Below are 72089 nucleotides of genomic sequence, written 5' to 3'. Positions count from 1 at the left end.
TCGGGGAAGTGGCTCAAATAGCCTCGGCTATCACTTCCTTTTGACGGCCGTGATGGTCAAGCGGATTAAGGCGCCCTGTAGTTACCAGTTGCGTTGCTTCTGGGAGTATGGGTTCGAGTCACTTCTGGGGTGTGAGTTTTCATTCGCATATAGTCCTGGGGACCATTCAGGCTTGTTCGCATTTGTGTTCCTCACGTGTGCCCCAAAGAATGAGGTGATTTGGTGAAATGCTATGCCCAAGATTACCATCCGAGTTGCCGTCGGGGAAGTGGCTCAAATAGCCTCGGCTATCACTTCCTTTTGACGGCCGTGATGGTCAAGCGGATTAAGGCGCCCTGTAGTTACCAGTTGCGTTGCTTCTGGGAGTATGGGTTCGAGTCACTTCTGGGGTGTGAGTTTTCATTCATATATATATATATATATATATATATATATATATATATATATATATATATATATATATATATATATATATATATATATATATATGTCTGCAGCGGGTGACAAGCACTTATATGCCTACACTAGGCGTATAGGGGGTGATATATATGACTTAGGGGGGCGGTGGCTGAGTGGACAGCACGCTGTACACGTAATCCAGTGGTCCGGGGTTCAATTCCCGGCGCCGGCGAGAAACAATGGGCAGAGTTTCATTCACCCTGATGCTCCTGTTACTTAGCGGTTAATTAGTTACCTGCGAGTTAGACAGCTGTTACGGACTGCTTCCTTGGTGTGTGTGTGGGGGGGGGGGCAAATAGTAGTAACAGTTGATTGATTGGCAGTTGAGAGGCGGGCCGAAAGAGCAGAGCTCACCCCCCCCCCCCCCGCAAGCACTATAAGGTGAATACAACTAGGTGAATACTAGTGTTGACCAAACCACTGAAAATGATTTACAACACCCCAATACATACATGAGATTCCAGTGGAATGGAGGACAGCTCAGCCCCGTTCTCTTGACTTGCCACAACGTACAAATTACAAAGTGCTAACCTTACCAGAAACGTACGAACCCAAGCCACCCACCTAGCCTTATGCATAGAAAACGTGGTATATGTGAGGCTACTTTTCATAGTATGTACAATGAAAAGTAGCAATAAAAAATATATATCCAGGCTACGAACATTCGGATAGGATTGGATAGGAACGGATAGGATATATATCTGGATATATAAATATATCCAGATATATATTTATATATCCAGGCTACGTTGGGGATATATTGTGTACGTTGTACTATGTATTGTGTACGGTGGGGGATCCTAAGGTATACAGTGAGACGTGTTAGTTGAGAGGACTCGGGTTGAGCGACGTCGCATGCATTGCCTGTAAATTACTTGCTTGAAAGAATATGAGGAAATTAGTAAATTGTCTCCAAATGCCAACATGGTGTTAGAGAAAGTTAAGTCAACCTTAACAAACCTGGATTGAAATTATGCATTTAGTGAAATATTTTTACGCAAAATAGAGACTTAAGCAGAGGAGGTTGCTATACTAGATAAAAGAGAAAATTTCCACCGACAGAAAACAAGTAGGGAGCCGGTCGGCCGAGCGGACAGCACGCTGGACTTGTGATCCTGTGGTCCCGGGTTCGATCCCGGGCGCCGGCGAGAAACAATGGGCAGAGTTTCTTTCACCCTATGCCCCTGTTACCTAGCAGTAAAATAGGTACCTGGGTGTTAGTCAGCTGTCACGGGCTGCTTCCTGGGGGTGGAGGCCTGGTCGAGGACCGGGCCGCGGGGACACTAAAGCCCCGAAATCATCTCAAGATAACCTCAAGTAGGGAGTGAGAGGAGAGATCTCAGATACGACTACCACAAGGGTCTGTTCTAAGGCCAGTGCTATTTCTGCTATACCTAAATAACTTGATTGAAGAAGTGAAGGTGGATGTAAGCCAGTACACGAACATTGTAAAATAGTTACAGGAAGACCTAGGATATAGTTCAGGGACGGTTGGAAATATGGCTACTCGACATCAACTCAAATATATGCAAGACAACCGAAATTGAGAAATAAGCAAGAAGACCCATTGAATAAAACGAACCGAAATGAAGAAGATTCCTTTAAACAACAAATAAAAAAGTCTTGGGAATTGACATAAGCCTTAGCCAGAAGCTTGCGCAAATAGGATATTATCAGTAGCATATGAAACATTTGCAAAAACTAGAGTAGCATTTAAGAACTTAGAAAACAAGATTAAGAACTTAGAAAACAAGAGTTTCCGAACACCGTACACGATATATGTGAGGCCCATTTTAGAGTATGTCGCCCAGGTGCGGAATCTACACTTAAAGGATCATAAAACCTAACTGTAAAATGTCAAGAGACATGCAGCGAGTCCAATGTCAGTCAGAACTGCGAGAATTAAAGTGTGCGAGGCTAAGAGAGAGAGATGTCTTCCTGGTCTCCTTTGTCTCTGAGATGTCAAGACCTTGTCTCCCGTGGAGAGACAGAAGAGAGAATACATCATGAAGACACAAGGTTGTTAAGGAATTGATAAGGCTGACTGAGTGATAAGGTTATCATCCTGGGGGGGGGGGGCAGTAATTCGACCACCTTCATATAAGCCTAACATGTATTTATGTACCTGCTTGATGGGGTTCTAGGAGTTCTTCTACTCCCCAATTGACTTGTGAGAGCTTGGTTCACCAGGCTGTTTGCTTGACGCGGCCCGCAGGTCCACATATCCACCACAGCCTGGTTGTTCCGACACTTCTTGAAGAAACACTAGTTTTCTCTTGAAGATCTCCGCGGTTGTATGTATACACTCTGGCTGCCTGTCCCCAGACACAATGAATTAGTATTAGTATTAGTTATCAATTACAGTATTTGCCGGACTTTTTAGTGCAAGGGAAATACACCTTTGCATACTAGATTAGTGTACACCTTTGGATACTAGATTAGTGTACATCTTTGTATACTAGATTAGTGTACATCTTTGTATACTAGATTAGTGTACATCTTCGTATACTAGATTAGTGTACACCTTTGTATACTAGATTAGTGCTGATGTTTGACCACGAAACATGAATCTCCGCTCTGCCTTCTTACTGAAATTTATAATTTTCACAAAAGACACTTGATCATGTTCATAATATTTTTACCAGAGCACAATCTACATATCCAATGACGGCGTGTGGGTTATACTTGTTAGTGTTTATGTGAGCGTAAAGCGGGCCCCCACGAGTATTGTGGGAGGTGTTTACAGATGATGCTTGTTGGTTCAGGCGAGGTGTAGACCGGAATAGAAAGCACACTGGACTTGTGATCTTGTGGTCCCGGGTTCAATCCCGGGCGCCGGCGAGAAACAATGGGCAGAGTTTCTTTCATCCTATGCCCCTGTTACCTCAGCTGTGATACACCCAGAGCTGGTGATTACAGGTGGATTTAAAACCTGGCTACTGCATGACACCCACTCTTGGTTTGGTCTCTTATATTTGAGGGATGATAGTATCAGCATCTTAAGGAAGGATTATAAGTATAAATTTCGCCAATTCTGCATTGGTTAAAAGTGCAATATGCTCTGTGTGGACTAAAACTTAATAATCCACATATATCATATGAAAATACCCGAAGGAAGAAAGTTTTGTGTCATAGCTTTATATATATATATATATATATATATATATATATATATATATATATATATATATATATATATATACATATATATATATATATATATATATATATATATATATATATATATATATATATATATATATATATATATATATAATGTGTGTGTGTGCAAGAACTAACGATGACTGGCGGATTTGATATACTTGTCTTCGCCAAGGTAGAGAGCCTGTTAAGCCTACCCACTTTTAATATTAATGATGATTATAGGCTAAAACATTAGGTTGGTCCCATCTCTATTTGGTGGACGTAGTCACTCACAACTAGCTGCACTATACGTAGCTACTAGTGCATTTAAATCACTTGAAAACTTCCGTTGAACATAATAAAAGGTTTACGATCTCTTTTCGTATGGATAGCATCTCACACAATATATATATTCGTGATTACACATCGTATGGAACAAAGATGAAACTGAACTAGAACTTCTTACATCACATCTGTTTCTAAAACTATTTTGCTCCACACATTCAGGTCTGATAGAGAATCTCGGACACTTAAAGATCGGAAAGCAATAGTATACAAACTTATGATCTGTTTAGATCTGTATGGGCAGTATAAATAGTATAGTAGACAGTGCGGCTAAGTAATTACCAGGATCAGTACTCGCAGAAATCACAATAGCGTGATGCATTGTTTACCAGGATCAGGGAGGGTTGTGGCAGGTGGGCACAAGTGACGGCTTTCCCATTCCTGAGCACCCCGTGTGTAAACTGCGAGCAGGAATGATTAACTATCCAATAATTTGACTCTGTAAACCTGGCTGTATGAGGCACCTGGAACTTTGCAATTGTTTTGTTCACTCCCATGTTCTTGAGGTTATCCTCTCAATCCATCCAAAATCTGCCAGTGCTGGCTATCAAAGGCTATGTAACCCTTCTGTACTCAAGACCAACTGGAAAAAATGCCGATATACCTTTTTCAATGTGTGTGCGGGGGAGAAAAAGGTTGATTGACAGTCGAGAGGCGGGCCGAAAGAACCAGAGCTCAAGCACAACTAGGTGAATGCCTGAGTAAGGTAATAAAATCAAGTCCACGAGGCTTGGTGTGTGGGGGCCCAGGTGTAGTTCTCCCACACACGCGGCCCCACAACACAGATACTGTCGTTCCCGCAGTACTTCTTGCTAGTTTGCTCTCGGATTCCTTACAAATTATATGCATGTTTCATGTTTACACTTTTATATATTTATCGCCGACGTATTCATTCATATTTTGCAAATTTGTATATTATCTATAATTTGATTATTTATATTGGTGTACATTGTCTCTTAATGTGCCTGCTTCTTAAATCATCCCCAAGCTATTCCACATTCCAAGAAATTATATTGTAACGACCTAAAGGTTCCCAATAATCCTCCTAATCGCTAATAACACCTACAGTCTATTCACTAACAGTCAATGACATCATCAGTTACATAATATATGTCCCCAAGAAGTTCCAATAGCCAGCAAGCTTTTCCACCAGCCGGTTTACAAGAGCCTTGGCCAAGAAACAGGTCAGATGAAGCGTAGATATAAGCCGATTAGGAACATAACATCACTCGGGAGACATCTCCCGTCACGCAGGGTGCAGTCGCACCTCAACAGATCTCCAGTATCAGCTCTTGATACTGGTAATGGCTCAAATGGGCCACCACTTACGGGTTATTCATGCCCGTGCTACCTCTTGGGTGGCTTAATCTTCATCACACAGCCCCGCTCCTGTGCCAGATGAGTCCACTACGGGCTCACCATAGCCCATGATGCATGGAACTTATGTTGTGAGTAGCTGATCCTAAGACAACAACAGCTCTGAATATACCGCAGATCTTCTCCAAACACCACCAATATGCATTATCATACGACGTAACGCTCTATGAGTCAAGTTCCTACTCTCCCACAAGCCTCGCCACGGAACAGAGCTACTCCCGGCCATATCCGAGCTCTCTGCTGTCTACCAGGGGGTAGAGAGCTTCCAGCTCTACCCCCTGACCTCGCTCAAGTTTTCTGCTTTCTGCTTCGGGCTACCGTCAGCACCACGCCCTTTACCTGACTCCGCCAGCAATAAAGCAGCAGCAGCTACATCAAGGTCTGCAGGATGGTAGAGAAGATTTCAACCAATTGTGAATCACTTATTTTGTGAACAGGACACAGTAGAATATTTGAGATGCACGTGCAGGAGCAAATACCAGCCTCAATACAAAAACAAATCAACTCTGACTAAAAATCAGAAGAGAACATAAAATGTAAGGCTGATCTGAACCTCCACTAGCAAAATCTGGGTACAACACAAGAATATCTTCCAATATTCCTGAGTGTATGAAGTAATTACACAGCTCAAAGTATCTCATACCATTTGGTCTGAAGTCACATATAAGAGGGCAATGACAGATATAGTGTTGGAGAGTATGTCCCAGCTCTTGTTCACACAGTTTACAACTTGAATGTTGACCATTGGGGGACTCATTATCAGCAGTCACCTGCCATAGATATCAGTATCCCAGCACCTGCCATAGATATCAGTATCCCAGCACCTGCCATAGATATCAGTATCCCAGCACCTGCCATAGATATCAGTATCCCAGCCTAATTCTGACAATTACAATGTCACTGTTTAGTGGATGTCTTATGCTGTCCGGACATATAATTCTCGGGTCTAAACATGTCATAGAACTTTATACTCGTGCTTTCTGGCCTGTGTGTCAGTGGCTGCTCTTGTGTCTTCCCTAATGTCCTGAAATATTGCTGTTTTTACAGCAGAGATTGGAATGCCCAAGAAGAAAGGAAATGTTAGCATCGTGGAAAATACCGGACATACCATTCAAAATTATCTAACAAAGACGAGATACAAATTAAATACAATTTCACATGCGTGTTAACAACAAAGATTTAAAATTCATAGAACTTTGAATGTTGATATTACTTTACTAATATCAACATTCAAGTTGATATTACTTTACTAATATCAACATTCAAGTTGATATTACTTTACTAATATCAACATTCAAGTCATGGATACTCATCTACCGGCAACCACCCTAGCTTACGTAAGCTAAGGGTCCGTGCAGGAATAACTCTAAAGCAAAAAAGTGTGATACTCGAGGGCATATAACCAAACTCAGGGATGCTGGTGGACTAGCGGTACGCACCGTATATTACCATCACTGGTTGACGTGGTGACCCTTAATTGGATATGGCATTTAAGGCAAATGCAGCGAGATGATTATGGCTACCCGGGAAAATAGTAGTAGCGTTCTGACATTTTAACATTACACTTAATTTGTGATAACATTTAACAGAAGTAAATCAGCAAATGGATAAAGGCGTCACGATTGAGTGGATTGTAATACGTGCGTTGAGGAGGATGGAAGTATTCGTGGTGGTGACGGCACTTCCCTCTCCTGCCTCCCCCTTCCCCCAACACGCCCTCCCTCCCCTCCCCCCCTCTCTCACTCCTACCCATCCAGTGGCTAGCGCCTCCTCCTCCTCCATGAGGAAGTTTTATTATTGTTATTATTATTATTTTCTACCACGAACGTGGCCACACATTTACAATGCTAACCAGCATACAGGTATATACATTTTCTTCTGTCCTCCATGAACAGGGTAAGAGATCTGTTAAACATATAGTTTAACAGATCATATCTCAAAAATAGTTCAGGGATTTATTGAACAATCAACCACAATTCAATTTCTTTCTTTATTATGCACCCCATACCCATCCCGTGGGCGGTGGAGTAAAGGCTTACAGAGGCACATAATCGGTTCAGGAACTGAACCCCTCTAGTTCGTTTAGCTAAGGAAATAACAATCTTTTGACGCTAATTACAAAATTATTAATGTTATGTATACATGTACACATACTCATACATACATGTACATATATATACGTATACATAATACACATACATATTTAATCACCCACACAAATACAGTCAACCACAGAAAGTGATTGTAGTGCTTTTAAAATGCTAATCTAACCTACAGACATAAATCCACACACAGAGTTAGGTCTGCCCTACATAAAGTGGTCGATGTGTTCATTACATAGTGTCATTAATGTGCATTTACAAAGGTGAAATGTAATTCTTATCAGCTTCCACATATACTTTATACACATATACATACGCACACATATACATATGTACACATACATACACATACATTTATGGCTCTCCTACTGTGAGAGAGTAAGATAGCTGATAGAGAAACTAGTGTGTTATTAAGCACTTAACCACTGAAGGTGATTAAGATGCTTTTACAAGCTCAGGTTATATACTTACATCACATACATATATCGTATGTATAGTTGATATATAAATGATACATTACATGGTCAATCTTGGGTACAAATCTAATATATCATCAAGTGTTCCAGTACTCATATAGTAATTACAGGGTTCAGCATACCTTAGCCCAGGAGGGCGAAAGTCAGTCAATATGAGACATTCTACAATATAATGTTCAAGAGAGTGCATGTTTTCTCTTTCACAAAGTTGACACATTGTGTACTCGACATTTGGGTTTTGAGAAAGCTGCCAGATGTAAGAACTTACACTGTAACACACACACACACACAAACACGCACACCAGGAAGCAGCCCGTGACAGCCGACTAACTCCTAGGTACCTATTTACTGCTAGGTAACAAGGGCATAGGGTGAAAGAAATCTTCCCATCGTTTCTCGTCGGCGCCCGGGATCGAACCAGGGACCACAGGATCACGTGTCCAGCGTGCTGTCCGCTCGGCCACCGGCTCCCCTAACCTGTGGCACATGATTGTGTGTGTGTGTACAGATAAAGTATACATTAGTGCATAGTGCCAAGGCCCAAACTGTAGACTTTTCCAGCATATACCTTTACCGCTATTTTGTTCTTTTGAGACTTCCACTTTGATGCTGTACACTGTTTATTATTCGCTGTTTCTGTCTTCTCTGTTTGCACAAAATCATTTAATTTTATCATATTTCGAAGTTGATGAAGCTGTTAATGTTTCTCCGGCTTCCATAACTTGTTTTATTTCTTCGTAACGAGAAAAGTGTGGTTTTAAACCATATTGCAACATGATGTTATGTTGTATTGGCTAAGGTCATATTTTGTTTATTTTTATGCCAAGGGTGTTTGTATTAGAAGAAATTCAAGAAATCAAATTAAAGAGCTCCGTGAAGTGGAATGGGAATAACAAAGGGTGAAGGTAAACTTGCGAGAAGTGGTGCTGGAGGCATCCTGTCTGGAGCTTTCACATCACTATAAACAGTTATCTTGTGGTCTTTGTGGTGATGTCTGTAACGGAAACTTTGGCTCGACTTGGTCGTGGCTCAGGAGCTAGTCTCCATGCACCTAGACCGCGATTACACTGACAACAACAAAAGGTAAACATAGCACTTCAACTTGTCCATCGTGACCGAGTCTCGATATTTCATTGGCTAACACGAAAAAGCTAAAATAAAACTGGTTTCCAGAGTTAACAGAATTGGTGTTTGCATGTCTCAGATTTGACATTCTGTAAGCCCAACTAGCCATGCGTGTTCTACCATAAGGTACTTAGGGTAATGGCTCACGCTATGAGACAAAGAACAAACTAAGTCACATTACACGAGCTGCAGTGGTTATTGAGCACATTTAATTGTGCAGTAGGAGGTAAACAACCTTGTTTTGACCTGAATATGCAGTAAAGTGATTTTGTTAAAGGTTCATTGTTATTATTTAACAGAGATGGGATAGATTGCATAGGCAGTTACCAACCAATGTGATGATACAGGTGTTGCACACATTACAATTTAAGGTAATAATGTGTAGGTTCTTATCTATACTATAAGTCGATGCAATCGGTTTGGTTAGGCATCAAGAAATTAAAGTTATAAAATGGGCTAAATAATCAGTTAATTATACAGCGGGCTTAGTAATGATGGTTTTGAAATTGAAATTGAAATAAGTTTATTAAGGCAAAATACACACAAAGGGATGAGGTAGCTCAAGCTATTCTCACCCCGTTCAGTACATCGTCTTAATACATACATATACACACATCACAAACAATAAACATATTACCAAACATTCTGAGAGATAAACATATACATTTCCTTAATGATGGTTAGTCATGAAAAATACGCCAGTATAATACATATTGGAAGTTTGGAGATGGTGCTTTGGCTTACAGAAATGCAATTTTCTCTTTCTTTGTGAGGAGTCTAGCTTTATTAAGTAATTATCAAAAGAAGGGACCAAACCGGCTATATTAAATCCACTTACACAACCCTACCAGTTCGATGCATTGTAGTGATGGCCACACATGCGGTCCTTTGGTTTTTTGTTCAGATAAAACAGTCCATTATGCTCCGTAAGTACAAGTACATCGCCGTCACCGAAGCAAGGCTCCTACTGTACCACTACTCGTCAGGCGCCATTGATTCTACCTCCTCCTCTGCTCCACCTGCAGAATACTCACGATGAAGCGCCTTGACCAGGCGCCTCTGTAAACATATTTCGGACACATTACAATTTTTAAACCGTTTGTTGCCATCACACTTGTCCTTTATATGCATAAAAGATAGTGCTATCCTTTACCCCTTATATTTTGTTTCTAACGAAGCTAAGGCAGGGTAGATTAGTTGGTGAATACTTGTTGCATTCGTAAGAATGTAGCACAGTAATAATATAACTAGCATGAAAATCTTGCCCATTGCTAGGACTATAATGATAAGCCTAACAGTCTTATGTTTTTACTTCTCGAAGATAAATTTAAAGCCATTGATGAGTTGAATAATTAAGATAGTCATATTGTATTCTTCTTGGTGTTCCAGGTGCTAGTTGGAGAGGCAGCGTGGTCTGGAGAGCGGGTGTCGGAGTTGAGGCAGTTGGCTCGCCAAATCCAATTACATGTTGCAGAAGACTCTGCACAGGATACACCCCTCGTCGCCGAGGTTGAGCGGCTAGGATTTAGAATCACTAATTTGACAGAAGCTATTACTCAGCTCAGCAGCAGCTTGGCACTACAAGTGGATGCTGAAAACCAACAACAAGAGGAGGCTGCTCTACATGAGCTACAAGCTGGCATCAATGGTGCAAAAACTCTTCTAGCATTGCCTGAACCTGGGCTAGAGCAGGCGGCAGAGCGAGCTGTCCAACTGCAAGATCAATTGGTGACTTTGGGTAGCTCTGGTGGACCCATTATTGAGAGTGGCCCAACACAGGTGGTAGAAGCTTGGCAGATTGCAGTTCGTGATACACACTCTCGTTATGAACAAGTGGTGGCGGGTCTTGGTGGTGATGATGAACAACTTGCAGCTGCTCTGATCACTTGGAAGCAATACGTGGAAAGTGTGGAGGCAGAAATGAATGCACCAGCCCCTGCCTCACGTGAGGGTCTCCACGAAGCCTCCCGCCTGTGCCAGGTTCACCGTTCCATCCTAACCACACAGACCAATGTCCTGTCAACAATGCAAGAGCAAGCACAACAAGAGGATGCACCTCCACGAATCAAAGACCTACAAGGTCGTTTACGTGAACTTATTCTGCGGCACAAAACTGTTCTTACTACAGTCAGTGAACGAGAGCAAATTTTACTCCAAACTATTGCCACTTGGGAAACGTATCGAGTCAAGGTGGCTCAGTTGCAAACTTGGATATTGGCGCTAGAACAAGAGAAACAAGGCCTCCAGTTGAGGCAAGTTGCTCGTAGGCGACTTGATAAAGTTATCAGTAGACTGCAGTCCTTGCTAGAACAATTATGTCGTGGAGAAGAACAAGTAGAAGGTGTTGCAAAACTTTGCCAAAAATTAATGTCATCATGTGATCCAAGTATACACTCCATCATAAAGGCAGAACTAGCATCTCTGCAGCAGCGTGTGACAAATATGCGTGCTGGTGTAGAAACTTGGCTCAGTTACCTTAACAAAAGCTCTAAACTATGGCGACGCTATGAAGAAGTATACAATAAACTCCATACTGTGTTAAGTGATTTGCAGGCTGGATTGTCTGCTGATCTTCCTTCAGATTTCAGCAGTGTGCAAGAAACCATCACGAAATACCATAGAATTACTGCGTCTTTGGAAGCCTTAACTGGAGATTTGTCATTGTTAAGAACCACTCGGGAAGAGATGATTGATTCACTAACTCCTGCTGATCTTCGACTAGTTACCCAACGAATGTGGCGGGTCACACAGTTACAAGCCGAGCTGCTCCATCAGTACAGACTCAGAATTAGTACCTTGGAGGATAGATTAGAGTTATGGCAATTGTATGATACTAGATATCAGCAGTTCCTTTCCTGGGCTAAGGATATGGAAGCTAAAATTGATGGCGGCTCAGAACAGTACATTGACACTCTAATTAGAAAACTTGAGCATGACTATCAAGAAGATATAAAGACTAAGAGCATAGAAAAACTTTGGCTTATATCTGAGGGTGAAGAATTAATATCCTGTAGTAATGAAGATCAGGCTGCTGACTTGAAAGAGAAAGTAGACAAAATTGAAACAACTTGGAAGCATATTCATGATAAATGTAGTAGTAGAAAACAAAAGCTTCAGGACATTGTTACCACCATTAACAAGGCTGAGGTTACATTAGCAGAACTGAAGGAATGGCTTTTCTTAATTGAGAAAAAGCTGTCAAGTCCTGTGGTCTTCCAGAATAGTTCCAAGAAACAAATAGATCATCTCTTAGAAGCTGAAGAAGAGATACGAAAGGAGATTGAAAAGCAGAGTGGAACCATTTCTTCTGTCTTAAACCTTTGTGATATGGTAATTCGTGACTGTACAGAATTTGATGCAAATGGTGACACAGACTCTCTGCAGGAGGCACATCATAATCTTGAGCGCCGATGGGGGGAGATTTGTACTCGCTCTGCTGAAAGAAAAGTATTCATCAAGAAGACATGGAAAATGTGGCAGGACCTCATTGCAGTGAACACTTCTTTTGAAACCTGGTTAACCATGATGGAGTCAAAAGTAAGCGAGATATCTGCCTCGTCGACACTTGTACCATACAACAAAATTGAGGAGAGAATCTCCATGGTCCACGAGCTGCAACCTTTGATTCATGACCAAACACTTCAATATGAAAATCTTAACCAAAACTACAGAGTGCTGGCAAGACCTTATGGAAGAGAAAATAGATTGGATCAAGCTAATGAAATCAGAACAATGGTTAAGACTTCCAATGCACGATTCCACATCCTTAGCTATCATGTTACTGTAATTTTAAGGCGTCTGATGTATAGTAGAAGATTATATGAAGAATTTGAAAATACAAGAGAACAGTTAATGTCTTGGCTCAATGATTTTGATCTTAAAGTATCTGAATATGAACATCAGTCACAAGGAGATCTGGAATACAAAAAGAGGGCTCTTTTAGAACTTGTTGCTGAATATGAAAAACACGAGGCACAATTAAAGAGCTTTGATGATATGATTATTTACCTTTTTAAGAGAAGCTGCAATTCTGATTGTATCCTCATAGAAGAAAGTCTTACAGAGTATTGGATAGCGAGGAAACACATTCACTCTCACCTTTTGGCCTTACAAGAAGCTATTGAGATTGAAATAACTCAAATCACAACAATAACTACAACCACACAGATTTTAGAGACTACTCACAGGACACTAAGACTTTCTGAAGAAAGATCACTTCAAGATCAGGAAGATGATGACTACAAAGTCCCTCTGATGTCAGATGCAGAGCTACTCAACTTAGAACCAACCTTCAGTTCAACAGATATGTCACTCATTGGTGCAGTGGGTGGGAGGTCCTTGGCTGTAGAGATGCGTGTTGCACTCGATGAAAGCAAGAGACTTCTTGCACAATTAGAAGAAGCGCTGAAATGCCCCACACCACAAGGGGCTGAAGTTGACAAGATGTACTATTCCTTTGTAAGTACAGAAGTATCTTACCTAATATATGCTTGTATTAAAACATAATTACATGTACAGTATATAAATATATATAAGCAAAAGTTCAAATGTAAAATTTGTTCAGCTATAGCATAGTTTGAACAGAAAGATAGTTTTACTTTTTCATATTCTAAAGTGATAATATTTACTTTTTCATATTTCTAAAGTGATAATATTTACTTTTTCATATTTCTAAAGTGATAATATTTACTTTTCTAATATTCTCTTCATTGTACGTAGTCGAAGCAACTAGCAGGATGTCGGTCATCTGTAGACCTTTTGAGCTCCTTGGTGCGGCATACTGGTGATGACAGTGAAGCAAGAGATCTTCACCCTGAAATAGATGTTGTTATAGAAGAATTTAAACAATTGGAGGGCCTTTCACAAGCAAAGCAACAGAGGCTCAAAGAGAACAGGTAACATACTTTTGTCACAAAAATATACATTTTCTTATTTAGTTTAATATATATATATATATATGTCGTACCTAATAGCCAGAACGCACTTTTTGGACTACTATGCAAGGCCCGATTTGCCTAATAAGCCAATTTTTCCTGAATTATTATATTTTCTCTAATTTTTTTCTTATGAAATGATAAAACTACCCATTTCATTATGTATGAGGTCAATTTTTTTTTATTGGAATTAAAATTAACGTAGATATATGACCGAACCTATCCAACCCTACCTAACCTAACCTAACCTATCTTTATAGGTTAGGTTTGGTTAGGTAGCCGAAAAAGTTAGGTTAGGTTAGGTTAGGTAGGTTAGGTTGTCGAAAAACAATTAATTCCTGAAAACTTGGCTTATTAGGCAAATCGGGCCTTGCATAGTAGGCTGAGAAGAGAGTTCTGGCTACTAGGTACGACATATATATATATATATATATATATATATATATATATATATATATATATATATATATATATATATATATATATTGTTTTCATTGTTAAAACACTTTCGCACTCGTGGCACGATGTTAAAACACTTTCGCACTCTCGTGGCACGAAAACAAGTTACTAATTTTTCTCTTGAGTCATCACTTGTGACTTGTATACGAGTCCAACAATAAAATATTTGTATAAAGTTCATTTTTTATTCGATCGACTTTGGGATAGTTTCAAAATGAGCGCCTTTAAATTGCCCACAACTTGATACCAAAATGAAAGATGTAACACGAAACTTTGAAGTCAGAACACTTGAAAGATTATAAATACATTTTTGGGCAAAATTTTAAAATATTTGTTAACATTCTATTTATTGTGCTATTATTATGGGACTAGTTTTAAAATGCACGCCTTTTGATTGCTAACAATTTGATACCAAAATGAAAGATGTAACATGAAAATTTATGTCGGAACACTGGAAAGATATAAATAATTTTATGATGATGAGTGTCCAAAATTAAAATATTTATTAAAATTCCAATTATTCCTCTATTATTATGGGACGAGTTTTAAAATACGCGCCTTTATATTGCGAACAATTTGATACCAAAATGAAAGACGTAAGACGAAAGTTGATGTTATCAAACTGAACAAGTATACACATTAGGCCGCAGTGTGCAAATTGGTGCTCGTTCATGGGTAACTTTAGGCTTTGCTGTGGGGAGTCACGCTGGGCTTTTGAACATTATATGCATATACACCTGTAGGGAATTCTATTGCGAACACAATGATACCAAAACGAACGACGTAGCACTGGAATTAATAAGGTGAGAAAACTGAAACGAGTATACACATTTTGGTGTCGCCGTGTGCTCGCCCTGGGCACAACGTCTTAAGTTTGCGGCACGCATGCCGGGAGCGCGAAAGTGATAATTATTAAATTAAGAAAATTAAGAGCAGTCAATGTGATGTTTATATATTGTATATATAATTTTCAAATGATGTTATAGTTTTGTGTGTGCTTTCATTTTGTCTTGAAGTGTTTGTATTAGGCCTAAAAAAAAATCCTATGTTCCTAGTTATAAACATCAAATAAATTTCTAGAATTAAGATAAAATTAATAAGTTTGGTGTTAATGACATATAAATACTGTATTTGGAAATTTCATATAGTGTTTAATTTGATGAAAAACATACCAAGCATTTAAAAGCTGCTGTGTTTTAGTCGTGTGTCAGTGTCAAGTCTATTTTTATATATAGAGTAATGTATTTTAATAGTTAATGGCTTTGTAGATCTGAAAGGATTTATAGTAAAATGCCTAATTAGCATTTAAGAAAGCTGCTTTAAAATTGTGTGGTTAGTTGTGAGATAATGCCTTGTAGAATACAGCAGAAACGAGACATCAAAACCTATTTACAGAATTCAGAAATTTATATCTCATCCAGTCTCTGCAAGATGACGTCTCTTTAAAAAAAAAAAAAAAAAATAGCCTATCATTGGTGGTCCACTAGTGGGAGAAGCCAAATAGTGTGAAATAGTCACAAGTAGAATAATTACCCATTTTCTTTAAGAAAGGGGCAAGGCTTGAAAAAGCCTTTGAAGTTGGGGGAAAATTGTCTGTTTTATGATACTGCAGCCAAAGTATTAATAGCAAATATTTCTTATAATTTTCTTGAGATCAGTGAATAATGGTGTATATTACAATAAGAATAGTTTGAGATATTTATTTTCAAAATATTTAGCTAGGTGTAGCTGGTAAGCAATGCCAAAAAACATCATGGGGTTAAAATGTGGACCTTGGCACGTTGCTCTATATAGTTACGGACTATTCATGCCCATGCCACCTCTTGGGTGGCTTAATCTTTATCATTGAATCAATTGTTGCTCTATCTTGAATTCTGGTAACCCTGACCGGCTTTTATTCATCCCGTACTCCAGACCTGTAACGTACGATTATGTTACGTAGTTGGGTAGATTAGATACACAGTATTTAGTGAGTTTCATGTTAATTTAGTAGTCCTGGATACAGCAGTGTCGTAGAATCAGGTGGAGCTTGGAGCAGAGCAGAGAGCTGAGTGTGGCCGCAATCGTGGAGCTTTATGTGGGAGAGAGTTGTAGCTCGATGCGATTCTAGTCTGCTGCCTGTTCTGTGTCGAAGCTGTAGCGTCTTGGAGACGATTAGAACTGCCTACGCCGAGTGCTACATTCTTGACTGGAAATTGTACTCTTGTCTCTTCTCATATCGCTTCCTTATATTTGGTAACTATACCCCCTCACCTTTCTCTACTAGGATATGAAGATGTGAGAACTGTTACCTGTAATTAGGGATAGGATTATAGCTTGTGTAGTTAGTGCTAATTAGTTATGCCATTAAGATAATGAGATAATGGAGCGAGTAGACCTCGCTACAGACCATTCCCTCCCTCCCCCTTTCTGCAAAGTTGGATGAAGCTAGCCCCAAACATCTGGCTGCCAACTTTGGACAAACAGACATTCTCTTTTAAATAAAGCAAAACCATGTATGTCCTGTAGTTAAAAATGTGTACACTGTACATATCATAGACTTAAGCCTGTGACAGAATAGTGTGGAGTGTTTCCATTCTTAGCTACCAATGTTTTGGGAATTTTATTTAGTTTCTGGTTGGTAATGCAGACCTAGCTGTAGAATTGGCTTACTATGCATGTGCATGTTTGCTTGCAGCGAGACGTCTTCCTTGACGTGCCCGCTGTGTTGCAGACGCAATTGGCAACAGTTTGAAAATGATATGTGGCGGCTGGAGCAGTGGTTAACTCATGCCGAAGCTACCCAGTCAACTCAGCATAGTCCACCTACGCCAATGGAACAGTTGGAGGAAGTTGCTCAAGATCACAGGGTTAGTATAGGGGTATGACTTATTGCTTGCCACTTTTGTTATATAACTGCCAATTATTTTATACTATCTAGCAAGGTTTCCATGTATTTCCATTGATATGAACATTACCTTACATTTGTGATAGGAGTTCCTGATGGATCTTGATGGCCACAAGTCAGTGATAATGTCACTCAACATCATTGGCAAGCATTTAGCTGAACATACACGTGATGAGAGACGGGCCACACGAGTAAGAGATCGTCTCACTGCTGCCAACCAACGCTGGGAAGCAGTGTGTGCGGCAGCTTCTGTATGGCAGGCAAAGTTGCAAACCACCCTAATGGGTAATGCAGAATTCCATACTACTATTTCTGACCTGCTTGCATGGACAGATACAACAGAGGAGAATCTTTTGAAGATAGCAGCTGAAGAGGACATGGAAGAGCCAGCTCTGCGTGATCGCGTAGGTCGTGTTCTGGATGTACGTGCAGAAGTTGAACGGTGTGAACCACGTGTAGCATCTCTGCATGAAGCAGCACAGCATCTTCTTCCCACACAACAGGATGACCAGTGTGCTGCTGTACGTGAGCGCCTTGCACTTCTCTCTCGTCGTCTTCAGTTGCTACTTCAGATGTGTTCTCAACATCTGACTCAGCTGTCTCAGTTGCTTGGTCAAGACTTCACAAGTTCTTTGGCATCACTAGCATCTTCAGGGGTAAGTACTTAAAAGCTTACTCAACAAATAATTTTGGCATATAGTATATTTATTCATATGATTTTGCAGACCTGCATGAGAAAAATAGGATATGCACCAATGCACGTAGCACATGAAGGGCACTCTCTTTTCCAGCTGTACGAGTCTGCCGAGTTCTCTTTCTCGCGGCCAACCTCACCCAGCTCCCTGACAGCGAGCTTCCATTCTGATGCTCAGTACGTAAAAATTGGCCACTGGAACCTGCCAAGCACCTTCTGTCACAAAATGTTGTATTACACAAAGTAGAATTATGTCAAGTGATATTTATTTGTAGATATTTTTATTGAGCATTATTATATTTAATTTATTTTGTCCATTAGCTGTATTGTATTTGCTTTTGTATTTCAATTAGTTCTTAGTTTATATACAGTGAGAATAAAATATTTCTAGCATAATTTTGATATTTATAAATCAATACAATATATAACTTGATATCATATTACTTAATTTTTCAGCACCATCCTAAATTTCTTACTTTGTTTCATTCAAACAGTGATGGTCTAGGTGCTGAGGGCAGCAATGAGGGCGTTGTGCAACGCTCATACAGGTTCCTTGGGAGAGTGATGCGTGCTGCCCTACCTATTCAGGCCCTAATGCTGCTCATGCTAGGAGTGGCCTCACTAGTCCCAACTTCTGAAGATGACTATGCCTGCAGCATGGCCAATAATTTTGCTCGCAGTTTTGACCCAATGCTGCGATACCCTAATGGGCCGCCACCATTCTAAGTCCGCATATCATGCTCGCAACTCCAAATGGAGTTTCCCGTCTTCCTAAGGATCAGAAATTCGTGATAATTATTTTAACCAAATGTGACTCCAAAAACTATACAAAGTGTCTGATTATTCACATGTGAATGAAAGTGTGTGTGTGTGTGTATATGTATATATATGTATGTGTATTACACACACACACATTATATATATATATATATATATATATATATATATATATATATATATATATATATATATATATATATATATATATATATATATATATATATATATATATAATTAGTGTATATGTACATATACACACACACACACACACACACACAGTGCAGTATATATATATATATATATTACCAGTATAATATTCAGCTTACAGTTGCATCTTGATTAGTTTAGTGAGGCTCTGAAAATGGTCATAATGTTTTAATCAGTTTGTGGCTTATAAATATATGGTAAAGTTGTTGATTTTTATCAAGTTAAATACTATTAAATATTTTAATGGTGATGTAATGGTTATAAAAGTTCCTTATGTAAGTGCCCGCCGTTTTAATTAGAGATGAAGAAAATTTAAAAACTTCGTCTTATTTTTACATAATTCTTTGCCCAGGTTAGGGATGCAGTGTTGTCTCTTACTGTGTATATAGTCGGCGAGATGCTTACTGTAGTAACTCATCTATACCCAGACTATACTTAACTTCCCAACTATGGACATCACCCGGTGCTATTGTCTGGACACACTTTGGTGTTGGTGATTCTGAAAGCTGTTGCAGAACTAATGAGTAGGTGCTATAAGAATTTATCATGACCTTAAGAAATAAAAATGTTATATTAATGTTTAATTGAGAGATTAATATAATGTATTATTGAATATATTTTACTCTTAATTGATGGACTCAGGTTGAAGAGTTGGTTAGTAATTTAAGAAGTGGTGATAGCGTAGTCATTATTAGGCAACCTTGTGTTTTCAGTAGATGATGAATTATGTCATCTATTGATTTCACCCAGTCAGCTGAAGGCGACAAGTAAGACATCTATAGATATGTCCACTTGCCCTGGTGTATAAATCTTTATTGGTCATTTGTGATAAGTGTTTATGCCCACTGTTATGGTTCAGGAATTTGATACTTGGAATTGATCTAAAGATATTGATTCACAAGAAAAGCCAATTATTTTAAATGTACTTAGCACTGATCATTTTTATTCTGACATGGCTAAATAATCTTGTACATACAGTTTCCATTTTTTTATATATCTTTCTAAGATCTTTTAATTTATATTCTTTTGTGTATTTAATGTCTTCAGTATCATTAGTGAGGGCTTGGCAGTGTGGAAAACGGTTGATTATCGTGGAACATAATCAAATGTTTCTTACAAAGCTGGGTTTTACAGACAACATGCAAAATCATGCCCTTTATACTGTACTTTGTGTTTTGTCATTGGAGCATAAATGTTTAGGCATATGTACAGTTATCTGTGAAATCCAGTTTAAGCACTGACAGTACATTAGCTATTTGGTATGAAGTACATCTAATATGATGAAATGCCTTCCCATCTTTCATATTGATTTTTTTTTCTTTTACTGTAGGGTCTAAGCTTATTCGCTTGAATGCTTCCTGATGCAAATTATTTGATTTGGCTGGCCAGGGAAGATTTTTTTTTTATGTGGATTTAATTTTTTTTTTTGAAACGAGGTCATATGTTGAACTTCAGTGCCTGAACTAGATGAACCTAGTTTGTGCAGGCTGTGACATTTGTGCCATAGATATGTGACCAGCCAATATAGAATAAGAGTGCGAATACCTAGCCAATCAAAACAATTTTACCCAGTCATTTGGGACAGAAATGCTAATGCCCAGCCAATCAAAACTGCTTCACCACCAAATCAATAGCAGCCTCGGACTTCCATCCACTAGCATCGCTTTTGCCAGTGTAGCAGTCGTTTATACCATGGTGTGAGTTAAATTCATACAAATATATGTGTTCTTATATGAGTGTTTTAAATATCCTGAACTAGACAGTGCAATATATTGTAATATACTTTTTTCCTGATGGTCTCTGCATCCAATATGTATATTGATATTAAACATTGGATGTGCAATCCCTATCCATGCTATTATGGACAGCTCACTGTAGCTATCTTAAATTTAACCTACAACATATTAATTATCTAAGAAAAGCTAGGAAATCAGAGGGACATACTGGATGACTATGGGAGTTCACACAGAACTAGTCTGCTCTAGTAAGAATGACTCCTAGGCTTAATTTAATGTTCTACATGGCACTTCTCAACACTAGTAATTTGGGAATACACAGGAGTTACCAAGGTAAAGGATGAAATGAAACTCTTCGCCAATCTCTTGATACCTCCAAATAGAATATGTCTAAATGTTACCCAGTGAGTTCACTTGGATGTCTCACACTGAGCATAAACACGAGCACTCAGTATTTTACTGTACAGATGGATCCACTAAATCACAGGTTCCAACTAGTGAGTTGCAACCCCCAAGAGGGGTGGCAAAATGTTTACTGGGGAGGGGGGGGGTTACAGAACATAAATTCTGAGTACACTTGAATCATCCATCTATCATGATTATTAAAAAAAAAATTATGAACTTTGCAGAGGGTCAGAGGTGGTTTGAGTATTAAAAGTATTGAGTTGAGAATTCAAAAAAAGGGTTGGAAATTGCTGCACTAAACCATCCTCATCCCCTGCATATGGCATGTACTGACAGTAATCAAGGCCAGCATAATGTGCCTCTGAAGAAAAGACTAGAGCACATTTGTTCCCGAGTCCACACACGTGGTGACTGGTATTGATATTACTCTAGTAATATGGAGTTAGATTTCACTCTGTCCTTAGTTGTTTAGCAGTGTGTAATTTTGACACAGCTACTCAAGTTATCATTGGACTTAATGGTGACCTCTTCCAACTATTGCAGGAATGACTTTCTAGCATTGACTTCTTTCTACTGCTACTCTAGTACCCTGTTATAATTAAAAGTATTGTCACCCAATCCATTCACCATATCTTACTGCCTATCATCACAGAAGCAGCACCATCACCCCTTGGGTAATACAAATGTGACCTATTTCCTTGACTTTCCTCCTGCTAAGGTTTGGCCATATCATTGACAAGTATAATAGTCAAAATATTAGAAAAAATAATTAAAACTAAATGGGTAGAACACCTGGAGAAAAATTATATAACAACAGACAGTATGGTTTCGATCTGGAAGATCCTGTGTAACGAATTTACTCAGTTTCTATGATATACTGTAGAGCCTTAGAGATTTTACAGGAAAGAGATGGTTGGGTTTACTGCATCTATCTGGACCTAAAAAAAAGACGTTTAACAGAGTTCCACACAAGAGGTTGTTCAGGAAACTGGAACATACTGGAGGAGTGACGGGGAGGAGGCTTCTAACATGGATTAAATTTTTTTTAACAAAAATGAGGGCAGTAATAAGAGGCAATGTATCAGACCGGAGAAATGTTAGGAGTGGAGTACTACAGGGTTCAGTTATTGCATTGGTAATGTTCATTGTCTACATAAATGATCTACCAGATGGAATACAGAATTACATGAACATATTTTCTGATGATGCTACAATACTAGGGAAGATAATAAACTTAGACGATTGTCATGCACTTCAAGAAGACCTGGACAAAGTAAGTGTTTGGAGCACCACTTCGCAAATGGAGTTTAATGTAAATAAATGCCATGTTATGGAATGTGGAATAGGAAAATATAGACCCCACACAGCCTACAAATTATGTGAAAATCTTTAACAAATTCCGATAAAGAGAGCTAAGGGTGGTTCTAGATAGAAATCTATCACCTGAGGACCACATAATGAACTTCATGCAAGGAGCCTATGCTTCACTTTCCAATTTCAGAATTGCTTTTTCAATTTTCACATGTATAGTGAAATACTAAAGAAAATGTTCAAGACCTTTGTGAGACCAAAACTGAAATATGCAGCAGTTCCATAGTCCCATATCTTAAGAAGCACATCAACAAACTAGAAAAGGTGCAGACATCCAACTAAATGGCTCCCAGAAGTGAAGAACAAGAGCTACAGGGACAATTTAGAGACATTAAATATGCCAAAACTAGAAGATTGAAAAAGAGGCAATACAATCACTACGTACAAAATAGTAACGGGAATTGATAAAATTGATTGGAAAAAATTCTTGGTATCTGGACCTTCAAGAACAAGAGGCCGTAGGTTTAAACTAACTAAACAAAGCTGCCGAAGAAATATAAGAAAATTTACTTTCACAGTAGTACATGCTTGGAATCTAAGTCAGTAGATCAGGGTACACAATCCCAGTTTTATACACCACCAAATGGGGGTCCATAGAATTACCCAAATCGGCCCAAAACTACACAAATCGTCCTAGCATTACGTAAGTAATGAAGAAATATGGTATATTTACTTACTATAATGTTGGTGCTACACGTAGAACATGATCAAACCTATTTTTACTCTGAAATAATCTAAATTTCATAACGAAATGAGACGTAAATATGTGAGAGGTGACGCCATAGGAAGTCGACGGTCCAAGCGACAATTATGTGGAGCGACTTATCCAAGATATATGATCGCCTGGAGAGTGTTTGCTGCCATAACAGCCTCCTGTACACAGTGATCCAGTCGTCGTACATACATGTATGTATGAGTGTGTGTACATGTGTATACAACATTAATAATTTTGTAACTAGCGTCAAACACTGTTACTTGCTTAGCTAACCGAACTAGAGGGTTCAGTTCCTGAACCGATTATGTGCCTCTGTAATCCTTTACACCACCGCCCACGGGATGGGTATGGGGTGCATAATAAAGAAAGAAATAGAAGAAATTGAAATTGCATAATACGGTTATTGACATTCAATAATAGTAAGATAAGTTTTGATATTAAGTTTTTAAGTAAGATAAGTTAAGATAAGTTTTAAGTAAGACAGTTTTGATATTCCTAGAGTACGACTTAATCAAACTAGAAATGCTCTACAAATCAAGGGGCCCAGAATGTGGAATGACCTTCCCAACCATGTTAAAGACTGTACCTCTCTCAACCAGTTATTAACTACCTGTAGCGAGTAGATTATCCCAATAATATACTCGCTCCAAATATAGTCAATATTCTAATATAGTTAATATTCCTGTCAACCTTTGGAGATGAATGAGGTGAGGCGTTGCCCGGGCAACACGGTGAGGTGTTGCCCGAGCAATATAAGCAGCGGTGTAGCGAACATTGGCTAGTCTACTTTCAAGTGTGGTCTAGAGCAGACACTTGCGAGATACTGTACCAACGCTCAGTGCGCTCAACTCACACCAACGTATCACCTGTGTACTTCTGTATATTCGACCAAATATATATATAGTATCTTAGTGTCTGTGTTTATTTGTCACCATACTTTACGTAACAATAGAACCGTTACATTGGTGACCCCAGAGAGTTTCGACGATACCCAGCCACGATGGACTACAACATGGACTCTCACTGGACCTCTACTGCTGCTGCTTGCTGTGGACCGCTGCCACCTGTCACGGAACGCTGCCAACACGCTCGCCACAGCTATGATTTTCACCGCGATCGTCTCTGCCTTTTCATCTACTACGGCTTGCTGCTCCACGATCACTACTCACTCATCTGGCAGCTTCATCAGTAACTACATAATGTGGGATCTACAGCCTGTCCTGCCGACTCTCCGTCGCTGCCAGGGCACTGCTTGTTCTACAGGGGCGCCCACGAAAGCTGCTCTTTCGTCAGATTCATCTACACGTTCACTGCATTTTGATACTCTGCCGACTCAAGCCCTTTGCGCAGTACAGGACTTACAGCTTGCGTTTCCGACTCTTCGTCGCCTCCAGGACAATTCAGCTCTAGCAGTGATTCCCTCGTTGTCCTAACTACGTGCCTACATTACCTCCTAATGTCCTGGTGCCCGAGCCCATCCGCCCCGCATCTAAATGCTCCACCAGCGACCCAAGGACGCAACAATTATGCACATTCTTCTCTCCTGCTACACCGAGCTTGTCCACACACTGCCTACATCTTTTAGTACCAGACTACAATTTCCACAGTCAACAATGTAGTACTCGGCGTGTACAGTCCTAATCAACCCAAGACGCTACAGCTTCGACACAGAGCAGACAGCAGACTACGACCACATCGAGCCGCCACGCTCTCGCTCCCCGAGTTTAGACACTCACAATTCTCAATCGAGCTGCCACGCTCTCGCTCCCCGAGTTTAGACACTCACAATTCTCAATCGAGCCGCCACGCTCTCCCACATAGAGCTCCACGACTCCGGCCTCACTCAGCTCTCTGCTCTGCTCCAGGCTTCGTCTCAACGTCTGCAACACTGCTAAATCCAGAGATACATCCGCCGACTACGCAGTTCACTTTTCGACCACAGTTACCAGCAGCACCGCCACCTACGACAACGGACGATCCTGTACGACCTCCCACCCTACAACCCCAGTTACCAGCCGCACCACAACCTGATCCTACGACGACGGACGATCCTGTGCGACCTCCCACCCTACGACCCCAGTTAGATGACATCAGCGAAGAGGAGGAAGTTAACTTTGATGGTTATGTAACGCGAGCAGGGCGTACAATTCACCGACCAGCTAAGTTCCTTGATCAAGTATTTTTCCTTTCATCCCCTGGGAGGGGGAGTTCTGTAGCGAGTAGATTATCCCAATAATATACTCGCTCCAAATATAGTCAATATTCTAATATAGTTAATATTCCTGTCAACCTTTGGAGATGAATGAGGTGAGGCGTTGCCCGGGCAACACGGTGAGGTGTTGCCCGAGCAATATAAGCAGCGGTGTAGCGAACATTGGCTAGTCTACTTTCAAGTGTGGTCTAGAGCAGACACTTGCGAGATACTGTACCAACGCTCAGTGCGCTCAACTCACACCAACGTATCACCTGTGTACTTCTGTATATTCGACCAAATATATATATAGTATCTTAGTGTCTGTGTTTATTTGTCACCATACTTTACGTAACAATAGAACCGTTACATACCTAATAAATTCCCTGTAACCTACCTTACCCTTCTATTGTCAACCAATGTTTTTTTTTTTTTTTTTTTTTTAAGAGCGCTGTTTGTCGACATAATTGTATTTGTGCTGCTTTTTCATCTATGTTTTCATTTCTTGTTTTCATTCTACTCATTATCCTCAATTAGTATTAAGCTTGTCATTTAAGTTTATCATGCCCGAAACGCTTTGCGTAATAGTGGCTTTAGGCATTGTATGTACTAGCTCTACCTATAAGTCAACCAATCTTTGTAAAAATTTATTGTATGTATGTACCTTACCTAAATAAACATTTTTATTTTTTTTTTTTTTTTAGTTTATAAATCAATGAGGACCAAATGGGAGACCAGTGATCAGATGAATATTACAGACTCAAGAGTAGCCTTCTCTTCTTGTATATAAATGAAAAAATAAATTCGTTTGTTTAATGCTAATGCTTGTAGGCGAGAACAGGTGTGAACGCCAGCTAGCGCACAAGTACATGAGCGCCCAAAATACTTTTACACAAGAGACATGTACAGACAGGCGTGTGGCTTCTGACTTCTTTTTTATTGATTAATATTAAATATTAGGCGCTTACCTATAATAGTTATCATTTTATGCAAGTATAACTATCACATAATAAATATAAAAGGAGTTTATCAAAAAACTGACAGAAGTGTTGTGTTTTGTGCGTTGTATCGTGTTTGTGGGCATTCGGATGTGTTGTGTTTACGCTGGCGGGCGGCGTCCTTACCAACTCCGGATTATGTCTATTACATCACTAAACTTCATTTAATAACTATATGCCTGTTAAATAGAAGATTTTAATTGTTAATAGCATTATATTGTCGTTTTAATATGGAACACGTACACATATGCGAAACGTCTAAAGCTGGTGTCCGAAGTGGTAAAAATATTAGTGTGCGATGTTGTCAATGTACGGAGTGTCTTGTCCGTTTTACCGTTTGTCCTGGCGCCATCTATGTTTTGACAGCAGTACTACTAAGGTTCCCACGTTATATGATGATCGCTATACGGGTGTTACGGTCAGTTGCTCTTCTATATATGTTTATAGACAACGTAGGTGATTTGAGGCAATTTGCGGCCAGGATGAAATAGTATCCACGCGGTGAGTGATGGAGGAGGATATATACTGCTGTGTACTCGACCAGCGGGTGAGAGGTAAGCTATATCGAACAATTATGGGGAATAGATGGGTTATTTTAAGCGTAGAATGTCAGGTAACCGGTAACTACACAGATGGGGTAGTGTTTTTTTAAGTCTTTATTTACTAAAGTGGAACATTACATTATGCCTTTAGCTGAACAAGTCTACTGGTGGGGTAAGTAGACGGGTTTTATGAAAGTATTTTACCTAAATATTTGTATTTGGTTAACTAGTTCAGCCGTTACCAGGGAGGGTGTTCCTTTAATCTAAAAATTCTAGCCGGACAAAGTGATTAAATAAAGAAATTGAATAGAACGAAGTGGTTTGCCAGGGTGCTTAACATTTAGTTTAGTTCACTTACTATGCAGCCCATGCTTAAAGAATGCAAGTTTATCATATTGAATTTACCGTAGTTTTACTGCATTTAATATACCGTTTTTACCCTATTTAATTGTCGGGTAAAGGCCGGTCGTGGAAAGTTCCTAATATAGCAAGTTTTAAAGGAAAAGTTTGAATTAACTTTAACGCTTAAGTTAGTGACCAATTAGCCTAGTCTATTGTGAGGAAAATTACTAGAATCTAACACTGCAAGTGCTATTTCTCTACTCTTTTTGAGAAACATGACTAGATACATGAATCGCATAGTTTTATTACTAAATGTTCATGGATTAGGTTGCATAGTTGAGGAAACGGTGATAAGGTTTGTGATTTTGTGTACCTTGACTTCAGCAGAGATTTTGATAGTGGCTCGGATCATTGGGAATGCTTACTGAAGTTGATTAGGTCATGGCTATACCAAAGGAAATTAGTATAAATGGGGTTAAGTTGGGAGAAGTGTTCCAAGTAGTGCTTAAAAGCTCTCCTTGGACCTCGGTTATTCGCAAGATTATGGTTTAGACTGAAATAGTTGCAGAATTGGCAAATAAAAAATACCGATGCCCTATATAGTTTTGAAATGGTTAAGACTACCAGATGCAGTTTAATGCTGACAAATGTAAGGTTTGGGGGCTAGGTAAAGATGAGATAGATGGTGTAGATTAAGAGTATTAAATTTTTTTGCAGGTGGCAAATTCTCTGAGCTGGCACGTTGATTGGTTAGTCTTCAACTGCCTCCCAACATGGTAGTGAGGTCCTGAGCTGACATGCAGTGAGGAACGTGGAAAGCTTCCTGAATTGGCACATGGTATGCCTCCCTTTCAAACCAGCAGCTGGCACAAATGTTCCAGCTAACATCAGAATAGTGGATGAAGCCCACAGTAAAATGTAAGTGGTACAGTAAATGGACACCCCCCCCCCTCCCTTTTGACACTGAACAGTTGGGAGGAAGGGGGGCGGGGAGAAAGTGTTAATATTTGTTAAATAAGCTTTAATCTATAAATGTTTAACACTTAAGGGTAATAGTCAAATAAAGTTAATGGCAGGAAAAGTTTTGTTTTAAGTGATGGTATTTTTACCTTGAAAGTAAAAAAAAAAAAATCTTCAATGTTTACTTTAGCTTGGTTTTAAATTTATATAGTTTTCCAGAATGTGGTTTGGAAAGTCCAGAAGTCCCTCTTCCAACTGACAGAATCAGGTGAGTTGTAGTAAAGGTTAATCTGAATAGATTTGCATGAAAGTAAACAAATAATAATAACTTAAACAATATAGCATTGGCTAAAGATAAATGTAAATTGCCATTGAAGTGCAGTTGTGGATAGTTTCTCAAATGACATATATTTATATTGCTAAATTAGATCTTTACTAGAATATGTAGGAAAGGTAAATTCCTTAAAGAAATTTTTTCCATCTGAATTTGTAAAGTACTGAATACTAATTTGAAAAGTAAAGCAAGATTGGCTTTAAATCTGAAATTAATTTGTTGAAATATTTTTCAGGTGAAAGTGATTATGATGCATGGACTGGCTTGGAGTGAGGCTCCTTTACTCTGCAAAAGGAAATCTACAAATGTGGGTGAGTTTGAATTTGATGTTTTAGCTATATCAATGACTTAATCTTAATTCTCTTATCTAGTCCATTTATAGGTGTGTAACCATGTCCTACTGTTACAACCCACAGGGATAATGCAGTTTGTACTGATCCTACCCCATTTCATAAAAGGGGACCAGGCAGTCCTGCAGACCTCCCTGGCTTGGCTTTTTCAGAGCTTTGCTCTACTACCCATCTACTAGATGGACTAGATTTGCATAGGTTTAGGGACCCTTAACAATGGTAACCATTGTTAATTCTCACAGGGCTTGTTTGCTGAATGGGTGGATGCATCTAAAACATTAGTGCCTGGCATACATTGTACAGTGCTTTTGGTAAAGCATATGTACAATGTGTTGAGGGCACTAAAGTGGTGGATGTAATGTTCCCATTCAGGGAACAAGCTCTGCAATAAAACCAGAGTAAGGGATAGGCCTGGCTGAGCCTATCTTAAAAGATAGGATGTTAGGATTTTTTGGGCTTGTTATTAGGCTTTGGTGATAATAAAAGTAGTGTCCCTGTTTAATGTTTTATTTTTCTTTTACAGGTGATTGTCTCTGGAGTTGTCTTGGCCTTTTGGATCTTCTGTTCATCTAGGAGCATCTGTCTCACAACCTGAAACAGTAATATTATAGTATTTATAATACATCTATGTAAAACTTATTAAATAAACAATTTAATGAAACTACTTTATATACCTTATCCTGAAATTATGCTGGAAATTATTGTTTACTACTATTGATGCAATGTTTAAACATCTGAAATTTCATTACTTTGAAAATAAGTACTTGGTAAAATTTACACCTATTTGTTACATAGGTGCATGTAAAATGCATTGAAAAGATGTAAAAGTGGACTACCTATTCAATTTACATAAACTAACAAATATTGGAAATTAGTCTGAAATATTAAAGTGGAAGAAACTTCAGTCAATATTTTAGTTTTCATATTTGAAAGTAAATTTAAAGCTATGAAACACCTAAGCTTTGTACAAATTATGATTAAATTAACTAAAGATCATTGTTAAATTTACAAAACATTTCAAAAGTGACACTGAAGCATCTATACAACATGGTTTTCACAGTCTTTGATTAAATTCAAGTTACCAAAGCTCTTAAATGATTTGTCTGCCAAACTTGTCAGATATTCTGAAATATTTTACCTAGATTCAAACTGATGGTTTTAAAGGGCAAAACAGATTACTGTCAATTAGTTTGACCTAACATCTGCAAGGTCCTGAAGGAATGGAATTTTTGTTTTAAAACTGTTTGCTAAAAACAAACCCTGCATAATGAACCTGCTCATTTTTTTAGAAATGGTAACTGCAACATTACCAGACCATTGTTTTAATAGCCAAAGTACCAAATGAAAGCCCAAGAAGCAACAAACAGGTACATGGTAGAAAGGACAAAAGAATGGTTATGAGGACCCTTTCATTTGTTAAAGAAATGACTGGGGAAAAATGCTGTCATATCACAAGGGGTCTTACCCCTTGTCATATACATCACTGACATTAATCTACATATTACCAACCACAAAAATTGCTGATAACATGTTAAAAAAAAAAATATAATATTGAGGCCTTAATGCAGATCTCTAACTCTACAAATAGTAACAAGACTGGCAATTTCTTAATATAAAACAGAAAAAAATCCAAGACCTTGCACGTGAGCCAGAACAATCCATATCATAACTACCACATTAAAATGAAACAACAATGAAGGTAAGGTAATTACCAAAAGAAGGCACCAAACCAGGAAGGCCATGTAGCACCATCAAAGTGCGAAATAATCAGAGGGCGCTAAATATCACCAAGAATGCCAATACGAGAGCAAAAACGCATAAGGCGAACGATATCAAAAGTATCCGATTCACCTAGAATTCTATCGAGGGACAAGTGACTGCGAGGGACAAGTGACTGCGAGGGACGGTCGGAAAGCAAGACACACGCTTGTCCTGGAAGTCAGGACATTCAACAAGGATATGCACAACTGTAAGAGGGACAACGCAATTCGGACAATAAGGAGCAGGGCGGCGCTCCATTAAGTGACCGTGGGTTAAGCGGGTATGACCAACCCACAGCCGTGCCAAAGCAGTGTCCCTACAGTGGTAGGAGGAAGGCCATGGGGACACACTAAGTTTGAGAGTACGCAGCTTGTTACCAACCACAGAGGAACAACAACCCTGCCAACGGGGAAGAATGAATAACAGGATAAAAGTCGGAATAAGGAATACCTTTACGGGAGATGGGACAAGAACGGATAGCTTCCTTAGCGGCAGCATCCGCACGCTCATTGAAACACCAATATGGCTGGGAACCCAGCAAAACTCTACTGATTTAAATTTACTAGAAATAAGAAACAGCCAATGTTGAATCTCAATGACCACTGGATGGACAGGATTAAAGGACCCTAGAGCCATGAGGGCACTACGAGAATCAACTACAACCACAAAGGAGGAATAAGAATGAGAAAGCAAGAGACAAAGAGCATAGAGAATAGCATAAAGTTCTGCCGTAAAGACGCTAGCCTCCGAAGGGAGGCGACACATGTAAGTACGGTCAGGAAAAACAACAGAGTATCCCACACCATCCGCAGACTTAGACCCATCAGGGAAGATGGAAATAGAGTGGGAGTGCGAAGAAAAGTGCTCAAGGAAGAGGCTTTTCAGAATTGTAGGAGGGGTAAAGGCTTTAGTAATACAAGTCAAGGACGTACAAAACTTGGGAAGGGGGACTCTCCACAGAGGTAATGAAGGAACAATACGAGGAGAAACATTACAAATATGAACAGAAAGAGAATCCTGTAAGCGAGATAACTGGACAGAAAGTGGGAGACAATGAAGAGGAACAGGAACCACAGGAGGAGGAAAAGTCAATGCACGACAGAGGCGAGAGGAAGGATGTTGGAAGGACCGCGCAAGATAGCGAAGACAGTAGCGATCACGGCAGTCCTGAAGAGAGAGAAAGCCAGTGTCAACATACAAACTAAGGGCGGGAGTCGAACGAAAGGCACCAGAGCCGAGACGCAACCCAGTATGGTGCAAAGCATCAAGACGGCGAACAGTAGAAGAAGCAGAAGAGTATGCAGGGCAACCATAATCGAGTTTAGACAGGACGAGAGAGGAGTGCAAATAGAGGAGCGTGCGCCTATCCGCTCCCCAAGAAGTATGGGACAAAACCTTAAGGAGGTTAAGGGCCTTAGAGCATTCAACTCGAGTGTCAAAGACTAACCCCAAAAGCTTCGCGGAATCCCTGTACACAATGAGATGACCATAAAGCAACAACAATGAAGTAAAGGTCCTTTCAGTAAGATTCTATCATTCACTGAAAGTTGCTGCAGTTAAAAATAAAAGAAAATACAAGTCCCTAGAAATAAACAAGCAACCTTTTTGACTAAGGAAAAGAAGGTAGTTATTCTACTGTATAAATCTAAGTATTCACTTAGATAACTGTATCCAAGCATAGAGGCCCCCCCCCCCTTCCCTTTCAGAAAAACATCTACTTTTGAAAAAGTTTAACATTGGCCAACAAAAATGATTCCAGAACTAAATTGCCTAATACCAGGAACAACTGAGAGCCATGACAAACACTGCAACCCTCTCCTACCCCCAAGTCTTATGCTATTTATGATCCAAGGTAATTTGAGATACTATACTGTACTTCCTACAGACGAGTCTAGTGAGAGGGTGATCTCCTGGCGATTAAATTGAAGCACGATACAGGTGTCAACGAACATCAGTCAGCCCACTTGTCAGCACAGTGGATAACTAATGACATCATAATCTGCAGTGTTGTATGCCTCCCTGTGGCCATTTAAATCAATAAAACACAGGGTTGTGGCAATGTTTACAGCATAAGGCAAGGTATAGAGGAATCCTGGAATGCCATGTAATGTGTAGTCCTTGAATGTGCTTTAGGCAACCAAATTGAATAACAACATTTCTGGTGTTCGGCTATATAATCCGAGTTTCTCATTCGGTATAATGTTTTAAACCTAAATAGGAATTCACTTTAAAGGTCAATTTATTTGGAAAGTGCTAACCAGATTCCAAATTACTGAGCTCTGAAAGTACTACAAGGCAAGTTTAACCGAATGAGTGTTTGCCTATCCATACCCCCATGAGGTATGTGACAACACTGATTAAAGAAAGGGTCTTTGAGCATTCACCGTGCAGGTATTTGACATGACCAATATAGCCAAGGGTTAAAGATCATTCTAAGCAGTTCTGCACAATCCATATACTGTACTATCAATTAATATAATTGTACAATGGTGCTTGGTGGATGATATTTCCTATTAAAACTCATTGGACAACTGTTTGTATTAGACATTTTAAACTTACAAATGGTAGCCCTAGATATCGCACTACAGTATTAATTACAAGATGAACAATGTAAAATCAATACCACAACAGCAAAGGATGACGGCTTTTCAACAACCGACAAACACGCAGGTCTAACACCAGCCATCCCGAGAGAGGACGTCCCAAGCATGTACACCCCGCAACTTTACATCACCTTTGCTACCTCACGCGAGCACGCAACAGCATGAGGATGCCATACTCCCAAACCAACTCCATGCACTTTGAGGCTTTAACAACTCAACATTTAAAAAGTTGATTTAAAAAATCAAACACCTGAATTTTTCCCTAATTAAATTTACTAGGGAAATGCACACCAAGCCATGAAACTTACAATGAAGATGAACAAACTACACACAACTGTCACCAAACTTCCACATACCACCCCCCTCTCACTCCTGCCCTCCCTCCTTAGGTGCTCTGATTGGCTGAGCACCTGAGCCACCACCACTCACCTCTTGTTGTGAGAGCCTAAAGCATGTTTGGTTGCACTTTAAAAGTTCCCGAGTGTACTCGCCTAATTGTGAGTACCGCCTGCCCGGTTCACCATTTTGTTTTTCAATCTACCTCAATTTACCCCTTTACAGTCAAATATTATGCAAAATTCTGTTTAAGACTTGTCCCTTCTTAACTTAAATAACTGCTTTGGCCATCTGCAATCTTTCTAGGTGGGTAAAAATGACTCTTGAGGCCAGAAAGGACTTATCAGACGGCGATCATAACAATACGGTACACACACAAAATCACAACCTGATATACACCAAGCAGAAAATCCACTGGAGCTGTGAGACGACGTAAACCCTTGCCCAAGGCACTGGCAGCTGCATACTCTACCACAGTATATTACTGACTTTGTAAAAGTCTTACAACCGGATTTCCCCATAAATCACAGCAAGTTTTGAGGCCCGTCCTTGAGTCAATGTCTTACGTAAGACCTACAAGCACTCAGGTGGAGGCTGAAGCAGTTCAACACCATACGCCCCAACTTCAAATACACAGTTGAGAGGCGGGACCAAAACGTGATTTTCTGTGTGTGCCTGAAGTTGGGGCATACGGTCTTGCTTCACCCTTCACTTTACCCTTCACCGGCGTACTTCATGGGTTTTATTTAATACTTGGACTGGCTTCAGTAGGGCCTCCAGACTTTCTGTGGCTTCACAAGTGTCACGTGAATCCCCTGCATAGCAGTGGAACTGCCTTTTCCCTTCACCTTCAATGCCTCTGCACTGGAAGTATACATCTACACCAGCCCAGAAGAGTCATCAGTCCTGCCACCTCTCCATACCCCCCAGGGCCTGGCACGGCCTGGTACGACTCGGAGACAAGCCGGGCGCCACTGCTAACTGGCAGTTTGTCCCCACAAACAAGCAGTTAGCCGCCTTCAACTGACAGTGGTACAGCTCAACACAAAGGCACCGCCAGCCACAACGAGCAGTTTGCTAGTTGACCAGATGTCCACCTCGTGTTGACACTGGATGAGTCATCACCGCCGGACTATATAAAGAGCGCTGCCTCCCTGGAGAGGCAATCTCTCCCTTAGTGCTGGATCACCTTGGTGTCTCTAACCCGTCGTCCACTTCCAGCCAACATCATGTGACTGATGCCATGGTGGTATGGTAGCTGTCTTCAGAACACCAGTATATCTTCATACTTTTATTCATTGCTTATAGTTTATTTTTTGCATTTAAGGTCATACTAACTTGTTCACCTTTGCATTACATGATAGTCAAGTATTGTCATGTGTTATTTTTGTTCATTACTATTTCAGTAAATTGTTTAATTATTTATTTGATAATTTTCATTTGTTTCCACCTGCAACTTACACACTGCAAGGCCAATAGCAGCATTTCTTTCATTTATGTGACGGAGAGCCATACCATCTTGGTTCAGTATAGCTGTGATACCATAACCCGTCACACAAGATATCCAGTTGTAAGACTTTTACCATCAGTGGTGGTAGAGTATGCAACTGGCAATGCCTTTGTTACAGGTTCGCTTCATCTCACAGCCCCAGTGGATTTTCTCACACATTTGAATACATGAAACAACTTTATTTGATACATTCCAAACCAAAGTACTGTACAGTACAGTAATTATCAAACCATCAAATGTGTGGGATAATCATAGTGCCCTAAATATCACTAACGTCGCCAATACAAGAACAAAAACGCATACGGCAAACAATATCAAAGGTATTGAATTTACCAAGAATTTTATCGAGGGACAATTGACAGTGAGGGATGGTCGGGAAGCAAGACACGTAAGTCCTGGAAGTCAGGACATGTAGAGACAACGGTTTGGACAATAAGAAGCAGGGCAGCGCTCCATTAAGTGCCCGTGAGTTAAACGTGTATGACCAATATACAACCTCGCCAGAGCCGTTTCCCACCACCGGTTACGGTGGTAGGAGGAAGGCCACGGGAACACACTGCTCTTAAGAGCACGCAATTTGTTACCAGTAACAGAAGACCAACAACCCTGACAACGGGCAAGAATGGGGAAATGAATAACTGGGTAAAAGTCATAATAAGGAATACCTTTACGGGAGATGGGACAGGTGCGGATAGCTTCCTTAGCGGCAGTGTCCGCACGCTCATTTAAGAACACACCAATATGGGTGGGAATCCAGCGAAATTCCACTATCTTAAATCTACTGGAGATAAGAAACAGACAATGTTGAATTTCAACTACCAAAGGATGGACTGGATTAAAGGATTCTAGAGCCATGAGGGCACTGCAAGTGTCAACTACAAACACAGAGGAGGATTGACAGCGAGAAAAGAGTTGATGAAGAGCATAGAGAATAGCATAAAGTTCTGCCATGAAGATGCTAGTCTCCGGAGGCAGGAGACACAAAGGTGCAGTCAGGAAAAACAACAGAGTAGCCTACACCGTCTGCAGACTTAAGACCCATTGGTGAAGACGGAAATAGAGTGGAAGTGTGAAGAAAAGTGTTCAAGGAAAAGGTGATTTAGAACTGTAGGAGGGGTAAAAGTTTTAGTCATGTGGGTCAAGGCTTACAGAATTTAGGAACGGGGACCCCTCCATAGGGGCAAAGACGGAATGACACGAGGGGAAATATTGGTAACACAAACTGAAAGAGCATTTTCTAAGAGAGACGATCGTACAGAAAGAGATAGGTGGTGAAGGGGAACAGGAACCACAGGATGGGTAAAGGTCAAGGCATGACATAAGCAAGAGTGAGGGTGCTGTAAGGACCGTGCAAGGTGGAGAAGACAGTAGCGATCATGGCGATCCTGTAGAAACAGGACGCCAGTTTCAACATACAGACTTAGGGTAAGTGTCGAAGGAAAGGTACCAGAGCTGAGCCGTAACCCAGTATGATGCAGTGTGTCCGGATGGTGAAGGGTAGAAGGAGAAGCAGACGAGTAAACAGGGCCATAATCGAGTTTAGACAGAACGAGAGAGGAATGTAAAGAGAGGAGTAGTGTCGATTAGCTCCCCAAGAAGTATGGGACATGACCTAAAGTTAGTTAAGGGCCTTAGAGCATTCAACTCGGACGTAAAAAATATGGGGCGACAAAGACAAACGAGTGTCAAAGATTAGCCCTAAAAGCTTTAGCAGATTCTTTGTACAAAAGGGGATGACCCCTGTTACCTAACAGTAAATAGGTATCTGGGAGTTAGCTGTTACAGGCTGCTTCCTAGGGGGGTGCGTGTGTGGGAGAAAAAAAAATTTAGTAGTTAACCACTGAACTGCTTGCTCTGTCTCCAAATAACACTCTGGTGCACAAGAAATAAATTCTTTCCAAAAAAATTTTTTCTCTTCTTATATTGTTAAAATGCAGAGTCTGATCACGGGGAAACTAAACAAAAAATATTGTATGTGACTTACTTTAGCTGCGATGGAGCTGGGAAGTTGAGCAAATTATGGGCGCTGAGCGTTGGAGCGATGGGGGTCTGTCGGCCCCGCCACCCCGTGCGACGGCAGTTGCTGCGAATAAAATGTTGCGCAATTATTTTGAAGTTTCTCATTCATTTTTTCTTTTTTTTCTGCTGTAATATTATTTAAAAGTGTGTAATTTGTGGAATTTATATAATTCAAAGTATAGAACATCGCTATGCTCAAAATTATGGGCCTCATATATGCGACATATTCTACAATCAAATAGTGTTTTTGCTGTTATTACACTATATACACACATTGTATATACCCATCTACGTATGTATTCACCATAACGATCCACTATGTTGGTATGGTGAGCCCAAAAAACATGAGTGAGCTGCCACACCCTGCCAGTCCTCCCTCCCTCCTCCAACACATTACTCGCCAACATTCCTCCTCCCAAAATACTGTTATTGTGTTTATTACACTATTTACACACGTTATGTATAAGTATGTACATGTTTTATTCATGTACATACGTACATACTTGCCATCTCCTCACCTCTCTCTCTTGCCTACTTAATGCTCTTGCTTCCCTCATCTCATCACAATCGACTTTATAATGGTCCAGGACGGATCGAAATGTCGTCGTCTATTCAATTTCCAGTGTGTGGTTTGGTCAACAATGAAATCTTCATGCAAGATCTTATAAAGAAAACCCCTAGAACGAGTTTTGCAGACACGAAAGAGTTTAAGGTGAGTAGGGGATGGTTTGAGAAATTTTGAAAAAAGACGTGGTATTCATAGTGTTGTGAGGCATGGTGAGGGGTGCCAGCTCAGACAGAGTAGGGGCTGAAAGATTTGTTCGTGATTTTAAAGATTTTGTAGATACTGTATTGATGGATATATTCCACAACAAGTGTTTAATTGTGAGGAGACATGGCTATTCTGGAAAAAATTGCCGAAGAGGACATACATTACCCAAGAGGAGACATCACTGCCCGGACACAAGCTAACTTGGGCTAACTTGTGTCAGGATAGGCTAACTCTTGTGCTGTGTGACGATTTGAAAATTAAACCCTTGCTCGTGTATCATTCCGAAAATCCAAGAGTTTTAAAAAATATATAACGTGCAGAAAAACTGTGATGTAGAGTGGTTTGCCCTGCCATCAAAAAATATCTGCAAGAGAAAAGTTTGACACTAAAGGGCCTGCTTCTCGACAATGCTCCTGCTCATCCTCCAGACTTGGAGGATGCATTGTTGGGGCCACTTTTTTTTTTTAGGGATATTAGTGCATGGGCCCTAAGTTTCTGGCTAATGAACCAATGACATGAAGGAGGAGTTTTCAACCTACCTTGAGTTAGGTGTGCAGGGGTCAATAGGCTGAACATAATGTCAGGAGCAAAGGGGGGCATTTGCCTCTTCAAACACAATTGTGACCATCTTCATCTCTTTGAACTATCCTAAACGCTCTCTTCACCTGTCTGACCAAATTGGGTGTCCAGACCACCTTTGAATCTGAAATTGTAAAATTAATAGTGATTTCAGAATATTCAGTCCATTTATACTAACAAAATTATATACTGTACAGTATACTGTAATTGATATTTTACAGAATGATAAAGGCAATTTAGTAACTTTGTTAAAATGCACATGGGGGAAATACATGAAAATAGGTTAATATGGTTTGTAAGGTTGATGGGAAATGTTTATTACTTTTATGATTTAAAAGATGTATAGCCCTGATACTCCATCCTGGGTGCATTCCACCAGGTAATGACCACAGCAAAAGTTTTCCACGAGGCTCTACTGTCACACAAACTTTTCACATTTTCAAACTTGATTCATCTTTTCCCCCCTCATTCCAGGGGTTTTCTTTAAAAGGTCTTCATGCAAATGCCTTGGTTTCTCACAAATGATGGCCTCTGAAATGCTATCACCTGCTAACTCTTTGTTGTGTATCCAAATTAATAAAAACTTTTCAACATCCTCAAGTGTTTGTGTTCTTTGTTTCGGGATTGTTGATATGCCTTTTGCCACTTTAATGCTCATAATGTCCTTTTTCTTAGCAAGTATAGTGCATATTGTTGACATAGATTTGTTGTACTGCCTAGCTAGTTCAACAACCTGTGCACCGTTTTGACGTTTATGAATGCTCTCTTGTTTTTCCTCTATGGTCATTCTCACATGTTTTCTTGGCTTGAACCTTACCACTGGCTTTCTTGGGACTCATGGCAAGATATATAATAACAAATTTTATGTTCAAATAGCCAAAAATCCAAAAACAAATGTAATGCTTTATAAAGAATTCAGGCGCGATAGTTACTAGGCAGGAGACACTGGTAAACTGAGGTGCGATCACCATGCCACCACGCGCTAGGTCAGCCCATACGCATATCAACAAACTCATTTCCCGAGGCAAAGTTTGTAACCCGATTAAAATTTTTCGAAGAAATTAGGCTCGTAACCCGAAAAGTTCATAAATATTCATTCGTAAGCCGAGGTGACACTATATATAAGTAAAAAATTAAAATTTTGTAGATACACTGTGCTGTATTGATGGATACATTCCACAACAAGTGTTTAATTGTGAGGAGACATAGCTATTCTGGAAAAAATTGCCGAAGAGGACATACATTACCCAAGAGGAGACGTCACTGCCCGGACACAAGCTAACTTGGGCTAACTTGTGTCAGGATAGGCTAACTCTTGTGCTGTGTGGTGATTTGAAAATTAAACCCTTGCTCGTGTATCATTCCGAAAATCCAAGAGTTTTAAAAAATATATAACGTGCAGAAAAACTGTGATGTGGAGTGGTTTGCCCTGCCATCAAAAAATATCTGCAAGAGAAAAGTTTGACACTCAAGGTCCTGCTTCTCGACAATGCTCCTGCTCATCCTCCAGACTTGGAGGATGCATTGTTGGGGCCACTTTTTTTTTTTTTAGGGATATTCCTACATGAGCCCTGAGTTTCTGGCTAATGTACCAATGACATGAAGGAGGAGTTTTCAATCTACCTTGTGTTAGGTGTGCAGAGGTCATTGGTTGAACATAATGTCAGGAGCAAAGGGGGGCGTTTGCCTCTTCGAACACAATTGCGACCATCTTCATCTCTTCGAACTATCCTAAACGCTCTCTTCACCTGTCTGACCAAATTGGGTGTCCAGACCCCCTTTGAATCTGAAATTGTAAAATTAATAGCAATTTCAGAATATTCAGTCCATTTATACTAACAAAATTATACATACAGTACTGTAATTGAAATTTTACAGAATGATAAAGGCAATTTAGCAACTTTGTTAAAATGCACATGGGGGAAATACATGAAAATAGGTTAATATTGTTTGTAAGGTTGATGGGAAATGTTTATTACTTTTATGATTTAAAAGATGTATAGCCCTAATACTCCATCCTGGGTGCATTCCACCAGGTAATGACCACAGCAAAAGTTTTCCACGAGGCTCTACTGTCACACAAACTTTTCACATTTTCAAACTTGATTCATCTTTTCCCCCCCTCCTCGTTCCAGGGGTTTTCTTTAAAAGGTCTTCATGCAAATGCCTTGGTTTCTCACAAATGATGGCCTCTGAAATGCTATCACCTGCTAACTCCTTGTTGTGTATCCAAATTAATAAAAACTTTTTAACATCCTCAAGTGTTTGTGTTCTTTGTTTCGGGATTGTTGATATGCCTTTTGCCACTTTAATGTTCATAATGTCCTTTTTCTTAGCAAGTACAGTGCATATTGTTGACATAGATTTGTTGTACTGCCTAGCTAGTTCAACAACATGCGCACCATTTTGATGTTTATGAATGCTCTCTTGTTTTTCCTCTATGGTCATTCTCACATGTGTTTTCTTGGCTTGAACCTTACCACTGGCTTTCTTGGGACTCATGGCAAGATATATCATAACAAATTTTATGTTCAAATAGCCAAAAATCCCAAAACAAATGTAATGCTTTACAAAGAATTCAGGCGCGATACTTACTAGGCAGGAGACACTGGTAAACTGAGGCGCGATCACCATGCCACCACGCGCTAGGTCAGCCCATACGTATATCAACAAACTCCTTTCCCGAGGCAAAGTTTGTAACCCGATTCAAATTTTTCGAAGAAATTAGGCTCGTAACCCGAAAAGTTCATAAATATTCATTCGTAAGCCGAGGTGTCACTATATATAACTAAAAAATTAAACTCAGGATTACTTTCAACCCCCACCCCTTTTGCTCTACTCCATCGCCACCTACCTTCACCCCCCACCCCTTTTGCTCTACTCCATTGCCACCTACCTTCACCCCCCTCTATGATGTACTCTTCCATAGACACCTACCTTTGCCCCCCCTCCTCCCCTCTACTCCTCCATCATCACCTACCTTCACACCCCCTCCCTTCTCCTCCTCCATCGTCACCTTCCTTTCACCCTCCTCTATGATGTACTCTTCCATAGACACCTACGTTCACTGCATATAATGCTCCCCTCTACTCCTCCATCGTCACCTACTTTCACCCCCCCCCTCGGCTCTACTCCTCCAGGGTTGCAGACAATTTCACGAGCGTGAGAACTACGAGTTCTCTAACTACTCTCACACTCCTACTCTCTCACCAGTGAGGGGGAGGGAAGGAGGGAGGAAATGAAGGAAGAAAGGTGGGGGAGAGAGAATAGGCAGGGGGGAGGAGGGCCTAGATACATTTCTTCCATATAGATAGGTAGGTAGACTGAGGGAGAGCTGCTTGCCAAGAGCCCTATCAGACAGGCTTCCTATTCCTCAACCCTCCCTAATATGCCACATCCTGGTCAGGACAACTTGCTCGATTGTTATTCTTGGTGTGACTCGAGAACTGACCTCGAGGCGGGGCATGGACATGGATTATCTCCCTGGGGCACGCACCTCCCTGCCCCAGCTCTCTCTCTCTCTCTCACATAATCTATCAAGGGTCTAACATGAGGTCATTGTGCCTACCAGAAGTGTATATGTCCAAGGCTGGCCACCTGTCTGGACCATTCAAATGTATAAACACGTAATTAGTCTATTAAAATTATATATAATGCTACAATTATAAATTAATTTGTTCATAGTCATTCGTTTATCAGTATTTTAATATGAGGTATATATACGCATGTATGTATACGTTGACGTACACATATATGATTATGTGTATGGAATGATTATGATTATGTGTAATCATATATGATTATATCTAATGGAATGCATTAGTAAGTGATGTGGTGGAGGCTGACTCCATACACAGGTTCAAGTGTAGATATGATAGAGCCCAATAGGCTCAGAAACCTGTACACCTGTTGATTGACGGTTGAGAGGTGGAACTAAAGAGCCAGAGCTCAACCCCAGCAAGCATAATTAGGCGAGTATATGAACGAATGCACATGTACACTTTCAAATGAATTAAGATACCTTGAGATACACAATGACTTAGTTTAAATAGTTTAAACACATTATGGTACTGATTTTGACATGCTGATGTCTGGAAGGGAGAGGGGGTGTGGGGGGTTATTGTCTGAGGTGGAGGACCAGAGGAGGGGGTCAGTGGAAGGATGGTGGCTGGAGGGATGCCATTGTTCTAATGGTTATGAAAACAATTATTGATGGCAGGAATTCAGTGGGTGTGTACTTCACCCGCACCATCACCATACTGTGCCCTGCTACAACCCCCCCCCCACTCCACCCATGCTGTGCGGGGCGTATTAGACATTATGGGATAACCAACTGTCTGTCCATTCCTGTCTGCTCGTTATGCTGCCCTTCCTTTTGAAAATTGTCTGCTTTATCGACTTCCTTCAAGACCACACGTTAGCCTCTTATCACGCCCTCTTACCACTCTCAGGGAGCCGGCTCTTCTATACAATAGTTACCACTCAGTCCCCAAGGTGAAAGCGTGTCCGGGCATATGACTTATTACGTGTACTTATTTGCGATTCGTTTGGGCTGTCACGTGTGGTGATTAGTATTGGGTAAGGCTAGGCCAGGTCAGACTAGGCCAGGTCAGACTAGGCCAGGTCAGACTAGGCTAGGTAAGGCTAGGCCAGGTCAGACTAGGCCAGGTCAGACTAGGCTAGGTAAGGCTAGGCCAGGTCAGGTCTGGCTAGGCCAGGTCAGGCCAGGCCAGGCTAGGCAGGGTGAGAGAAGTAAAGCGGCAGGTACTTACGTTTCCGAGAAAGTAGCGGCGGTAGTATATTGTTGATTTAGATTCGACGACATCCTGAAGCTAATAGGTGGCGGCCTCATCGCTCTCGAACTTCTTGTTGTTGTAGGGGATACGAGGCACACCCAATATCCCCCTTACATTGATCACATCGCACACTAATATTTTTACTATTTCGGACACCAGATTTGTCTGTTTCGTATATGTATAATTGTTCAATATTAAAACCCCAATAGAATGCTCTAAGTACTTTCGTATATTAATACATCTTCAGAAGGAATGGTTCGCTCTGAAGATGTATTAATATAAGAAAGTACTAAAGGAAATTCCTGTTTCAATTCTTCCTCCGTGGTCTGACACTCTTATTATATATTGTAAAACATCATCCTGTTTTATGTTTTATTCAAAATATACACACGTTATATATAAGATTCAACATGTTTTGTTCACCACAACTGTACAACTAAGCTGATATAGTTAGTTTAGGCACTAAGAGTCGTCGCTACACACACAGCTGGCGGCTCCCTCACTCATTCAAGGTCACATGCACTACACTTTCTCCCCCAACAATACCATTTGTGGTGTTATTACACTATATACAGACATTATATATAAGTATGTATATATTTTGTTCACCACAACTGTACAGCTAAGCTGATATAGTTAGTTCAGGCACTAAGAGTCGTCGCTATACACACAGTCAACTGGCGGCTCCCTCACTCATTCAAGGTCTCACGCACTAAACTTTCTCCCCCAACAATACTGTTTGCAGTGTTATTACCCTATATACACATATTATATATAAGTATCTACATGTTGTAAGCACCATAACTGTACACCTAAGCTTGTAGAGTCTCCAAAGAGCATAGTGGCCACCCTCTAAACAGCTAGACAAATCATGCAGACGATGTCACCTCCGTCACCCAAGTGGCTCCTCCCAGCATAATCCTTTTGCTGTTATTACACTAATACACACATTATATATAAGTATCTACATTTGTGTTCACCATAGACAACCACTGAACTGGTATGATGAATGCAGACAGTAACAGGTGGCCACACAGTCAGTAAACGATGCTATCTCCCTCCGTCTCTCAGCATCACTCGTCCCACAGTGCTAATTATTACAATAATCCTGCTATTATCACAACCCTGGTTATTTATATCACAGTCAGGGGTCATCTGTAATATTGTCATCGCTAAATAATAGCAATTATATATTTATTTTGACATTTTTCGGCGATGCTGTGGTCACAAGCTGAACAGCAATGCTGTTTGCTCATGCTGCATGCGCCAGCCTTGGTTGCTCCAACAGTACTGTGCCTCTCACACCTGAGAATATTGCTCACGATTTTTTTTTAAATGGCGTCTGTTTACAAGAAAGAAATATCTGCAAAAGTAGCATCTGCCCATTTTCATATCCTAGGCTCATTGCACCAGCCTGTGCATTTTTACACCAATATTCAAATCTTACGATGTGCCGAACTAAGAGTACCTTTCTTGATTTTCCTTTTACATTGAATATATTTTTTTAATGTACAGTGTTAAAAATTTAGTAAAGAAAAACAATCTTTCAGGATATGACCCATATGACATAGAGAGTGCAGAGGAGGATACTGAGCCTATGTCTCCATCATCTGCCTCAGTACGAAGTGCTGTCAGCAAAGCCTCCAAGCCCAGTGCAGAATCTTCATCTTCCTCTACACCTAAAAGAATCAGTGCGGGTAGACTGGAAAGTTTCAAAGCATCTTTATTAAAACTAATGAAAGAGGTAAAGTTTATTTATTTAATACAGTGCCTGTCCAATATTTTATTGCTTATATATCACATTTTTTGTATTGCAGTCTCCAAAACCACTACTTAACCCTTAGTCTTCCCTGCTTCCTATCCTCTCTTCCTTCTCTTATTCTCTGCTCATTCTCTTTCCCTTCTCTCTCTCTTCTCCTTTAACCTCCTCCCCCCTCCCCCAAGTCTCTGCATCTAACTCACTCTTTTTATATTTATTGCAAGAGTTCATATTAGTTACCTACATGATTGAACTGATGTAATTTTTAGGCCAGTTTTTTATTTTTTAGTTATTTTCTGGGGGGAGCCCCCTATAGCTCCCCCTGAGCTATCCAGGCTCAAAAATTACAAAATCTCATACGTCAGGCTGCGAGCAGCCGCGTCTAACAGCCTGGTTGATCAGTCCAGCAACCAGGAGGCCTGGTCGACGACCGGGCCGCGGGGACACTAAGCCCCGGAAGCACTTCAAGGTAACCTCAAGGTAAGGTAGGCTAATATGGATACCTAACTATTTTGCATCAGTCAATGTGGGTGGAGTTCTAGGCCTACCAGGGACCTCGAGCCAAAATCTGGCCCCCCTCAGAGGTACGAGACGCAATGGCCCATAGAAGTGCACATGTGATTTGGAGCATTCTGTATCTGACATCGACCAGGACAGGCACCCAGAAAGGTAAGCGCCACAAAACAAACAAGAAATTGCAGGTAAAGGATGATATACAGAGGTTGAAAATGGGAAATAGATTCACGGAAAATGAAAAGGAAATGTGTGAAACATTAAACGAAAAGTTCCAAAGTGTGTTTGTACAAAATGAAATCTTCAGGGAACCAGATACAATAAGAATTCTAGAGAACAACATAGAGCACATAGAGGTGTCTAGAGACGAAGTGGAAATTTTTTTTTTTTTTTTTTCCTTGCCTGGTGGGGAAGGTCTGCCTTTGGTTGGCTGTTCTCTATCTATACTTAGGTGTCTTTATATAGGTATATCTGTGTTCTTGGTGATACACCCTGTTAGGCCCCCATGAGTAGATACGTCCTGGCATTTCAGCTTTTAGAAGTTTGCTCGGTAGTTTTGGGCGCCGGTTCGGAGTACCCTGCTTGGGCTTCCCTAAGCATGATATCAGGGCTAAGGGCCTTGGGAAACCCCGCGGGGGCTCCATGGTTCGTTGGATGCGACCCTTGAGTTCCCTCTCACTTCACGCGAAGTTGATGGTATCTCTGTCCCCTTGTCTAAATGTGACAATCACCGGTAGTGCCTCCGCCATTCTGCCTGTAAGGTTAGTGATTCTTTTGACCCAGAGTTGTGCTTGTTCTTTGTACGTGCTCTAGTTCACCCAAGCTACTGAACATGAGCAGCAGAGGCGTTGCATACTCGGTTTAGGTTGCTGCAACGCGATAGGTTCGTTGCTTCCCCGGATGCCCGAGACTGCCCTGTTTTGATTATAGGGACCCGGATTTGGGGGTGGGAGTCACTTCAACTTTGGTTCCGTCGCTCCTCCTTGTCCTTCCCCTTCGGTGGTTCATCCAGTCTCCCCTTCCCCCTTGCTTCCAGCTTCAAAACGTCTGAGGGTTTCAGAGTTGGGGCAGGGTTTATTTGGTGTTGAGAATCGGGTGGTCTTGGGGGAGTTCTCTTCCTGGGCGGTGGCAGAGGCATTCGAACCTAGTTCTAAAGCCAGAGCTTCTGGGTCTGACCAGTGTGTCCCCCTTCGTTCCTGCTTTTTCGGCTTTAGAGGCGGGGTGTGTTCACAGACGCGTCGTAAATTTATGTTTTTTTTTTTTGGGGGGGGGGGGGGAGGCGTTTGGAGGACGGCTCGGGGGTGTGGTTTCCAGGGCGAAGGGGGGTTGACTTTGGGGCCTTGGGCCCTATTGGACCCCGCCTGGGTTTTTGTATCCTCGGAACGGGATATTACATCCTGTGCGACCCGGCTTTCCATGTTCCTTCGTGTCCGAACGGGGTTCGTTATGAAGTTCCAAAGTTGTCCTGGTTAGTAGACTGCCCGGTCTTCTCGTTGGAGGCTTGGCGCATGTTCTGTCAGTCCTGCATGCTTGAGTGGAAGGAGGCTCAGACGGTGTTGAAGGTTTTCCTAGGGGGCGACTTTGAGCATCTCAGTGCATGTTCCTTCGCCCCTGCCCTTCCACGGGATGTTGGTGGGATGAAACGTCATATGAAGGTTCCTTCCCTTTTGGCTGCCTTGGTCGCGGAGGATTTGCGTACTCGTGGCCTGCTTGCTTCGGCCCTGCATTTCTTCTCCCTCCTTGATCTGTTCTCGGATATGCTTGTGTTGGATGTGGAGGAGCTTGGGGCCGCCTCTGGGTCTGGTGCATTACCCTCAGCTGTGTGTGCAGCGTCTGCATTGTTGAAGCTGTTCCCGCCGCTTCTGCGGGATGCAGTTTTATATTTTTTTGCATGTCGGCAAGCGGTGCTTGCTTCTTCCTTAGAATCCGCTTAGGCCGTGGCTCTTGGGTTGTCTTTGCCTTTTTGTCCGATGCTGTTTGCAGAGTCTGCGGTTGTGCAGTATCTGCAGGCAGCTTTGGCTAGTTGTCGTCCTATGTCGGACTTGTTAGTCCTCTGGGGAGCACATTGGGGGCACATTCGCATATGTGATTGCACAACACACTCAAAATGCAATCATACACACAGACTCAAAAGCTCCATTTCAAATATTAGGACAAAAACAGTGGAAAGATAACGTGGAAATAATTACCGCCATTTTGTATCTTGGAGCTGTCGCTAAAGGCAAAGGACTCAACATAACCTTAAACTGAATCCCATCTCATGTTGGAATCCCATTAAATGAAAAAGCTGATGAAATTGCTAAATTGGCAACTCGTCATCCAGTGATACATAAAACAATTCATCCCAGCCTAGAGAACATAAAATAAATAATCTTCTGCAAAACTGTCACAGAAAAGCCATTACTTCACTATCTTCTGGAATGTGAAGCAACCAACGACCTTAGAAGAGCTTTAAAAGAGTCCCTGAATCTTGCAGTGGCCACCCTGAACCATTCAACACAGCCACTCTCCTGGTCAAAAGGGGTGTCCAGCAGCTGGACACCTTTATAAGACTGTCGAGCAGTGTCCTCCCCCGCGATAACAGCTTGACGATTAAATGCAACTTCAACATTTAGTTTGTTTATTGTTTATTTATTCTTTATTTGTCAAGTATAATAATGTGATGAATGCTATTTTGTGATATTTTTTTCTAAAGTATTTTTGTAATCGTACTGTATATATTATATGCATGCATTCATAGAGTAAAATAAAGAATTGGAAGAAATTAATTAATCTGCTTTCGTTGGAATAGCATATGCTAACAAAATTAACTTCACAAACTAAAGGAAGTAGCCTATGTACCTTTATAATTATTTTTTAACAGACCCCAAAAAGGAACAAATTAACGACCTTCTTGGGGTGGCGAAGGACGAAGGATGGTGTCCTTCCTAATGCAAATCGTTTGGTCACGCTAGTTTTATGTTGTCATTGATAATACTGCGTGAAGATTAAAAGATGATGCAGAAATGCTGGCTATTTCAAGGCTAGGATTGTTTACATGACAGCGGAAGATTATCATAGAAAAAAGGAGGGGGGGGGGGTAGAAATAGCCTAAGCTACTCTATCCCTTCGATATGTATTTTCTTGTCTTTCTTTCTGAAGTTGAATTTGATTTGATGATTTACTACCAAATACAATGTAGTAGTAAGTCTTTTTCATTGTTAGTGTGAGTTTGTTGGTTGACATCCATGAGTGGACTTTTTTTTAATTCATTATTGACAATATTATTTAGTGTGTGTATGTATGTTAAGATACAGAAGGTAATAACTGAATAAATGCTAGGATTCGTATAGTAATGACTTATCATTTGTGAAATGCTTCAGGGTGCAAGTTCTACTCTGCTTAGGCTAGGAAGATATAAGTATTTTTTTTTTTTTAGATACATACAAGAGTTGTTACATTCTTGTACAACCACTAGTACGCGTAGCGTTTCGGGCAGGTCCCTGGAATACGATCCCCTGCCGCGAAGAATCGTTTTTTCATCCAAGTACACATTTTACTGTTGCGTTAAACAGAGGCTACAGTTAAGGAATTGCGCCCAGTAAATCCTCCCCGGCCAGGATACGAACCCATGACATAGCGCTCGCGGAACGCCAGGCGAGTGTCTTACCACTACACCACGGAGACTACATTTGACCAACATTTTTGTCACCACGGGATGGGCGGCTCTGGCGAGAAATTTGTGGGTGCAAAATACCTCACTAGCAGTAGGGTTGACGGGGCAAGCTGGCGGTCCTCGGGAAAAATATGACGGGGAAGAAAATGGCTTAACAGCAGGACCAGCTGGTGGTCCTGACGAGTTATCAGGCAAAATGGTGGTCTTAGCGGGAGAGCTGACAGGAGGACGGGCTGGCCCTGGTGGAGAGTTTGTGGAGCAAGCTGGCCAGCATGGCAAAAGTGTTGACAGGCTAAGCTGTGGTCCTGGCAGGAGAGTTGACGGGGCGAGCTGGTGGGTCTGGCAGGAGAGTTAACGGGTCATTAATAACACTTTCGCGCTTAGGATTATCCATGAGTCGTCACCGTATTTTCTTACGTTTACGCATAACAGACGACGCCTGTAGTCCATCGAAAAAATATTTGTATAAAATCCATTTATTATCCGATCAACTTGGGAATAGTATACAAATGTTTGCCATGAACTTTACGTTTTCTCTAATAGCCGAACAGCTTATAAAAGAAAACGGCGTGGCAGTGAATCATCGTGGTAAAACAATTGTATTATTGACACGACGAGTGTAATCGACGTAGTTTTTATATATGTTGCCGGTCGAACGCATCCTTATGTGACCTTTAATACTTATGTTCTTATAGAACATTCTATTGCGAGCACATTGGTACAAAAATGAAATACATACATCGACAAATAATGTCAGGACAGTGAATTGAATATACACTTTTCAAAGCGAGTTTCGCCGATATGCTGCCGCGGGTAACACTTCGGCCACTTCCCACACTGTTTTGGGTAGGCTACGACAGTGAATCTATATTTATATGCATATGTCCGTGTAGAGAATTTTATTGCGATTCCAATGATACCACAATTAGCGATGTAGGACAACTGTAGGCTTCGCAACCATTAAGAGAGTGGAAACATTTTGTTGCTGTTTGGCGCTCTTGGCGAGTGATCTGAATAGTTTTTTATTTGGTGTTGATAGTCCTTATGGTTTGGCGGCATTTTATAGATATGTTCTTATAGACAATTTTATTGCGAACACAGTGATACCAAATTTAAATACGTGCGCCTTCAATTATTATCAGGACAGTAAAAAGAGTGTACACTTTTTCGGTCTTACCGCGTAGGCGCGCGGAGCGCGGAAAGCATGTAGGGTATTATTTTTTTTTGAGTGCCAAGAGTGTGAAAGTGTGCTGGCGACCCTGACAGTATAGTCAACGGGGTAAGCTAGCGGCCCTGGCAAGTGTTAACAGGGCAAGCTGGCGGCCCTGGCGGGAGAAGAGGGGCAAGCCAGTACCCTTGACAAAAGAATTGACGGGACAACCTGGCGGCCTTAGCAGGAGTTGACGGGGGCAAGCTTGAGGCAGTGACAGGAGAGCCGACGGGACGGGACGGGAATTATCAGGGAAAAGCGCCAAGCCATTATGACTATATAGCACTTGGAAGGTGTCAGGATGTTCTCCTTGACAGGAGAACTGACGGGGCAAGCTGGCGGCCCTGGCAGGAGAATTAACGGGGAAAAATGGCGGCTCTGGCGGGGGAGATTACAGCAAACTGGCGGGAGAAATAGGGCAAGCTGGTGGCATTGACAGAATTAGTGGGCCAAGCTGGTGGTATTGACAGAATTAACGGGCCAAGCTGGTGGAATTTTGACAGTTAACGGGCCAAGCTGGTGGAATTTTGACAGTTAACGGACCAAGTTTGAGGTATTGACAGAATTAACGGGCCAAGCTGGTGGTATTGACAGAATTAACGGGCTAAGCTGGTGGTATTGACAGAATTAACGGGCCAAGCTGGTGGTATTGACAGAATTAACGGGCCAAGCTGGCGGCCCTGGAGGGAGAGTTGGCGGCAGTGATGGCTCTGGTGGGAAAGTTGACGGAGAAAATGACAGGAGAGTTGATGGGGCAATCTGGCAGCGATGGCGGGAGAGACGGGGCAAGCTGGCAGCCCTAAAAGGAGTTGACGGGGCAAGCTGGCAGCCGTAAAAGGAGTTGACGGGACAGCTTGCAGCCCTAGAGGGAAAGACGGGGTAAGCTAGAGGCCCTGGTAGGAGAATTTACAAGGACGGAAATATGGCCGCCCAGGCGGGAGATTTGACGGGGCAAGTAAGTAATTATGAAAGGAAGGACCAAGCCAGGAAGGCTGTATAGCACCAGTTGACGGAGCAAGCTGGCGGCCGTGGCGGGAGAGCTGACAGTGCAAGCTCACGGCGGCCATGGTAGAAGAACTGACGACAATCTGGTGGTTTTGACGGGGGCACAATGGCGGCCCTGGCAACTGTTGATGAAGAAGGGGAAGGGAGTCGGTAGCTAGAAAATTGACAGGACAAGCTGGCAGGCTGGTTCGAGAAATGATGGGGCAAGCGGACAGCCCTGGAGGGAGTATCGACGGGGTAAACTGGTAGCCCTGACGGGAGAGGTGACATGACGGGGCGTCGCGGCCCCCGGGCTGGGGGCCAGTTGACGCGGGAAACACGGTCGGCGACGCAAGATAGAAAAGCGGGAAAATTAGGTACTACTTTGTGTAGACTTGAAACTGAATACTGCGGTCATTATGTTTATAATGATCGAAACAGTCACAGATTAAATTTTTAATTTCTAGGTAATTAATAACAAATATGAGGCGTAAATCTGTGCTAAATTCTGCTTGTATATAAATTGTTGCACTTAATTAACTATATCAAATGACATGCCAAAATGAAATAATATGCGAGTAAAAATCATATAAAATAATATTTGTATCAATAAAGTTTTAGCCCAAAACATTTGTTGTATCAGATTTCGAAATAGATTTATTGTAAACATTTTAAAATAATATATTTGATAGCAGCTTCCTCGACTGTATTAATCCGCGAGGCTGCGACGTCTGACCCGGGAACCGCGAATCTCGTCTTCATTCGCCATCGTGCCTCCGAACGGACCGGTTGCTGCAGGTAAGTCTCTTGCTGCCTATACCTCTTGTTGACCTTCCGTCAATAATATTAGCATATTATCTTTTTGTGTCTTTGCTAGTGAGGCCCCCAGGATAATATTCAGCGGTTTACATATAACATAAGCAAGGGAGCAGTGAACATAAGTGACCCTTGGTATACTGACGGTGGAGTTTTAGGCTTACAGAGTCCGTCCGACGGCCAGTTGGACGGACAACCATCAACAGTTGTATATCTCTTTCCAAATTTTGATATATTTGACAGTAATCTTTTATAGTATTCCCTTCTGTGCACCCGGACAAATATCACTCGTAAGTACCTTGTGTTTTTGTGATTTGCCGTTTTTATATAAATAAATACGACAAAATCCTTATCTTTTCAATTAGGCTGTTGTGTCTAGCTATTCATATGTAAGGTAAAACCAATTAAGCTGTTGTGTCTAGCTATTCATATGTAAGGTAAAACCAATTAAGCTGTTGACATTTTTTGAAGTCATATTGGTACCTATGATAAGCCTATTTTTTTTTTTTTGCAGGGATATTCCTGCGCGGGCCCTAAGTCTCTGGCTGGCCCACTAAGTGTTGCTTGTTCCAGTTTTACTTGGACGGAGTATGAGTACTTATGACTCGTATAAAGTAAGTAAGATTCTGAACCATGTGTTTAACAACTTCTGCTCTGTTGAATCTTAAGTTGAACTCTTATTGGGTTTGTAACTGCTAGCTGGTGGTGGTGGTGGTGGACATGCTAGTAGAGATATGAACAGAAACTGCAATAGATTATGGTGTATATCTGAGATTCGATTACGAATGAAATTGAGTTGACAGATGATTACAGAAATGCTAAGGTACTGAGGCTAATGATTATATATATATGTTAATATACAGAAGGTAATAACTGAACAAATGCTAGGATTCTTATAGTAATGACTATCATTTGAGAAATGCTTCAGGGTGCAAGTTCTCCTCTGCTTAGGCTAGTAGGATGTAAGTACAGTATTGACTCATAACATTTCTATCGCCACTGGATGGGCGGCTCTGGTGAGAGATTTGTGGGTGCAAAATGCCTGACTAGCAGTAGAGTAGACGGGACAAGCTAGCGGTCATGGCGGGAGAGACGGGGCAAGCTGGCGGTCATGGCGGGAGAGACGGGATAAGCTAGCGGTCATGGCGGGAGAGACGGGGCAAGCTGGCGGTCATGGCGGGAGAGACGGGGCAAGCTGGCGGTCATGGCGGGAGAGACGGGGCAAGCTGGCGGTCATGGCGGGAGAGACGGGGCAAGCTGGCGGTCATGGCGGGAGAGACGGGGCAAGCTGGCGGTCATGGCGGGAGAGACGGGGCAAGCTGGCGGTCATGGCGGGAGAGACGGGGCAAGCTGGCGGTCATGGCGGGAGAGACGGGGCAAGCTGGCGGGAGAGACGGGACAAGCTAGCGGTCATGGCGGGAGAGACGGGGCAAGCTGGCGGGAGAGACGGGGCAAGCTGGCGGGAGAGACGGGGCAAGCTGGCGGTCATGGCGGGAGAGACGGGGCAAGCTGGCGGTCATGGCGGGAGAGACGGGGCAAGCTGGCGGTCATGGCGGGAGAGACGGGGCAAGCTGGCGGTCATGGCGGGAGAGACGGGGCAAGCTGGCGGGAGAGACGGGACAAGCTAGCGGTCATGGCGGGAGAGACGGGGCAAGCTGGCGGGAGAGACGGGATCGACAAGCTAGCGGTCATGGCGGGAGAGACGGGGCAAGCTGGCGGTCATGGCGGGAGAGACGGGGCAAGCTGGCGGTCATGGCGGGAGAGACGGGGCAAGCTGGCGGTCATGGCGGGAGAGACGGGGCAAGCTGGCGGTCATGGCGGGAGAGACGGGGCAAGCTGGCGGTCATGGCGGGAGAGACGGGGCAAGCTGGCGGTCATGGCGGGAGAGACGGGGCAAGCTGGCGGTCATGGCGGGAAACGGGGCAAGCTGGCGGTCATGGCGGGAGAGACGGGGCAAGCTGGCGGTCATGGCGGGAAACGGTGCAAGCTGGCGGTCATGGCGGGAAACGGGGCAAGCTGGCGGTCATGGCGGGAAACGGGGCAAGCTGGCGGTCATGGCGGGAAACGGGGCAAGCTGGCGGTCATGGCGGGAAACGGGGCAAGCTGGCGGTCATGGCGGGAAACGGGGCAAGCTGGCGGTCATGGCGGGAAACGGGGCAAGCTGGTGGCTGTGACAAGAGAATGGCTGGGCAAGCTGGCGGCCGTAATTTAAAGGAGTTGGTGGGGCTAGCTGGCGGCGCTAAAAGGTGTTGACGGGTCAAACTGGCGACCGTGACGGAAGAGTTGATGGGCCATTAAGGTCTCGGCGGCCATGGTGGAAGAGTTGACAGCAAACTGGTGGCTTTGGGCGGGAAAGTTGACGGGGCAAAATGGCGGCCCTGGCAAGTGTTGACGAGGAAGGGGATGGAGCCGGTAGAAAGTTGACGGGACAAGTTGGCGGGCTGGGTAGAGAGAGGACGGGGCAAGCGGACGGCCCTGGAAGGAATATCGACAGGGTAAACTGGTAGCCCTGACAGGAGAGATGACGGACATGACGGGGCGTCTCGACTCGGGCTGGGGGGCAGTTGACGCGGGAAACAGTGTGCGACGCAAGGCAGAAAGAGCAGGAAAATGAAGAACTACTTTTTGTTGAGTTGAAAATGACTACTGCGAACATTATGTTTATAATGATCAAAAGTCATAGGTAATTAAGAACCAATATGAGGCACGAAACTGCTAAATTTTGTATTTATGAAATTTCTTGCAGTTAATAACACACTCAGACACACATAGAGACAAACACACACAGACAGACACACACAAGAGACAGACACACACACAAGAGACAGACACACACACAAGAGACAGACACACACTCAAGAGACAGACACACACACAAGAGACAGACACACACACAAGAGACAGACACACACGCAAGAGACAGACACACACGCAAGAGACAGACACACACGCAAGAGACAGACACACACGCAAGAGACAGACACACGCAAGAGACAGACACACACGCAAGAGACAGACTGACACACAGAGACAGACTGACACACAGAGACAGACTGACACACAGAGACAGACACACACACAGAGACAGACACACACACAGAGACAGACACACACACAGAGACAGACACACACACAAATACAACAAATGTACAAATAGGTGAGTACAGAGACAGACGCAGACAAAGAGGCTGACACAAAGGCAGACAGAGACAGACACAGAGGCTGACACACAGACAGACACAGACAGACACACAGACAGACACACACACACAGACAGACACACACACAGAGTCGTGGTCAGGTTGTGGGGACGACAGCCGGAGTCCTGACGGTCTCCAGGTCAAGCCCATTATTATTTTAGTGCTGGGGAGACGGGACACCACGAGCGTAGCTTTCATCCTGTAACTACACTTAGGTAATTACACTTAGGTAATTACACACAGACAGACACACACACACAGACAGACAGACAAAGACAGACACAGAGACGGATAGAGACAGACACAGACAGGGATAGAGACAGACACAGACAGGGATAGAGACAGACACAGACAGGGATAGAGACAGACACAGACAGAAACATACATAAAACAGACACAGAAACAAACACAGACAGAAACAGAGACAGACAGACAGACAGAAACAGACACAGACAAACAGACAGAGACAGACAGACACAGAGGCAGACACAGAAACAGACACGGACAGAGGCAGACACATAGACAGACGGACAGAGATAGAGACAGACACACATAGATACATAGGTGGGTACACAGACAGACAGGGATAGACAGACACAGGCAGACACGGACACGGACAGACACGCAGACAGACAAACTCAGAGACAGACATAAACAGACACAGACAGAAACAGACACACAGACAGACACAGAGACAAATTCAGACAGACACAGACTCAGAGACACACACAGACAGACTCAGAGACAGACACACACAGACACATAGGTGAGTACAAATAGGTGAGTACAGAGACAGACGCAGAGACAGACAAAGAGGCTGACACAAAGGCAGACAGAGACAGACACAGAGGCTGACACACAGACAGACACACAGACAGACACACAGACAGACACACAGACAGACACACAGACAGACACACATACAGACACACTCACAGACAGACACACAGACACAGACAGACTCAGAGACTGACACAGAGGCAGACACAGTGACAGACACAGAGGCAGACACACAGACACTTGGGACCAAAGAGCCAGAGCTCAACCCCCGCAAGCACAAATAGGTGAGTACACAGACAGACACACGGACATAGACACAGACAGACTGATACTGATTTATTTATTTATTTATTGATTATTGATTTATTTATTTATTTATTTATTTATTTATTCATATACAAGAATGTACATAAGGAATGTGAGGATACAAATATGGTAATTACAGTCTTGTAAAGCCACTAGCACGCGCAGCGTTTCGGGCAGGTCCTTAATCTAAGAAAATTTTAAGGAGGTAAATACTTGCAAAATTTATAGACAAAACAATGATAACAGATTACATGAAATGAAAAAAAAGATGAGAGAAAATTGTAGGTACAGTATATTAAAGCACATAGGTAGCTAAGATTGATTGCAATGACAGCTTGAATGGTAGTTGACAACAAATTGGTAGGCACAATACAGCAGAAACAATATAAGATTGATTGCAATGACAGCTTGAATGGTAGTTGACAAAAATTGGTAGTCACAATACAGCATATGGCTAGCACATAAAAGAAGACAGCAATGAACACAATGATAAGGTTGTTTGATATTACATAAAAATTAGGAGATTGGGTAACACTAGGTACAGAGCAAATTTAAAGCTCAGTGTAGGAAACTAAGAAGATGAAGTTAGGTACTTTTTGGTTTTGCTTTTAAAAAAGGCAAAAGTTTTACAGTTTTTCAATTCACTAGGGAGTGAGTTCCATAGACTAGGTCCCTTAATTTGCATAGAGTGTTTACACAGATTAAGTTTGACCCTGGGGATATCAATGAGATATTTATTTCTGGTGTGGTGATAATGGGTCCTATTACATCTGTCCAGGGAGAGTTTCAAAGCATGGTTTGCATTTAAGAACAGGGTTTTGTAAATGTAGTTGACACAAGAGAATGTGTGGAGGGAGTTAATATTTAGCAAGTTTAGGGATTTAAACAAGGGAGCTGAGTGTTGTCTGAAAGCAGAGTTAGTTATTATTCTGATAGCAGATTTTTGCTGTGTGATGATGGGCTTAAGGTGGTTTGCAGTGGTAGACCCCCATGCACAGATACCATAATTAAGATAGGGGTAGATTAGTGCATAATATAGTGAGAGGAGAGCAGAGTTAGGAACATAATATCTGATTTTGGAGAGTATACCAACTGTCTTAGAGACTTTCTTAGTTATGTGTTGAATGTGGGTGCTGAAGTTGAGTCTCTTGTCTAGGAATAGGCCAAGAAACTTGCCATCATTTTTATTACTGATGTTAATGTTGTCTATCTGTAGCTGAATTGCATTTGATGATTTGCTTCCAAATAAGATGTAGTAAGTCTTTTCGATGTTTAATGTTAGTTTGTTCGTTGACATCCATAAGTGGACTTTTTTTAATTCATTATTCACAACATTATTTAGTGTATGTGGGTTGAGGTTTGAAAAGATAAGGGTAGTATCGTCAGCAAACAATATAAGTTTGAGAATATTAGAGACATTAGGCAGATCGTTAAGGATCAATAAGGATATTCTCATGTTAAGAAGTAACTTGATATTTTCATATTTATTTTTATATAATCATTTTCAATTTATCCTATTTGACTTGATTTTGTTAGGTTCCCCGTTTGTAACAACACTTGGGTAATTACATGCACAGACGGATACTCGTCCTGCCGTGGGAATCAAACCCAGACCATTTATGTCTTGAACTCACTGGATGGCCCATGAGGAAAATTGTTAAACAGTAAAGGGGCATTCTCATGTTTGTAAGGAGTGTAATTGCATATTTCCTCTTTACTGCTAAGTGTGTGAAGGCACTGCTTGACAGTCAACACGCCCAAATAATTGTCGTTCATGCCATGGGAAATCAAACCCAGGCTATTTCATTGTTATTTGCCCCCCCCCCCCTCAAACCTTTGTAATAAAAATTGGTTTATTCATTTTGTGTTTGCTCGAAACACTTTGCATAATAGTGGCTTCATAGATTGTGTAACTCCTGTCCTTACAATTTGTACATTACTCCTTTGTTCTTTGTACACACATTCTTTTGAATAAAAATTGTAAATTGTAAATTTTGACTGTGAACTGACTCGACAGCCCATGTTGTAAGTTGTTTAAAATTTTTGGTATTCTCCATTTTTAAAGAGTTATTTCATATTTACCTATTTGCCGCTGGATGTATGAAGGCACTGTGTGAAAATCAACATGCCCAAATAAATGTCAATCCAGCCATTGGAATCAAACCCAGGCCATCTCGAATGTGAACTGACTTGACTGCCCATGATGTATCAAGGGTATCCTCAGTTTTTAGAAGTAAACATTGAGGGTATTCTCAGGTTCTGAGAAGTAATTTCATATATATACTATACCTATTTGCAGCTAGGTATATGTATGCACTATATGAAAGTCAACATGCCCAAATAAATGTCTGTCCTGCCATGGGAATGAAACCCAGGCCATTTCAGTTGTGGACTGATTCGGTGGCCCATGATAAAAAAATTGAAATAAAAAGGATATTCTCATGTTAAGGAGTAATATAGTAATTAATTAAGGAGTAATTGTTTCTCCCCAAAACACTATTCGTGTTAGTGGCTTTACATGGCCATCGCAGATGTGAAATGATTTTATATCCAATAATGTATCAAGAGTATCCTCAGTTTTTATTTAAGTGTCCTGTATACTTATTTACTGCTATGTATTCAGAGGAATCTTTGAAAGGAAACAAGTGCCTGAATAAGTGTCGGTCGTGCCATGGAAATCAGACACAAACTTATTCGGATTGGTCAGTTTTACTATCATGCAGGTACAGTAAAAGGATTCAGACTGACTTGACAGCCGAGGGTGAAAATTTTTTAGCATTTGAAGGTATTCTCAGGTTCTAAGAAATAATTTCATATATACCTATTTGCAGTTAGGAGTATATAGGCACTGGGTGAAAGTTAATGTCCCTAAATTAATGTCTGTGCTGCCAGGGAAATCAAACCCAGGCCATTTCAGTGGTGATCCGATTCAGTGACCCATGATAAAAAAAATTTAACAATGAGGATATTCTCAAGTATTTTAAAAGGTAATTTCATATTTATTTAATAATTTTAAATTTATACCATTTTACTTGCATTTCATTCTCTAGAGTTTTCTTAGCTATGCATGTAATTTATAATTTTTATTATAAATTATAATTATAATTTACACTTATACTTTTATTAATAAAGTAATTGTAATATTATAATTATAATATTACACTTATAATTTTCTTTTCTGTTTATTTACTCAGTAATTTGTCTTTAATTGGTGCATTAATTTTTGTTTTTACCTGTCAATCCTTCTGCATGATACAGTACGAGCATTTCACTTTTGGGGGAATATGATTCAAATTGATAACCTAGCAATCATTGTGAATCCCAAAGTAACATTTAGTGCGTGGTTTAGGGTTCCACAGAGCGTCTAAGCAGAGCTTCGGCGGACGATTAACCCTGGACCAGCCCATAGTCGCAGACCTCAACGTGGTGGGCTGGTGAACATGGAAAATCACATTATTGTAATGGTATTCCATGGCCAACTTGCGACTACATATTAACTAATTTTGTTGAACATAAAATATCACATTATTGTAATGGTACTCCATGGCCAACTTATGACTATTAGTTACCTGATTTTGTCAGTTTCTTTGAACCTAAAAATCCTTGTACTATAAGTCTGTATTTACTATGATGTTTACGGTTCACATATATTATTGTAAATATGAAATGTTGAGCTGGTTATGGTTCTGGTTCTCTTTATTTATTGGTTCTCTATATTTATTGGTATACTGCATTTAAAACTTTTGAACTTTTACTAAACATTGTCAAAGTTTGTATTACTGTATGTAATTATATGTTTATTTAATATTTGCAGCTGAAGCCGTTTTGCAATTAAGGTATTTAATTTGTTGTTGCATTCATTACAGAAATGTGAACTTTACATGTGCTCCTTTAATTAATGGTTTGTGTGTATTAAAGCAAACTGCCCAAGATGTAAATTTTTAAACATTGAAGGCATTTTGTTTACATCAATACTTTCATATTACTGCTACCTATACAGAGACATCCAGTGAAAGTAAACATTCCTGGTTAAGTGCCATGGGAATCAAACCCAGACTCTCTTGGTTTTGGACTAACTTGATGGTTGAGAAAGTTAATTTTTAAACATTGAGGATTTCCTCGGGTTCTAAGGAGTAATTTAATATTGACCTACTTGTTGCTAAGTATACGTAGGCACTTAAGAGAAAGTAAGCATGCCTGATTAAGTCTGGCCAGCCATGGGAATCAAACCCAGGGGAATTTGGTTGTAAACTGATTCGATGGCCCAATGATGAAAATTGGTAAACAATGAGGGCATTCTCCAAGTTTTAGGTAGTAACCTAATATTTATCTATTTATTGCTAAGTGTATATAGGCACCGATTGAAAGGTAGTGTGCCCGAATAAATGTATGTCCTGCCATGAGAGTCAAACCCAGGCTATTTCGGTTGTGAACTGACACAAATGCCCATATCCTCAATTGTTGAAACTTGAGAATACTCTCGGGTTTTATATAAGAATTTCATATTTACCTATTTGCTGCTAAGTGTATGAAGGCACTGAGTAAAGGTTAATGTGCCTGAATTAATGTCGTGTACTGCCATGGCAATCAAACCCATGCCATTTAGGTTGTGAACCGATTTATTGGCCAATGATGTATCGAGGGTATTCTCAGAGTTTTAGGAGTACATTACTTCCATGTACCATATACCTGTTTACTGCTAGGTATTCACAGGAAACAATTCTGTCCTGCCAAGTGAATCAAACTCAGGCATTTTTGTAATGCATGAATTAATGTCTTATACTGCCTTGGGAATCAAACCCATATCATTTTGGATGTGAACTGATTTAATGGCTCTTGATGTATCGAGGGTATTCTCAGTTTTTAGGAGTACAGTACTTGCATGTATACCTGTTTACTGCTAGGTATTCACAGGTTACAAGTGTCCGTTCTGCCATGGGAATCAAACTCGGGCATTGCTGCTTGTGAGCAAATTACTGTGCTACAGGAATTAATGTGTCAACTAGGTTTGGTAAAACTTAGCTTTTGAATCTCTTGACATTTTACAAACTGGTTTTAAAGTTCTGACTGGCTGGTTGGGTTTAAGCTTTTTACAAACCCATAATGCCTGAATTAATTTTTTATGCTGCCATGGGAATCAAACTCATGCCATTTTGGATGTGAACTGATTTAATGGCCCTATCAAGGGTATTCCGAGTTTTTTAGGAGTACGGTACTTCCATGTATACCTGTTTACTGCTAGGTATTTACAGGAAACATGTATCTGTCCTGCCATGGAAATTAAACCCCAGGCATTGCTGCTTGTGAACCAAATTACTTTGCCACAGGATTCAATATGCCAACTAGGTTTGGTAATAAAGCTTAGCTTTTGAATCTCTGACATTTTACCCACTGGTTTTAAGGTTCTGACTTTGACTGGTTGGGTTTAAGCTTTTTTGCTTCAATAATATCTTCTTGGAGCTAATAATTTTAATTGGCCTGCAGTTTTTTTTTTTACGCAGTGCCATGTGATGCTTCACTATTTTGAGTGAGACATGGTTTTCCCATTGTCTCCTGGTTTTAACTTGCAAGGGCTTGGACACAAGCACCTTCTCACTATTGGGACATCATTTTAGAGAACTAAATTTGTTTGCTCCCTCATGACTTGCATCCTATATTGTGAAAAGTTATCACAATAGTTCAAGCTTTATGCTTATAACCTTGTCGTTGACAAGAAGCCTTTCTATATGGAGGCACATTCTTATTTTTATTTTATTATTTTTAGTTTACACCATTTTACATGCATGTGATTTCCTTGGATTCTCTTGGTTATCCATGTATGGCACTTATTATTTTCTTTACTGTTTATTTAACCATTAATTTATTTTAAGTTTTGCATTAATTTTTATTTTCACCAACCCCGTCACTCCTTGTGGGTGGCCGTCAGCATATCGCCTTCGGGCGAGCATGATTCACGATGATAACCTAGCTATCATCGGGAATCCCAAAGTAACCTTCGGTGCGTGGTTTAGGGTTCCACGTAACGTCGAAGCAGTGTTTTCGACGGACAATTAACCCTGGTCCGGCCCAATAGTCGCAGACCTCATCGTGGTGGGCCGGTGAACATGGAATATCACATTGCTGTTAGGGTATTCCATGGCCAACTTGCGACTATTAGTTAGCTATTTTTGTCGAGCATGGAATATCACATTACTGTACGTATTCCATGGCCAACTTATGACTATTAGTTAGCTAATTTTATCAATGTTTTATACGTATAAAATTTTTTGTAATATATCGCAATACTTACTATACATTATATTAATGTTTTACACATTGTTGTTAAATATGAAATGTTGAGATTGTTTACTGTTGTATAAATGTATTACTTTTGCACTTTTACTGAACATTGCCAAAGTTTGTATGGTATGTGTAGGAATCTATCTTTACCTTTGTAAATATTATATTTATTTATTATTTGCAGCTGAATTTGTTTTGTAATTAAGATATTATTTTGTTGCATTCATTACTGAAATGTCATTTTTTACATGTGCTCCTTTAATTGGTTGTGTGTGTATTAAAACAAACTGCTCAAGTTGTAAATTTTTAAACATTGAGGGCATTTTGTTTTTTTACATAACAAATTTCATCTTACTGCTAGGTGTACACAGGCATCCAGTGAAAGTAAACATGCCTGATTAAGTGCCTATCCTGCCATGGGAATCAAACCCATGTTCTTTTGGTTTTGAACTGACTTGATGGCTGGGAATGATAATTTTAAAACATTCCGGGTACTCTCAGGTTCTAAGGAGTAATTTCATACTGACATTTTTGCTGCTAGGTATACATAGGCACTGAGTGAAGGTAAACGTGCCCGATTAAGTGTTTGTCCAGCCGTGGGAATCAAACCCAGACCATTTTGGTTGTGAACTTACTTGATGGCCCGTGATGAAAATTGTTAGGCAATGAGGGCATTTCCCAGATTTTAGGGAGTAACTTCATATTAAATCTATTTATTGCTAAGTGTATATAGGCACCAAGTGAAAGGGTAGTGTGCCCGAATAATTAGGTGTCTGTCCTGCCATGGGAGTCAAACCCAGGCTATTTCGGTTGTGAACTGATACGAATGCCCATATCCCTAATTGTTGAAACTTGAGGAAATTTGTGTGTTTTATTGAACAATTTCATACTTGTACCTATGTGCTGTTAGGTGTATGAAGGCACCGAGTAAAGGTTAATGTGCCTGAATTAATGTCATAAGCTGCCATAGGAATCAAACCCATGCCATTTCGGATGTGAACCGATTTATTGGCATTGATGTATCGAGGGTATTCTCGTTTTTTTTAGGAGTACAATACTTCCATGTACCATATACGTGTTGACTGCTAGGTATTCACAGGAAAGAAGTGTCTGTCTTGCCATGGGAATCAAACCCATGCCATTTCAGATGTGAACCAATTTATTGGCCACTGATGTATCTTTTTTAGGAGTACAGTACTTCCATGTACCATATACGTGTTTACTGCTAGGTATTCACAGGAAACAAGTGTCCGTCCTGCCATGGGAATCAAACTCATGCCATTTCAGATGTGAACCGATTTATTGGTCACTGATGTATCTTTCTTTAGGAGTACAGTACTTCCATGTACCATATATGTGTTTACTGCTAGGTATTCACAGGAAACAAGTGTCCGTCCTGCCATGGGAATCAAACTCATGCCATTTCAGATGTGAACCGATTTATTGGTCACTGATGTATCTTTTTTTAGGAGTACAGTACTTCCATGTACCATATACGTGTTTACTGCTAGGTATTCACGGGAAACAAGTGTCTGTCCTGCCATGGGAACCAAACTCTTGCCATTTCAGATGTGAACCGATTTATTGGTCACTGATGTATCTTTTTTTAGGAGTACAGTACTTCCATGTACCATATAAGTGTTTACTGCTAGGTATTCACAGGAAACAAGTGTCCGTCCTGCCATGGGAATCAAAGCCAGGCATTTTTGTAATGCCTGAATTACAGGCATAATGACGTCTTATACAGTACTGCCTTGGGAATCAAACCCATGCCATTTTGGATGGGAACTGACTTAATGGCCCCTTGATGAATCGAGGGTATTCTCAGTTTTTTAGGAGTACTGTACAGTACTTCCATGTATACCTGTTTACTGCTACGTATGTTCAGGAAACAAGTGTCTTGTCCTACCATGGGAATCAAACCCAGGCATTGCTGCTTGTGAACCAAATTACTGTGCCACAGGATTCAATATGCCAACTAGGTTTGGTAATAAAGCTTAGCTTTTGAATCTCGTGACATTTTACCCACTGGTTTTAAGGTTCTGACTTTGACTGGTTGGGTTTAAGCTTTTTTGCTTCAATAATATCTTCTTGGAGCTAATAATTTTAATTGGCCTGCAGTTTTTTTTTTTACGCAGTGCCATGTGATGCTTCATTATTTTGAGTGAGACATGGTTTTCCCATTGTCTCCTGGTTTTAACTTGCAAGGGCTTGGACACAAGCACCTTCTCACTATTGGGACATCATTTTAGAGAACTAAATTTGTTTGCTCCCTCATGACTTGCATCCTATATTGTGAAAAATTATCACAATAGTTCAAGCTTTATGCTTATAACCTTGTCGTTGACAAGAAGCCTTTCTATATGGAGGCACATTCTTATTTTTATTTTATTATTTTTAGTTTACACCATTTTACATGCATGTGATTTCCTTGGATTCTCTTGGTTATCCATGTATGGCACTTATTATTTTCTTTACTGTTTATTTAACCATTAATTTATTTTAAGTTTTGCATTATTTTTTATTTTCACCAACCCCGTCACTCCTTGTGGGTGGCCGTCAGCATATCGCCTTCGGGCGAGCATGATTCACGGTGATAACCTAGCTATCATCGGGAATCCCAAAGTAACCTTCGGTGCGTGGTTTAGGGTTCCACGTAACGTCGAAGCAGTGTTTTCGACGGACGATTAACCCTGGTCCGGCCCAATAGTCGCAGACCTCATCGTGGTGGGCCGGTGAACATGGAATATCACATTGTTGTTAGGGTATTCCATGGCCAACTTGCGACTTAGTTAGCTATTTTTGTTGAACATGGAATGTCACACTACTGTACATATTCCATGGCCAACTTAATTAAGACTATTAGTTAGCTAATTTTGTCAATGTTTTTTATACGTAACAATTTTTATAATGTACCTCAATAGAGTACTTACTATGTTTTATATTAATGTTTTACACAAAATGTTGTTAAATATGAAATGCTATGATTGTTTACTGTTGTAAATAAGTTTATTACTTTTGCACTTTTACTGACCATTGTCAAAGTTTGTATGATATGTGTAGGAATCTTTCTTGACCTTTGTAAATATTATGTTTATTTATTATTTGCAGCTGAAGTTGTTTTGTAATTAGGGTATTATTTTGTTACATTCATTACTGAAATGTCAATTTTACATGTACTCCTATAATTGCTTGTGTGTATTAAAACAAACTGCTCGAGTTGCCAATTTTTAAACATTGAGGGCATTTTGTTTTTTTACATAAAAAATTTCATCTTACTGCTAGGTGTACACAGGCATCCAGTGAAAGTAAACATGTCTGATAAAGTGCGTATCCTGCCATGGGAATCAAACCCATGCTCTTTCGGTTTTCGACTGACTTGATGGCCGGGAATGATAATTTTTAAACATTCCGGGTACTCTCAGGTTCTGAGGAGTAATTTCATATTGACATTTTTGCTGCTAGGTATACATAGGCACTGAGTGAAGGTAAACGTGCCCGATTAAGTGTTTGTCCAGCCGTGGGAATCAAACCCAGACCATTTTGGTTGTGAACTGACTTGATGGCCCGTGATGAAAATTGTTAGGCAATGAGGGCATTTCCCAGATTTTAGGGAGTAACTTCATATTAAATCTATTTATTGCTAAGTGTATATTAGGCACCGAGTGAAAGGTAGTGTGCCCGAATAATTAAGTGTATGTCCTGCCATGGGAGTCAAACCCAGGCTATTTCGGTTGTGAACTGATACGAATGCCCATATCCTTAATTGTTGAAACTTGAGGAAATTCTTGGGTTTTATTGAACAATTTCATACTTGTACCTATGTGCTGTTAGGTGTATGAAGGCACCGAGTAAAGGTTAATGTGCCTGAATTAATGTCATAAGCTGCCATAGGAATCAAACCCATGCCATTTCGGATGTGAACCGATTTATTGGCCATTGATGTATCGAGGGTATTCTCGTTTTTTTTAGGAGTACAGTACTTCCATGTACCATATACGTGTTTACTGCTAGGTATTCACAGGAAAGAAGTGTCCGTCTTGCCATGGGAATCAAACCCATGCCATTTCAGATGTGAACCAATTTATTGGCCACTGATGTATCTTTTTTTAGGAGTACAGTACTTCCATGTACCATATACGTGTTTACTGCTAGGTATTCACAGGAAACAAGTGTCTGTCCTGCCATGGGAATCAAACTCATGCCATTTCAGATGTGAACCGATTTATTGGTCACTGATGTATCTTTTTTTAGGAGTACAGTACTTCCATGTACCATATACGTGTTTACTGCTAGGTATTCACGGGAAACAAGTGTCTGTCCTGCCATGGGAACCAAACTCTTGCCATTTCGGATGTGAACCGATTTATTGGTCACTGATGTATCTTTTTTTAGGAGTACAGTACTTCCATGTACCATATAAGTGTTTACTGCTAGGTATTCACAGGAAACAAGTGTCCGTCCTGCCATGGGAATCAAAGCCAGGCATTTTTGTAATGCCTGAATTACAGGCATAATGACGTCTTATACAGTACTGCCTTGGGAATCAAACCCATGCCATTTTGGATGGGAACTGACTTAATGGCCCCTTGATGTATCGAGGGTATTCTCAGTTTTTTAGGAGTACTGTACAGTACTTCCATGTATACCTGTTTACTGCTACGTATGTTCAGGAAACAAGTGTCTTGTCCTACCATGGGAATCAAACCCAGGCATTGCTGCTTGTGAACCAAATTACTGTGCCACAGGATTCAATATGCCAACTAGGTTTGGTAATAAAGCTTAGCTTTTGAATCTCGTGACATTTTACCCACTGGTTTTAAGGTTCTGACTTTGACTGGTTGGGTTTAAGCTTTTTTGCTTCAATAATATCTTCTTGGAGCTAATAATTTTAATTGGCCTGCAGTTTTTTTTTTTACGCAGTGCCATGTGATGCTTCATTATTTTGAGTGAGACATGGTTTTCCCATTGTCTCCTGGTTTTAACTTGCAAGGGCTTGGACACAAGCACCTTCTCACTATTGGGACATCATTTTAGAGAACTAAATTTGTTTGCTCCCTCATGACTTGCATCCTATATTGTGAAAAATTATCACAATAGTTCAAGCTTTATGCTTATAACCTTGTCGTTGACAAGAAGCCTTTCTATATGGAGGCACATTCTTATTTTTATTTTATTATTTTTAGTTTACACCATTTTACATGCATGTGATTTCCTTGGATTCTCTTGGTTATCCATGTATGGCACTTATTATTTTCTTTACTGTTTATTTAACCATTAATTTATTTTAAGTTTTGCATTATTTTTTATTTTCACCAACCCCGTCACTCCTTGTGGGTGGCCGTCAGCATATCGCCTTCGGGCGAGCATGATTCACGGTGATAACCTAGCTATCATCGGGAATCCCAAAGTAACCTTCGGTGCGTGGTTTAGGGTTCCACGTAACGTCGAAGCAGTGTTTTCGACGGACGATTAACCCTGGTCCGGCCCAATAGTCGCAGACCTCATCGTGGTGGGCCGGTGAACATGGAATATCACATTGTTGTTAGGGTATTCCATGGCCAACTTGCGACTTAGCTATTTTTGTTGAACATGGAATATCACACTACTGTACATATTCCATGGCCAACTTAATAAAGACTATTAGTTAGCTAATTTTGTCAATGTTTTTTATACGTAACAATTTTTATAATGTACCTCAATAGAGTACTTACTATGTTTTATATTAATGTTTTATACAAAATGTTGTTAAATATGAAATGCTATGATTGTTTACTGTTGTAAATAAGTTTATTACTTTTGCACTTTTACTGACCATTGTCAAAGTTTGTATGATATGTGTAGGAATCTTTCTTGACCTTTGTAAATATTATGTTTATTTATTATTTGCAGCTGAAGTTGTTTTGTAATTAGGGTATTATTTTGTTACATTCATTACTGAAATGTCAATTTTACATGTACTCCTATAATTGCTTGTGTGTATTAAAACAAACTGCTCGAGTTGCCAATTTTTAAACATTGAGGGCATTTTGTTTTTTTACATAAAAAATTTCATCTTACTGCTAGGTGTACACAGGCATCCAGTGAAAGTAAACATGTCTGATAAAGTGCGTATCCTGCCATGGGAATCAAACCCATGCTCTTTCGGTTTTCGACTGACTTGATGGCCGGGAATGATAATTTTTAAACATTCCGGGTACTCTCAGGTTCTGAGGAGTAATTTCATATTGACATTTTTGCTGCTAGGTATACATAGGCACTGAGTGAAGGTAAACGTGCCCGATTAAGTGTTTGTCCAGCCGTGGGAATCAAACCCAGACCATTTTGGTTGTGAACTGACTTGATGGCCCGTGATGAAAATTGTTAGGCAATGAGGGCATTTCCCAGATTTTAGGGAGTAACTTCATATTAAATCTATTTATTGCTAAGTGTATATTAGGCACCGAGTGAAAGGTAGTGTGCCCGAATAATTAAGTGTCTGTCCTGCCATGGGAGTCAAACCCAGGCTATTTCGGTTGTGAACTGATACGAATGCCCATATCCTTAATTGTTGAAACTTGAGGAAATTCTTGGGTTTTATTGAACAATTTCATACTTGTACCTATGTGCTGTTAGGTGTATGAAAGCACCGAGTAAAGGTTAATGTGCCTGAATTAATGTCATAAGCTGCCATAGGAATCAAACCCATGCCATTTCGGATGTGAACCGATTTATTGGCCATTGATGTATCGAGGGTATTCTCGTTTTTTTTAGGAGTACAGTACTTCCATGTACCATATACGTGTTTACTGCTAGGTATTCACAGGAAAGAAGTGTCCGTCTTGCCATGGGAATCAAACCCATGCCATTTCAGATGTGAACCAATTTATTGGCCACTGATGTATCTTTTTTTAGGAGTACAGTACTTCCATGTACCATATACGTGTTTACTGCTAGGTATTCACAGGAAACAAGTGTCCGTCCTGCCATGGGAATCAAACTCATGCCATTTCAGATGTGAACCGATTTATTGGTCACTGATGTATCTTTTTTTAGGAGTACAGTACTTCCATGTACCATATACGTGTTTACTGCTAGGTATTCACGGGAAACAAGTGTCTGTCCTGCCATGGGAACCAAACTCTTGCCATTTCGGATGTGAACCGATTTATTGGTCACTGATGTATCGTTATTTTAGGAGTACAGTACTTCCATGTACCATATAAGTGTTTACTGCTAGGTATTCACAGGAAACAAGTGTCCGTCCTGCCATGGGAATCAAAGCCAGGCATTTTTGTAATGCCTGAATTACAGGCATAATGACGTCTTATACAGTACTGCCTTGGGAATCAAACCCATGCCATTTTGGATGGGAACTGACTTAATGGCCCCTTGATGTATCGAGGGTATTCTCAGTTTTTTAGGAGTACTGTACAGTACTTCCATGTATACCTGTTTACTGCTACGTATGTTCAGGAAACAAGTGTCTTGTCCTACCATGGGAATCAAACCCAGGCATTGCTGCTTGTGAACCAAATTACTGTGCCACAGGATTCAATATGCCAACTAGGTTTGGTAATAAAGCTTAGCTTTTGAATCTCGTGACATTTTACCCACTGGTTTTAAGGTTCTGACTTTGACTGGTTGGGTTTAAGCTTTTTTGCTTCAATAATATCTTCTTGGAGCTAATAATTTTAATTGGCCTGCAGTTTTTTTTTTTACGCAGTGCCATGTGATGCTTCATTATTTTGAGTGAGACATGGTTTTCCCATTGTCTCCTGGTTTTAACTTGCAAGGGCTTGGACACAAGCACCTTCTCACTATTGGGACATCATTTTAGAGAACTAAATTTGTTTGCTCCCTCATGACTTGCATCCTATATTGTGAAAAATTATCACAATAGTTCAAGCTTTATGCTTATAACCTTGTCGTTGACAAGAAGCCTTTCTATATGGAGGCACATTCTTATTTTTATTTTATTATTTTTAGTTTACACCATTTTACATGCATGTGATTTCCTTGGATTCTCTTGGTTATCCATGTATGGCACTTATTATTTTCTTTACTGTTTATTTAACCATTAATTTATTTTAAGTTTTGCTTTAATTTTTATTTTCACCAACCCCGTCACTCCTTGTGGGTGGCCGTCAACATATCGCCTTCGGGCGAGCATGATTCACGGTGATAACCTAGCTATCATCGGGAATCCCAAAGTAACCTTCGATGCGTGGTTTAGGGTTCCACGTAACGTCGAAGCAGTGTTTTCGACGGACGATTAACCCTGGTCCGGCCCAATAGTCGCAGACCTCATCGTGGTGGGCCGGTGAACATGGAATATCACATTGTTGTTAGGGTATTCCATGGCCAACTTGCGACTTAGTTAGCTATTTTTGTTGAACATGGAATGTCACACTACTGTACATATTCCATGGCCAACTTAATTAAGACTATTAGTTAGCTAATTTTGTCAATGTTTTTTATACGTAACAATTTTTATAATGTACCTCAATAGAGTACTTACTATGTTTTATATTAATGTTTTACACAAAATGTTGTTAAATATGAAATGCTATGATTGTTTACTGTTGTAAATAAGTTTATTACTTTTGCACTTTTACTGACCATTGTCAAAGTTTGTATGATATGTGTAGGAATCTTTCTTGACCTTTGTAAATATTATGTTTATTTATTATTTGCAGCTGAAGTTGTTTTGTAATTAGGGTATTATTTTGTTACATTCATTACTGAAATGTCAATTTTACATGTACTCCTATAATTGCTTGTGTGTATTAAAACAAACTGCTCGAGTTGCCAATTTTTAAACATTGAGGGCATTTTGTTTTTTTACATAAAAAATTTCATCTTACTGCTAGGTGTACACAGGCATCCAGTGAAAGTAAACATGTCTGATAAAGTGCGTATCCTGCCATGGGAATCAAACCCATGCTCTTTCGGTTTTCGACTGACTTGATGGCCGGGAATGATAATTTTTAAACATTCCGGGTACTCTCAGGTTCTGAGGAGTAATTTCATATTGACATTTTTGCTGCTAGGTATACATAGGCACTGAGTGAAGGTAAACGTGCCCGATTAAGTGTTTGTCCAGCCGTGGGAATCAAACCCAGACCATTTTGGTTGTGAACTGACTTGATGGCCCGTGATGAAAATTGTTAGGCAATGAGGGCATTTCCCAGATTTTAGGGAGTAACTTCATATTAAATCTATTTATTGCTAAGTGTATATTAGGCACCGAGTGAAAGGTAGTGTGCCCGAATAATTAAGTGTCTGTCCTGCCATGG

General features: G+C 40.7%; 2 protein-coding genes and 2 long non-coding RNA genes across 22 annotated transcripts in view; 3 read left to right on the top strand and 1 right to left on the bottom strand.

The window, feature by feature from the left end:
- The window catches only part of LOC123775278 (uncharacterized), a 477428-nt gene extending 456706 nt beyond the window's left edge, over positions 1 to 20722 (top strand). For all 6 annotated transcript variants that reach the window (XM_069311593.1, XM_069311592.1, XM_069311596.1 and 3 more), the window contains 6 exons: positions 10418 to 13486; positions 13748 to 13923; positions 17099 to 17270; positions 17395 to 17964; positions 18100 to 18179; positions 18497 to 20722. In XM_069311593.1, coding sequence (XP_069167694.1) covers positions 10418 to 13486; positions 13748 to 13923; positions 17099 to 17270; positions 17395 to 17964; positions 18100 to 18179; positions 18497 to 18728 — 4299 coding nt within the window. In that variant the 3' untranslated portion in view covers positions 18729 to 20722. The remainder of the gene's footprint in view (positions 1 to 10417; positions 13487 to 13747; positions 13924 to 17098; positions 17271 to 17394; positions 17965 to 18099; positions 18180 to 18496) is intronic.
- A 5787-nt stretch (positions 20723 to 26509) lies between these two features.
- Positions 26510 to 29594, top strand: LOC138356036 (uncharacterized). The gene is made up of 5 exons (XR_011224096.1): positions 26510 to 26959; positions 28007 to 28207; positions 28469 to 28517; positions 28819 to 28894; positions 29457 to 29594. It is a non-coding gene; the product is annotated as an uncharacterized lncRNA (long non-coding RNA).
- Positions 29425 to 44414, bottom strand: LOC138356034 (uncharacterized). Of its 14 annotated transcripts, none has more exons than XR_011224083.1 (6): positions 44308 to 44414; positions 43286 to 43474; positions 40137 to 40299; positions 38474 to 38637; positions 37128 to 37226; positions 29425 to 29524 (listed from the first exon to the last, which is right to left on the bottom strand). It is a non-coding gene; the product is annotated as an uncharacterized lncRNA (long non-coding RNA). The 14 variants fall into 14 exon arrangements; XR_011224093.1 differs by having other exon boundaries at positions 44345 to 44403; XR_011224092.1 differs by having other exon boundaries at positions 44327 to 44400.
- A 9036-nt stretch (positions 44415 to 53450) lies between these two features.
- Positions 53451 to 54458, top strand: LOC123775223 (uncharacterized PE-PGRS family protein PE_PGRS20-like). Its single transcript, XM_045770205.2, has one exon. The coding sequence runs from the start codon at positions 53451 to 53453 to the stop codon at positions 54456 to 54458; it is 1008 nt and encodes a 335-aa protein (XP_045626161.2).
- Positions 54459 to 72089: the final 17631 nt, after the last annotated feature.

The sequence above is a fragment of the Procambarus clarkii genome, chromosome 70 (genome assembly GCF_040958095.1).
Source record: "Procambarus clarkii isolate CNS0578487 chromosome 70, FALCON_Pclarkii_2.0, whole genome shotgun sequence".
Lineage (NCBI taxonomy): Eukaryota > Metazoa > Arthropoda > Malacostraca > Decapoda > Cambaridae > Procambarus > Procambarus clarkii.
This window is presented reverse-complemented; position numbering and strand designations above follow the sequence as displayed.

Bases quoted from the DNA above. Each gene is read 5' to 3' on its own strand.
- LOC123775223 (XM_045770205.2), top strand. From the start codon at position 53,451: ATGGCGGGAGAGACGGGGCAAGCTGGCGGTCATGGCGGGAGAGACGGG.